At 41.3% G+C, this 72,089-nt stretch overlaps 1 long non-coding RNA gene and 1 pseudogene across 1 annotated transcript; one reads left to right on the top strand and one right to left on the bottom strand.

The window, feature by feature from the left end:
- Positions 1–42,895: 42,895 nt before the first annotated feature.
- LOC139027975 (uncharacterized) lies at positions 42,896–67,792 on the top strand. The gene is made up of 3 exons (XR_011480102.1): positions 42,896–43,373; positions 43,594–43,733; positions 67,596–67,792. It is a non-coding gene; the product is annotated as an uncharacterized lncRNA (long non-coding RNA).
- Positions 46,830–58,984, bottom strand: LOC139027974 (uromodulin-like; annotated as a pseudogene).
- Positions 67,793–72,089: the final 4,297 nt, after the last annotated feature.

Here is a 72,089-nt window from a genome sequence, read left to right as displayed (position 1 = left end):
ACGGGTATGACAAAACATTTATTTTTACTGCTCTAATGACATTCGTAACCAGTTTATAATGGCAATAAGGCTCCTCAGGGGGTTGTGATGTATGGCCAAGATACCACGGCTAAGGGGTGTGTCCATGCACTCCGCCCCTTAGCCATTGTATATTGGCCACAGAGGTCATGCTCATGATTATATGACTGTTGCCTGACAGCAGAGAATGTCACCTTTCTGATCTCTGGCTATTATTACCACATTCCTACAGGCCTGAATGCTGCTTAGCTTTAGTGAATGGACATCTGCGCTCTGGCATTATCTTCCATTACAACCGTGAGAGATGAAACACCTCCAATGTATTGTGTGACCAGTGATTGTGCCCAAACATAATTGGTAGTTCTCTCCTAGATGGTGATTATTCAAAGGATCTACATAAGGGATACAATGTGCTGTGTGACTCAATGAAAACACTTTCTCTCCCGGCTCACTCTCGAACTTGATTACATTTTTTTCTGTGAACCAAGTAGTGCACCTGTCTTCTGTCTACACAGTTAAGTATATCGGAGCAAAGCAAAAGCTCAGTTGAGAGAAAAACGGTTTTATATATGTCGCACTAACACAAGCTTCTATTTAATAACTTCATGGAACCTTGAACCTTTGATGGCAAGAATAGATAACACCAAAATAGTGTTGATTTGTTTTGTTCCTGTTGTGGAGAGACTGTCTTCCAGAAGAATTCTCTGCATTCATTTTCTGCAGGATGCCTTGAAGGCCAAATGATTGGCTGGCTTGGATAGAGGATGGGAACAGTGTTTTATTTTTATTTTTTACGTGTTGGCCCCTGAGGTGACGATTCACAAACCGCAGGAATGTGACAAGTCTCCCGAAAATACATTTTTGCAGTGTACTATCTTATGTGTGTCTATAAGTGCAATACTTGATCTTATACGGCTTTATCACATTATACATTTTCAACTATTGTGATCACAATATTGGTATAGCAATGCTCATTTTCAATTGAGCATTTTTGAGTGAACTGTCTTCATAGTGCTGGGTCTATACAACACAATTGCCCCTAGAATATAAAAGGAGGGTTTCCCTCATTAACTTTCTGTATGCAACTCCAAGATAGGAAGTTGACACTGTCATAATTTTGCCATTAGGTTATGAACCCTAAAAGGTCTTCCTATAAATGCATATTCTCACTCTTTAATTGAATGTAGTTAAAGGGGATAGTCCACCCAAATTACAAAATAACATATTGGTTTTCTTAACCTGTAAGCAGTCTACGGACAAGATATGACAGCGATCCATGCTTCGGTTTAGTTTCAATTGTTTCCACATGCCTGCAGATTAGCATTTTTCGCGCATCATGTTCAAAACACCTATAGTGACTTTGTTGAGCTTCACGATCAATTTAAGATACGTTTGGATGATACAGTATACAGATACAGTAATGCGGAAAATAATACTAATACTGGTCTTGAGCCACAAATGCTAAACGTTAGCATAATAGAAAGAGTACCAGGGAAACTAAACCGAAGCATGGATCGCTGTCATACCTTACCCTGTAAGCAGTCTATGGTGTAAGGAAACCAATGAGTCATTTTGTAATTTGTGTGAACTATCCCTTTAAAACAGCGTAGAGATTATAAAGGACTAGCTAGTAGCTTGGATGTTTGAAATAAAAATGTTATGCAGCCTTGTCTGCTGTGTGGCGCCAACACAACTAGTGTCTGATTATTTTTAGGTCTTCATTAATCTGTTGTAGTGCACTTTGTACTATGCATTAATTCATGCAAAATAAGCAAGACTTATTGAATTCATGAATAATAATCACAATAGAGGAAATGGTAGTCTTCTCTAACAATCTATTCCGGCAACAGTTTTTTTCAGGGTATGTCAATAACCATATTCAGTTTCCACTGTATTTTTGTTTTGATCTTATTCTGGAAATGTTGTTATGTTTTAATTGAACACAGCCCACATTTTCCAACGTGGGGCAAGACCAATCATTTCCATAATGTATTCTTGATTAGCCAATGTAATAGTAGCTGAAATCACAAGTTTCTTCTTTCCCCCTATTTTCCCCTGCTCTGGTCTCCTCTCCATTGGTACCTCCAAAGTTGTTGTTTTCTAAAAAACAGGTTGGGTTTTAAAAAACCATTATGCCATGCTAACACACAAGGCTAATAGAATGTTGACAAATCGACTGTTTACGCTTTCAGTCCTTGTACGAAGCCCGTCTCGTTCGATTTCTTCCTGAGTAAGCGTAACGGGAAAAGGCCTGAGTCAAATGGCAAGATAAGTCGATGCCATGTTTGTTTTGGTTTTTCACAGGCCCTCTTGTACAAAGTCAGTAAAACTCTTTCCAGGCGTACAGTCGATGTGTGGACGTGCTGCGGTGCACTGTGCAGAGGGATAGCCTCTCTGATGTGTGGACGTGCTGTGGTGCACTGTGCAGAGGGATAGCCTCTGATGTGTGGACGTGCTGCAGAGCCCTGTGCAGAGGGACAGCCTCTCTGATGAACACAATAGGGATTATCCTCACTAGTCTGTGCTAATTGCTGGACTGGGCTGAGGGATGAGAGAAACTGGGGCTGATCTCTGGACTGGGCCGAGGGATGAGAGAAACTGGGGCTGATCCCTGGACTGGGCTGAGGGATGAGGGAGAAACCGAAGATGCTGTACCAAGACAAAGGGCTGCTGGGTGGTGGTTGGTTGTTGTCAATGAAATCTGATATATTGCAGATTATCTAGCTCAGGGAATGGGCAACTTTATTATTATTTTTTTTTATACATATCTATATTTATTTTTTACCCCCTTTTCTCCCCAATCTCTTGTCTCATTGATGCAACTCCCCAATGGACTCGGGAGGCGAACGTCGAGTCATGCGCCCTCCAAAACATGACCCGCCAAACCGCGCTTTTTAACACCTGCCCGCAGGGTTGGTGAGAAACGGATTACATGTAATTTGTTACATGTAAGGGATTACAAAAAACTAGTAACTGTAATCCGTTACATTATCAGCAAAAATATTGTATTCAGATTACAGATCATTTTGAAAAACTATATGATTATTTCAAGGATTACGTTGAAATTCAGAAAGGATGTTTGCGGGAAAAAACTTGGACAATTCTCTGTTGTTTTCTTAATGACATTCAAATCAGCATTGAAAAAATGCACAAGTGTAAGTGTGTTCTATTGAGCGAGTCTGACCACAAGTCAGAGACACTATGATGACACACCAAATGTGTTTGATGGATGGCGGGAAAAGAGCAGGAATAGGCTTTTTTAGGCTACAGAACCAAAGCTATGTCTTCCAATGGTGCAACTGCTGTCGACTATCCAACTTGAATAAATGCTTGGAAGTAAGGATGACAGCAGTGGTGTAGTCTACGGCGATATGGATATCACTTATTATTGATATCTACATAGTGCATTGTTGTGAATCACACTGCTGCTCTCTCATTTAGCTATTTGCGCCTTGGTTGTTGTGGATGGCTGTTCACAAATATAAATGTGCATTTGAACCCAATAATGGTTCAATTCAAGAAGTTTAAGCTGCCTATCAATCACTGTTTTTGAAACCAGTGGACAGCCAGTGAAAAATGCGCTCTTGCAACAGCTGCATAGTGCAGATCCAAGCCTATGGAATAACAGTGGGGCTTTTATTGCTCAATCTAATTCATCCTGATAAATAAAAATCCATAGGCCTCATGGACACATGATCAAACTTCCATACTTTTGATAGACTTAAAAGATGCAATCTGTTGTTGCTACATCCATTTTTGGACTCATATATATATACACTGCTCAAAAAAATAAAGGGAACACTAAAATAACACATCCTAGATCTGAATGAATGAAACATTCTTATTAAAAACTTTTTTCTTTACATAGTTGAATGTGCTGACTACAAAATCACACAAAAATTATCAATGGAAATCAAATTTATCAACCCATGGAGGTCTGGATTTGGAGTCACACTCAAAATTAAAGTGGAAAACCACACTACAGGCTGATCCAAATTTGATGTAATGTCCTTAAAACAAGTCAAAATGAGGCTCAGTAGTGTGTGTGGCCTCCACGTGCCTGTATGACCTCCCTACAACGCCTGGGAATGCTCCTGATGAGGTGGCGTATGGTCTCCTGAGGGATCTCTCCCAGACCTGGACTAAAGCATCCGCCAACTCCTGGACAGTCTGTGGTTGCAACGTGGCGTTGGTGGATGGAGCGAGACACGTTGTCCCAGATGTGCTCAATTGGATTCAGGTCTGGGAACGGGCGGCCAGTCCATAGATTCAATACCTTCCTCTTGCAGGAACTGCTGACACACTCCAGCCACATGAGTCTAGCATTGTCTTGCATTAGAAAGAGCCAACCGCACCAGCATATGGTCTCACAAGGGGTCTGGGATCTCATCTCGGTACCTAATGGCAGTCAGGCTACCTCTGGCGAGCACATGGAGGGCTGTGTGGCCCCCCAAAGAAATGCCACCCCACACCATGACTGACCCACCGCCAAATCGGTCATGCTGGAGGATGTTGCAGCAGCAGAACGTTCTCCACGGCGTCTCCAGACTCTGTCACGTCTGTCACATGTGCTCAGTGTGAACCTGCTTTCATCTGTGAAGAGCACAGGGCGCCAGTGGCGAATTTGCCACTCTTGGTGTTTCTCTGGCAAATGCCAAACGTCCTGCACGGTGTTGGGCTGTAAGCACAACCCCCACCTGTGGACGTCGGACCCTCATACCACCCTCATGGAGTCTGTTTCTGACCGTTTGAGCAGACACATGCACATTTGTGGCCTGCTGGAGGTCATTTTGCAGGGCTCTGGCAGTGCTCCTCCTAATCCTCCTTGCACAAAGGCGGAGGTAGCGGTCCTGCTGCTGGGTTGTTGCCCTCCTACGGCCTCCTCCACGTCTCCTGATGTACTGGCCTGTCTCCTGGTAGCGCCTCCATGCTCTGGACCACTACGCTGACAGACACAGCAAACCTTCTTGCCACAGCTCGCATTGATGTGCCATCCTGGATGAGCTGCACTACCTGAGCCACTTGTGTGGGTTGTAGACTCCGTCTCATGCTACCACTAGAGTGAAAGCACAGCCAGCATTCAAAAGTGACCAAAACATCAGCCAGGAAGCATAGGAGCTGAGAAGTGGTCTGTGGCACCACCTGCAGAACCACTCCTTTATTGGGGGTGTCTGCTAATTGCCTATAATTTCCACCTTTTGTCTATTCCATTTGCACAACAGCATGTGAAATTTATTGTCAATCAGTGTTGCTTCCTAAGTGGACAGTTTGATTTCACAGAAGTGTGATTGACTTGGAGTTACATTGTGTTGTTTAAGTGTTCCCTTAATTCTTTTGAGCAGTGTATATATATTATATATATATATATATATATATTACACATACATACACACACACACACAACCGCTCAAAAGTTGGTGGTCACTTAGAAATGTCCTTGTTTTTAAAGGAAAACACATTTCTTGTCCATTAAAATCATAAAAATGTTTATGGTATAAATTAAATTTTAAAATCATTAAAACCAAGTCAAAGAGTTGAAGGAATGGTCTGTAGAGCTCCCAGACAGTGGCCTCCATCATTATTAAAATGGACAAAGTTTGGAACCACCAAGACTTTTCCTAGAGCGCGGCACCCGGCCAAAATGAGCAATCGGGGCGAAGGGACTTAGTCAGTGAGGTGACCAAGAACCTGATGGTCGCTCTGACAGAGCTCCAGAGTTCCTCTGTGGCGACGGGAGAACCTTCCAGGAGGACAACCATCTCTGCAGCATCCACCACTCAGGCCTTTACGGTAGTGTGGCCAACAGAACCACTCCTTTATTGGGGGTGTCTTGCTAATTGCCTATAATTTCCACCTTTGTCTATTCCATTTGCACAACAGCATGTGAAATTTTATTGTCAATCAGTGTTGCTTCCTAAGTGGACAGTTTGATTTCACAGAAGTGTGATTGACTTGGAGTTACATTGTGTTGTTTAAGTGTTCCCTTAATTCTTTTGAGCAGTGTATATATATATATAATATATATATATATATATACACATACATACACACACACACACAACCGCTCAAAATGGTGGTCACTTAGAAATGTCCTTGTTTTTAAAGGAAAACACATTTCTTGTCCATTAAAATCATAAAAATGTTATGGTATTAAAATTAAATTTAAAATCATTAAAACCAAGTCAAGAGGTTGAAGGAATGGGCTGTAGAGCTCCCAGACAGTGGCCTCCATCATTATTAAATGGACAAAGTTTGGAACCACCAAGACTTTTCCTAGAGCGGGCACCCGGCCAAAATGAGCAATCGGGGGCGAAGGGACTTAGTCAGTGAGGTGACCAAGAACCTGATGGTCGCTCTGACAGAGCTCCAGAGTTCCTCTGTGGCGACGGGAGAACCTTCCAGGAGGACAACCATCTCTGCAGCACTCCACCACTCAGGCCTTTACGGTAGTGTGGCCAGACAGAACCACTCCTTTATTGGGGGTGTCTTGCTAAATTGCCTATAATTTCCACCTTTTGTCTATTCCATTTGCACAACAGCATGTTGAAATTTATTGTCAATCAGTGTTGCTTCCTAAGTGGGAACAGTTTGATTTCACAGAAGTGTGATTGACTTGGAGTTTACATTGTGTTGTTTAAGTGTTCCCTTAATTCTTTTGAGCAGTGTATATATATATATATATATATATACACATACATACACACACACACACAACCGCTCAAAAGTTGGTGGTCACTTAGAAATGTCCTTGTTTTTAAAGGAAAACACATTTCTTGTCCATTAAAATCATAAAAATGTTATGGTATTAAAATTAAATTTTAAAATCATTAAAACCAAGTCAAGAGGTTGAAGGAATGGTCTGTAGAGCTCCCAGACAGTGGCCTCCATCATTATTAAATGGACAAAGTTTGGAACCACCAAGACTTTTCCTAGAGCGGGCACCCGGCCAAAATGAGCAATCGGGGGCGAAGGGACTTAGTCAGTGAGGTGACCAAGAACCTGATGGTCGCTCTGACAGAGCTCCAGAGTTCCTCTGTGGCGACGGGAGAACCTTCCAGGAGGACAACCATCTCTGCAGCACTCCACCACTCAGGCCTTTACGGTAGTGTGGCCAGACAGAACCACTCCTCAGTAAAAGGCACTCGACAGCCCGCTTGGAGTTTGCCAAAAGGCACCTAAAGGACTCTCAGACCATGAGATACAATATTCTGAATGCCAGGAGTCACGCCTGGAGGAAACCTGGCACCATCCCTACGGTGAAGCATGGAGGTGGCAGCATCATGCTGTTGGGATGTTTTTCAAGTCTCTGAATGTCCTTGAGTGGCTTAGCCAGAGCCCAGACTTGAACCCGATCTAACATCTCTGGAGAGACCTGAAAATAGCTGTGCAGCGACGCTCCCAATCCAACCTGACAGAGCTTGAGAGGATCTGCAGAGAAGAATGGAAGAAACTCCCCAAATACATGTGTGCCAAGCTTATAGCTCATATCCAAGAAGACTCAAGGCTGTAAATGCTGCCAAAAGTGATTTAACAAAGTACTGAGTAAAGGGTCTGAATACTTATGTAAATAAGGTACTTTTGTTTTTTATTGACTTGTGGGCATAGATTCCATTGGTGTCATTGGGGACCATCATCACACATTGACTCTTTTCTATTATCTGAACTCTTAAAACCTCTTAGATGTAAAGTCCCCTGTTTTGGTTCCGACCAACATTTTCGCTTACCAAAATTGCTTTGAGTGATAGCCCTGGTTCCCACGGACATAGTAGTTTTGAGCCTGTGTGATGTAGGATGTAAAATCTGAACCAACTAAAAAGCTGGGATGTCCCTCCTACCATTTCATTCACTCTCCCGACTGTCCGTCAACTCCTGGCTGAACCCTATGTCACAGCCAATCCTTACATCGTAGCGCAGCAGGATAGAGTGGTTATAGAACATTCAGAGATCAATGTATAGCCAGTAATCTAAACAAAATCACAGATTTTAAACAAACACTTCTGTTTGTAATACACTATATATACAAAAGTATGTGAACACCCCTTCAAATTAGTGGGTTTGGCTATTTCAGCCACACCCGTTGCTGACAGGTGTATAAAATCGAGCACACAGCCATGCAATCGCCATAGACAAACATTGGCAGTAGAATGGCCCTACTGAAGAGCTCAGTGACTTTCAACGTGGCATCGTCATAAGATGCCACCTTTCCAACAAGTCAGTGTGTCAAATTTCCGTCCTGCTAGAGCTACCCTGGTCAACTGTATGTGCTGTTTTTGTGAAGTGGAAACATGTAGTTAGATTTAAGAGGTTAAATGTCCTTGGTTTTCGCGATGCAAGTACGATCTCCCCTTGAGCAAGACAGCTAACCCACTGTTCCCTGGGCCCCCGAAGACAGGGATGTCGATTAAGGCAGCCCCCTGCACCTTTCTGATTCAGAGGAGTTGGGTCAAATGCGGAAGACACATTTCAGTTGTACAACTGACTAGGTATCCCCCTTTCCCTTTCCATTCTTTATTGAAATAGTATTGATTGAGAACACTTGCATGATCACACATCACAGTGTTACGTCATCGGTTGTATGCACATGCAGAGAATTGTAACTGAAAGTTTGACCTTGTGACTGGCAATCATATATGATAATCAAGTTGATAATTTAAGACATACACATACAGTCACTTACCCCTATACATATCTACTTCTAAATAGGCTGGTTAAAGACAGTATAATGCTAATTTAAAAAGCAAGGAGTATTGAGTGCTTTGATATGAAGAAACAAACTGTTTGACGTTCATTTTATACCCGCCCACACATCTCATTGGAACTCAAGTAGGGATTTCCCAAGTGTCAGATGGATGTCTTACTCAATGGGGTGTGACTAGAAGTGTAACGTTCGTTCTCCTCCTCGTCTGAGGAGGAGCAAGGATCGGACCAATATGCAGCGAGGTATGAAGACATAATGATTTATTTAAAGAAAGACGAACACGAAAAAAACTCTTAACAAACTACAAAACAATAAACGACGTAAACAGACCTGAACATGAGAACTTACAGACAACGAAGAACGCACGAACAGGAACAAACTCACAAACGAAACAGTCCCGTGTGGCATAAACACTAACACAGGAACAATCACCCACAAACAAACAGTGTGAACAGCCTACCTTAATATGGTTCTCAATCAGAGGAAACGTAAAACACCTGCCCCTGATTGAGAACCATATCAGGCTAATTGAAAAGAACCCAACATAGAAACACATAACATAGAATGCCCACCCAGCTCACGTCCTGACCATACTAAACAAAGACAAAATAAAGCAAATAAGGTCAGGAACGTGACAAGAAGCTCAACAGTATAGCACATGTGACGGAGCTATTGTCAAGGAATCATATCATCTCAACGTGTGTCAGCGAACATTGTAGAATACCAAATCAATTGGGATATCATGATTTAGTTTACATGGGCTGATTGAACTCGAAACTTGAAATGGACATATCGCACCATGAGTCAAGACTTTCAAGAATCTTGCCACATGAGTCGCGACCTTAATTAAAATTGTGTTCAACTGCATAGGCATCTCAGATATGGAAATGTTCTAACAAATGAACAATTCTTGTTAATTAAAGCTAACTGGTGACAGTAGGAAATTTCTAATTCAGGCATAATTTCTTTGGATTCACTTAATAGGGTTAACAAATATTAAATATCCAGTCAAATAGGGTTCTGAAACTATGTTAGCTTAATGTCAGCGTATAGGCAAAAGCATGAAGGAAAAATGAGTGGGTACAAGTTGCTAACTGTCCAAATAAGTCTGCGGTGTCCATATCAAGACAGCCACAAGTCATCTATTAATTACTAAGAAACATTAAGACATACCAAAGCAATACAGGAGGCTTGTTTTTGGAGAAGCACACTTTACCTAGACTGGCCCAGATCTGTTAGACAGGTTTCTCTTGGTAGCAGTGGATGAGAAACTGATTGCCTTATGAGTGCATATACAGCTCTTACATAACTTACTTTTAAAGATTTGATGAATTGATACAGGGAGGAGATAAATCTATCATATACTATTAAAGCGGATTTAAAAAACAGCCTTTTTGCCTCAAAGATTTAACACCAACTGTTTTACCCTGACATGAAGCACTCTTTCTTTGGCCTTTCCTGTTTCTCTTTGTAACCAGTTCATAGAAGGAAGATGCTGCCAGATTAAAACTGAATTGCTCTTTGTAGGCGATTCTGAAAAGGACCGGGAGCAGTGGCACCCCCAGTACCGGGTCTACTCAACACTAAGCTCACAGTAGGAGGAGTCCATAGACGCCTCCATGCAGTGATTTGCCAGCAAACCAAGTCGGTGTGCACTTGTACTTTTAATTTGTTTGTGGTAGGAGAAAAACACTGATGCTGCCCCCATAGCTCCATAGGATGATCTCTGGTACTCCCTTAGACCCAGCTGCACGCTGACAGACAACTCCCTGGTAAGTATGTGAGCAGAGAATACAGCAAAACCTTTGACCAAGTCTGTCCACGCACACCGCTATGCTAGCATCTGTGAATTAAGCCTCTGGGAAGATCTGACACTTCATAATTTATCTCCCTCATGGCCTACATGGGAAGAGATGCAAGAAATACAAGAGTGCCCCCACCTGGTTTTTGAAAGCTACTACACTTCGGGTTGTTATCCCTCCTTTCTGGCTCAGGGAACAAGAAAAGGGGTGAAAAAGCTTGTATCAGGTTTCACAGGCTAATATGGGAGCGAGTGACATTTTCTCAATTGGATTTGCTCAAATCCTGCATCCTCTCTCCTCTGTCCTCTCTGGCCTCCTTTTGAAAAAGGTCAAAGGTAATCCAGGAGAGGCGGCGAGGAGAGGGAATGTGGACAAATGCACTTGTATGAAATGAGACTCCATCTCAAATTGTTCGTTATCAGGGAAATGGCGTTTACAAGGTGGAATCCCAAAATAAATGTATAAAGTGATAAAAAACAAATGTAGCTAGTTGCGCAAGACATTTTACAGATACAAATATAAGTGGCATATAGTTGTAAATGCTTTTCTCCTTTGAGAAAACAACTGCTTCAAAGGGGGTGTGGCATATTTCATAACTCTTCCGCAAAGGACTCGGGTCGGATACACGTGCTTCCTCGCCAAAAGGAGCCAACGAGGAGGGGAGGACCGTCTTCCTTTTGTCTACTAATGAATTACACACTCCTTGACCACTCAACCACTTATTGGTTTCCGGGTCACTGAGGAGAGGACTGAGGAGAGACCAAATGAGAAAAGGCCAGTGTCAGAACATACTGGAGGTGATTTTCAAGGATTATCATACAGCTAGAGTGTGGATGACATTTGTTGCAAGGTCTGCATAACACTAAAGTTACAAACAAGGTGTTCTGGGCTCTGAAGGAATTGGATCTGTCCCTTCTAATTCCTGTAGGAATTGGCTTGTCTAGTTCAGGGCTCATCGGAATAGACTCGGATGAGCACTTTCACATAATTTGCATGTCCAGTGGGTGGGTTAGGCTTACATAAAGTAAGGATTGATATGAAAATTGTGTTTTGAAATACAGTATTAATATATGGGGTGATATGACATACAGTAAATTACATTTTCCAAAACAGGCAATTCATCGGACAATGCTGTTCTCTGTTGTTGTGGATGACATATTCCTCAGACCACATGACTGAGTCACCTTTTTCTATCGCCTAAAAGCTATCACTTTTCTCTCAACAGGATGTGGCAAAACAAAGCTAAACATTTTCGGACAGAAAACGAAAATGAGTGATTCTTATTGGAAGAGTTCAAATAGGACCTCAGAGTTTCACTCCATTTCAGTAGTTTTTTTTCCCATTTTGTGCTTACTGATCGCAACCATGAATGGATCCTTCCCAGCCAACCCAGAACCCCAACAATCAGCAGGTCAATACCATGCCATGTGTGTCCACAGATCTTTTATTCTCTTGTGACTGTTTCTCTCGTCACCTCTCAAGACTTAACACAGTATCTTGCCGACAGCATTTCGAAAGTGTTGAGCACCTAGGTTGAGACCAGCTGAAATCTCAACCCTCAACTCCCTTGTGATTTAGTTGTTAGGTCTGGTCACTCACGGCTCTCACTCTTCGTGGCACCCAAATTACGTCCCTCATTTCTTTCTCTATCCCTCTTCATGTTCTGTCAGTCTCTGCTAAGCCGCTTGATACTGAGCTCTCAGCTCCATTTGATAATCCAACACCGTCTACCTCGCCTCCAGTTTCCCTCCGGCACTGTGTGGCAGGTGTGCCATGCACAGAGAGAGAGTGTTGACACAAGGCTCCAGCCAGGAGCGCTCTAAACTACCAGTCGCTTAGAATAACATGGAGAGAGCTGATTGTGTTACCTGCATCACAGGGGTTGAAGAAAGCCAGGAGTCTGTTGATAGTGGCGTTGCTCAGAAGTGCAATCCACAAGGCATAGGTTTATCTACTTTATATCTGTGATTGATGGATGGATGGGTGGATGGATGGAGGAAAAGTATGAAAATGTATCCATTTAGTACTTTAAGTCACTCTGGATAAGAGTGACTACAATGCTAAATGACTAAAATGCAAATGTAATATGGCTGGATGGATGGATGGGTGAATGGCTGAATCAATCGATCAACACCTACCTGCTTAACTGTGAGAGATGCTGCCCCCCCCCCCCTTTCTTTAAGAGAAGGATGATCTATTTGGCATCACATAGTAAAGATGAAGGCATAAAAGGAAGGCTGGGTATGAGCTTGACATACACTAACTGTCAAACTGCCAGTTCTGAACTCAGTCCTCTTATCTCGCAGCGTCACTGTTTATGGTGCCTTCAGAAAGTATTCATACCCCTTGAATTATTCCACATTCTGTGGTGTTACAGCCTGAAATCAAAATGTATTAAATAGATTTTTTTTCTAACCCATCTACACACAATACTCCATAATTGCAGCGATTACAGTTGTGAGTATTTCTTGGGAAGTCTCTAAGCTCTTTGCACACCTGGATTATTCTAAATTCTTCAAGCTTTGTCAAATTTGGTTGTTGGATCATTGCTAGACAAGCATTTGCCAGTCTTGCCATAGACCTTCATACAGATTTAAGTCAAAACTCTAATTTGACCACTCAGGAACATTGTCTTCCTGGTAAGCAACTCCAGTGTAGATTTGGCCTTGCTTTAGGTTATTGTCCTATGAAAGGTGATTTAATTTCCCAGTCTATGGTGGAAAGCAGAATGAAACAGGTTTTCTTCTAGGATTTTACCTGTACCATTTAGTTTATTTTTTATCCTGAAAAACTCCCCAGTCCTTAATGATTACAAGCATACCCATAACATGATGCAGCCACCACTATGTTGAAAATATGGAGAGTGGTACTCAGTAAAGTATTGGATTTGCCTCAAACATAACACTTTGTATTCAGGACAAAAAGTGAATTGCTTTGCCACATTTTTTGCAGTATTACTATAGTGCCTTGTTGCAAAAAGGATCCTTTTCAATCAGTCAATTAGGTTAGTATTGTGGAGTAACTACAATGTTGTTGAGCCATCCTCAGATTTCTCCTATCACAGCCTTTAAACTTTTTAAAGCTGTTTTAAAGTCACCATTGGCCTCATGGTGAAATCCCTGAGCGGTTTCCTTCCTCTCCGGCAACTGAGTTAGGAAGGATGCTTGTATCTCTGTAGTGACTGGGTGTATTGATACACCATCCAAAGTGTAATTAAAAACTTCACCATGCTCAAAGGGATATTCAATATCTGCTTTTTTTATTATTATTACCCATCTACCAATAGGTGCCCTTCTTGGAAAACCTCCCTGGTCTTTGTGGTTGAATCTGTGCTTGAAATTCACTGCTCGACTGAGGGACTTTACAGATAACGGTATGTGTGGGGTACAGAGATGAGGTAGTCGTTCAAAGATCATGTTAAACCTATTTTTGCACACAGAGTGAGTCCATGCAACTTATGTGTTTTACTACTGAACGTATTTAGGCTTGCCATAACAAAGGGGTTGAATACTTATTGACTGAAGACATTTCAGCTTTTAATTTGTAATTAATTTGTAAACATTTCAAAAAACATAATTCCACTTCGACATTATGGGGTGTTGTGTGTAGTAGGCGAGTGAGAAATAATCAACATTTAATTCAGGCTGTAACCCAATAAAATGTGGGAAAAAAGTCAAGGAGTCTGAATACTTTCTGAGTGCACTGTACATGACATCACTTCCGAGTGGCGCAGCGGTCTAAGGCACTGCATCTCAGTGCTAGAGGCATCACTACAGACTCTGGTTCGATTCCATGCTGTATCACAACCGGCCGTGATTGGGAGTTCCATAGGGCGGTGCACAATTGGCCCAGCTTCATCCAGGTTAGGGTTTGGCTGGGGTAGGCTGTCATTGAAAATAAGAATTTGTTCTTTAAAAAAAATATTTAACCTTTATTTAACTAGGCAAGTCAGTTAACAATAAATTCTTACTTACAATGACGGCCTACACCGGCCAAACCCAGGTGTTTGTAGTGACGCCTCAAGCACTGAGATGCAGCGCCTTAGACCGCTGCGCCACTCGGGAGCAAAGGCAGTTCTTAACTGAAATAAAGGTTAAATAAAAAATAAAAAATTACTCTGTCAATTTCGGGGTCAACTGAATTCATATCAAGTCAAACCAAGTTTATTTTAAAGTGCATTTCTTATGAGTTTCAGTCCATTACAGTGATAAGCAATGGAATTGTCACATTTAGTCTCCATTTAATGTCATGCTACCTAGAGGTGTTTAATCACTTAGAAATGTCACATAATTTTCTCCTTTCCTTTAAGTTAAAAGTACACATATCGCCGCTCCATAATCCTTAGAATTCCCTACGGCGGTGCATTCATAATATACATTTTTCCCTCACACTATTTTTTTCCCAGGATTAGCTGCGAGGTGACTTGAATGTGAATCATCAGAAATCAACAATAGGTTGCACTCTCAAACCCACAGGATTTTTAAATATTACAAAGTATGCTTTCATCAAAGATTTGAAGCATGCATGAGTGAATATGCTAAATATATAATGTAGATTTTACAATTAGGCCTCTTTGTGAACTGTAACTGCACCAACCTATTTTAGTGACATGATTCATCCTTCTGTACATTTATACATTGATTAAAGTGGTTGAAGTGACACAACCACATTTCAAAAGACCACCAATAGGTTTGGCTAATTTTGTCCACGAATGCAGATTATGCATATTTCATGACACTCAGGATAGGTTGAGTCATCCGAGTTTCTCAATTATCAATCTTGCGTGCACATCCATACATGCAACAGCCTCAGGTCAATCCAACAACCCTCTCATTGACCCGAACGTCCAGCAAATCCCAATATATACTTAACAGAAATATAAATGCAACATGTAAAGTGTTGGTCCCATGTTTCAAGAGCTGAAATAAAAGTCCCCCCCCCCCAAAAAAAATGTATACATACAGAAAATATTTATTTCAAATTGTATGCATCCCTGTTAGTGAGCATTTCTCCTTTGCTAAGATAATCCATCCACCTGACAGGTGTGGCATATCAAGAAGCTGATTAAACTGCATGATCATTACACAGGTACACCTTGTGCTGGGGAAAATAAAAGGCCACTAAAATGTGCAGTTTTGTGACACACCGCAATGCCACAGATGTCTCAAGTTTAGCGGGAGCGTGCAATTGGCATTCTGACTGCAGGAATGTCCACCAGAGGTGTTGCTAGATAATTTAATGTTCATTTCTAACATAAGCCATCTTCTATGTCATTTTAGAGAATTTGGCAGTATGTCACACCGTCCTCACAACCTCAGACCACGTGTATGGCGTTGTGTGGGCAAGCAGTTTGCTGATGTTAACGTAGTTAACAGAGTGGCCAATGGTGGCGGTGGGCTTATGGAATGGGCAGGCGTAAGCTACGGACAACGAACACAATTGCATTTTATCGATTGGCAATTTGAATGCACAGAGATACTGTGATGAAATCCTGAGGCGCATTGTTGTGCCATTCATCACCTCCTGTTTCAGCATGACAATGCACGACCCCATGTCGCAAGGATCTGTACACAATTGCTGGAAGCTGAAAATGTCCCAGTTCTTCCATGACCTGCATACTCACCAGAAATGTCACCCATTGAGCATGTTTGACATGCTCTGGATCTACAGATGAAGTTGGAAGTTTACATACAATTAGGTTGGAGTCATTAAAACTCGTTTTTCAACCACTCCACAAATTTCTTGTTAACAAACTATAGATATGCCAAGTCGGTTGTGCATGACACAAGTAATTTTTTAACAATTGTTTACAGACAGATTATTTCACTTATAACTCACTGTATCACAATTCCAGTGGGTCAGAAGTTTACATACACTAAATTGACTGTGCCTTTGAACAGCTTGGAAAATTCCAGAAAATGTCATAGCTTTAGAAGCTTCTGATAGACTAAGTGACATCATTTGAGTCAATTGGAGGTGTACCTGTGGATGTATTTCAAGGCCTGCCTTCAAACTCAGTGCCTCTTTGCTTGACATCATGGGAAAATCAAAAGATATCAGCCAAGACCCCAGAAAAAAATTGTAGACCTCCACAAGTCTGGTTCATCCTTGGTAGCAATTTCCAAATGTCTGAAGGTACCACGTTCATCTGTACAAACAATAGTATGTAAGTATAAACACCATGGAACCACGCAGCCATCATACCGCTCAGGAAGGAGACACGTTCTGTCTCCTAGAGATGAACGTACGTTGGTGCGAAAAGTGCAAATCAATCCCAGAACAACAGCAAAGGACCTTGTGAAGATGCTGGAGGACACCAGTACAAAAGTATCTATATCCACAGTAAAACGAGTCCTATATCGACCTAACCTGAAAGGCCGCCTAGCAAGAAAGAAGCCACTGCTCCAAAACCACCATAAAAAGCCAGACTACGGTTTGCAACTGCACATGGGGACAAAGATTGTACTTTTTGGAGAAATGTCCTCTGGCCTGATGAAACAAAATAGAACTGTTTGGCCATAATGACCATCGTTATGTTTGGAGGAAAAAGGGGGAGGCTTGCAAGCCGAAAAGAACACCATCCCAACCGTGAAGCACGGGGGTGGCAGCATCATGTTGTGGGGGTGCTTTGCTGCAGGAGGGACTGGTGCACTTCAGAAAATAGATGGCACCATGAGGAAGGAATGAGGAAGGAAAATTATGTGGATATATTGAAGCAACATCAAGACATCAGTCAGGAAGTTAAAGCATGGTTGCAAATGGGTCATCCAAATTAACAATGATCCCAAGCATACATCCAAAGTTGTGGCAAAATGGCTTAAGTACAACAAAGTTAAGGTAATGGAGTGGCCATCAAAGCCCTGACCTCATTCCTATAGAACATTTGTGGGCAGAACTGAAAAAGCGTGTGCAAGCAAGGAGGGATACAAACCTGACTCAGTTACATCAGCTCTGTAAGGAGGAATGGGCCAAAATTCACCCAACTTATTGTGGGAAGCTTGTGGAAGGCTACCTGAAATTGTTTGACCCAAGTTAAAGAAATAAAAGCTGAAAAAATTCTCTCTACTATTATTCTGACATTTCACATTCTTAAAATAGAGTGGTAATCCTAACTGACCTAAGACAGGGAATTTTTACTATGATTAAATGTCAGGAATTGTGAAAAACTGAGTTTAAATGTTTTTGGCTAAGGTGTATGTCAACTTCTGACTTCAACTGTACATGTACGACAGAGTGTTCCAGTTCCCGCCAATATCTAGCAACTTCACACAGCGATTGAAGAGGAGTAGCACAACATTCACACAGGCCACAATCAACAGCCTGATCAACACAGGAGATGTGACTCGCTGCATGAGGCAAATGGTGGTCACACCAGATACTGACTGGTTTTCTGATCCACGCCCCTACCTTTTTATTGTATCTGTGTATCTGTATCACGCTCCCAACATATGCATATCTGTATTCCCAGTAAAATCTTTAAAATGTTGCATGTTGGATTTATATTTTAGCTCAATCTTAATGTAGAAACGGCAAAATTACCCTAATGTCTGGGCCACTTGCCACTGTTTACAATGGGGACAGCATCCCATAGATTTTATCAAAGCTCTTGACCTGCCCACCCCCCCAATTACACAATTTTTTATAAATAGCAGCAGCTGCCTGGGGGTCTGGATGACTTGGCTGTCATACACACTCACTCTAAAATGTATGCACAGTACCAGTGGAGGCTGGTGACTTGAAAAATTGAGGAGGATGGGAGACCCACGGCATAGGCGCTGAATGCACAGATGTCAAAGTGTGTTTCAAAAATCGTCAAGGAGTAATTATTTTAACCTAAAGCATTTAATAAAGACGTTTATAGTTCAATATTATGGGGAATGGGAATGAGAGGGCTACTTACAGTGTTGGGAAGGGATCACAGCAGTGATTGAATAAGGGTATGAAGCATTAGTTGAGGTGTTCAGAGGCTTGACTTCAGTGCAAGACAGGATTTGGCCCCCGGGAAGACAAAAAACGATAACACAACACACTACACAGTTAGACCAAAGAGCTAAGAATGAGTTAGTCCAAGCAAGGAGTAAAATCATTGATGTGTAATAATGTAATTGTGTATGTGTATGTGTATGTGATTGACTCTACATAGAGTAATGAGAAAACTTGATAGGGGTACTCACAGTGCTTGGAGAGGAAACATTTAATGTGCCAGTGGATGAGAGGGCACATGAGACGTGGCTTCAGTTCATGTCAAGACAGAGTTGACAATGGTAGTAGAGTGGAGTGGTCATCACCTCTTAAATCAGGGAACAGGATGGGACTTAGCTGGAAATACAAATAGCAGATACATACCATTACAGCTGCGCCATCGTAGGTTTGGACAAGTTTCTCTGTGAAGTTAATCAGTTGTAAAATGGTTTTATAAGGGCTATGTGATGGGACCAGTTTATGCTAATCAGGTCACATGGTTTTAAAAAACGGAAGAAGAAAAACTCCTGGCCCTGGGGGGGATGAAAACCCTGTCAAACTGCAGCTGCCTTATACTTGTTCATATACATTATATTTAGACTAGATATGGAAGGGGATTTCCTCTACCCAGACACAGAGACAGCAACTGATAGACAATAGAACTCACAGGGCTGACCTTGCTTTATGCATGTCTGCATCATTCAGTTCTATGCAACTGTAGACCTTATTAAAAAAAATACTCACATCTGTCATCACTATTATGTTGATTGATTAATTCCAGTTAATAACTTTGGATTGAAAAACGTATAGGCAGCATAGCCATCCAATTTTGACTATAAACCAAATTTGATCACATTCACATTTTCTCCTGACACACAAATGGACTAGAAATACATTTACATTTACATTTTAAGTCATTTAGCAGACGCTCTTATCCAGAGCGACTTACAAATTGGAAAGTTCATACATATTCATCCTGGTCCGCCCGTGGGGAATGAACCCACAACCCATGCTCTACCAACTGAGCCACACGGGACCGTTACATACCGTTACCAATTAGTTTACCCTGACCAAATGGACAGTGCACATAGGCTGTATGCGTCTGCTCTTATTAGTAGCCTACAGTTGATCAGACTGAAAAATGGTCTAGATTTCCCATACAACATGTCAGATCTATAATGTTTAAGTGTAGCCTAGGCTGCTGCAACAGTTATATCATGAGTTTTTACTTTTGTCTGTCCGGAGTGATGTGTTTTCATCTTTGTTAAATACATTTCGGAGGTAAGTGGAAGGCCTCCTTGAGTGCATGTGAAAATAGGTTGACGCAGCGCATCTCTTTAATCATTTTAAATGGATGATGCGATGGAAGCTATCAAATCATTCGGAATTGATTTCGACATCCCAGTCGAAAGTTCGATATGTTCAGCAAGTAAAGCATTGTTACGTGCAAATACCTCTGCAAGTTCATTGTAGTTTCCCTTATCGGTGGAAATAGCCCCTCTCGTAGTGTCCTCTAAAAGCAAATTCTTGCAAGTCCAAAAACGCAGTGGTGTTGATAATCAGCTTGAGTACATCCCCGTTTCTTCTAACTTTCTCGTTGTGTCGCGCAATTTGAATACACAGATGAATACACAGACATTCGTCATGATCGATGGAGCTTTTTCCCAGAAGCTTGAATCTGATGTGGGCATTTATATGCTGCCTACTGAACGATCGATCTTCTTCAGGTCACTGTAGCCCTCTTTCGCCCATTTGAATTGAATAATATATATTTTTAAATGCTAAACTATCACTTTTCACCCTTAATCTCTATCAAACAAGGTCACCAAGCATCTCAACAAATAGAACCCCAATAATGCTCTGTGGCACAATCCCAATACAACTCACTAGGTTCGTTCTCTGATCCTAATTCTATGATTGGATGGAAAACATGTCAGTTCATACCGTAAAAGCTTTGATTGGTTGGAGGACGTCCTCCGGAAGTGGTCATAATTACTATGTATATCTATGGAAGGGGGTGAGGCCTACGAGACTCTTAGGTTTTGTATTGAAGTCAATGTGTTTCACCTGTACTTGTGCTTGTCTCCACCCCCCTCCAGTTGTTGCCCATCTTCCCCATTATCCCCTGTGTATTTATACCTGTGATTTCTGTCTGTCTGGGGCCAGTTCGTCTTGCTTGTTCAATCCTACCAGCGTTTTGTCTCAGCTCCTGTTTTTCCCCTAGTTTTTGACCTTTGCCTGTCCTGACCCTACCTGCCTGACCACTGCCTGTCTCTGATCCTGAGCCTGCCTGCCGTCCTGTGCCTTTGCTCCACCTCTGGATTACCGACCTCTGCCTGACCTGTCTCTGAGCCTGCCTGCCGTCCTGTGCCTTTGCTCCACCTCTGGATTACCGACCTCTGCCTGACCTGTCTCTGACCCTGCCTGCCGTCCTGTACCTTTGCTCCACCTCTGGATTACCGACCTCTGCCTGACCTGTCTCTGACCCTGCCTGCCATCCTGTACCTTGGCATCTGCTCTGGATTATCGACCCCCGCCTGCCTTGATCTGTCGTTTGTCTGCCCCTGTGGTTACAATAAACATTGTTACTTCACACAGTCTGCACTTGGGTCTTACCTTGATACCTGATACAATGTAGCCAGAGGACGGAAGCTAGCTGTTCTCCATCATGGTGCTACCCCAGACTGTGCTGTTGAAGTGACATATGAATATATATTTATTTATTTATTTAAATTATTTAATTTTTAAACATTTTTTACCCCCTTTTCTCCCCAATTTTCGTGGTATCCAATCGCTAGTAATTACTTTCTTGTCTCATCGCTACATCTCCCGTACGGGCTCGGGAGAGACGAAGGTCGAAAGCCATGTGTCCTCCGAAGCACAACCCAACCAAGCCTCACTGCTTCTTAACACAGCGCGCCTCCAACCCGGAAGCCAGCCGCACCAATGTGTCGGAGGAAACACCGTGCACCTGGCCCCCTCGGTTAGCTTGCACTGCGCCCGGCCCGCCACAGGAGTCGCTGGAGCGCGATGAGACAAGGATATCCCTACCGGCCAAACCCTCCCTAACCCAGACGACGCTAGGCCAATTGTGCGTCGCCCCACGGACCTCCCGGTCGCGGCCGGCTGCGACAGAGCCTGGGCGCGAACCCAGAGACTCTGGTGGCGCAGCTAGCGCTGCGATGCAGTGCCCTAGACCACTGCGCCACCCGGGAGGCCCTGACATATCAATATATTTAATACAGTTTTATCTAAAAAGGATATCTTTTTTAATGTTTCACTATTTACATTTTTATGAAATTTCACTGAGGAGGATGGTCCTCCCCTTTCTCCTCTGAGGAGCCTCCACTGCACAGTACACTCTCTCACACATACATACATCAACGTGTGTGCGTGCTTATAGAACATTCAAAAGAATAGCCACACCAGTGGCGACCTGTCATTCAGGGCAGGTTTTGCATGTTATTTTGGCATTAAATACGTGTCACATATCAGTTTGCAAACAATGTATGAATATATATTGAGTTAATAAAGCCGCATACAAACATGGTCTCGTTTTTGTTTTCTTCAATAAGGCAGCTCCAAAATGCAGGTGTTTCAGCCTAGCTCAGTGCTTTTTGTGGTGGTGAGACTAGCCAGCAGAAAATATGGAGCGTCGTGTCGTGATTGGTTCATTGTTCTGTCACTCATGGGGACTTTACGTTACTGCCAAGTGTAAGAGGAGACATTGAAAATTCTAGCCCTTCGGGTGCTGCCATAGAGTTACATTAGAATTGCCCACCGTTTGTCACCGTTATAGTGCAATTAATGTATTGTTTAGTGTTGTGTAGTGGCTTTGCTGGCATGCATTCCGCAATTATTATTTATTTTTGCCCCTCCAAGATTTACATGCTAAAATCGTCACTGAGCCACACTAACAGATGCACACACACGCGCACAAATGCTCTAGAAAATAATAAATTAACTGGCATCCCGCTACGACTAGTCACCATATGATGCCCCGCCAACTCAAATGTGATTGTTTTCCTCCTTCCGGCCCGTTCACAAATGCTAAACGAAAGTTGGCTTCCGAGTGCTGATTCTGCTTGAAAATAAAACGTTTATTTTCTAATTATGTGCGTGTTATTTAATCGCTTTGTTCAATTTAATTCATATTTAACTAAGTTTTGCTTGTTTGTGAATGGCCCGCAAGGAGGAAAACAATAGCAACAAATTGGATGCGCCCTTGTTGCCTGGCATCATATAGGACAAAAAGAACACCATCAGAATTCCATAATTTGCCCCATATACAGAGCATAATAGTTTCCAAACAATAGACTATATTAACTGAATCAATTCCCAGGATGAGTCAGAAACAGACATACCAACATCTTCGTAAGAGGTATTTCCTCCTGCCTGTACCTCTGTTAGTGTCGTTCGTTCACATAGATGTCAGTCAACCTTCCTAAACCCTCTACCCCCTGCCCCCTCATGTCTGGTTCAAGGAAAAGATTCAGACCACAATTTCCAACAGCCTCTGTACGATGATTGGCGGATGTCACCTTAGCAACCATTCCGAAACGGCACCATTTTTTCCTCTCAGTATACTATAGAGAGAATTGGATGCCATTTGAGCTCTGGTCAAAAGTAGTGCATTATATAGGGAATATGATACTGTTTGAGCTCTGGTCAAAGGTAGTGTAATATATAGGGAATATGATACTCTGGTCAAAGGTAGTGCAATATATAGGGAATGGGGTGCCAATTGGGATGCGCACAAAATCTGTTATTGTGCAGTGTGGGAGTCAAGATGCCCACACAGAAATATCCTGTGTTTCTGAACAGCTTTGTGTAGAGGAAAATCCAGTCTGGTATTAGAGGGATTACTCCTCCAAAGCAGAGGGTCTAGTTCATATGTCTCCCTCAGGCACCGTCAACTAACTCCACTCTATGGTTATTGAGTTGCAGGTTGCTATCTTGCTTTTATGGTCACCCCCAAGCTAAGATAACAAACGGCTTCCCATTGAACCTGGCCCCGTCGCTGAAAGCCCCTGGATTGAGAAGCACGTTATCTACCATGAGATAGAGGGAGCAGTGGGGTGTAGGCCATTGTGATTTGGTTATGTGACAGACTTCAATTCAAAACTCTATAGTAGCAGAAAGATTAGAGTAGGCAGTAAAATGCTAAGCTGTGCAGAGACATGCAAAGTAATGAAAGTCTGTTCATGTGATGTTAGCTATTGATAAAACAGGAAACAGGAAGTCTGTTAAAGTATTTTAAGAACTGTTAGGGTATGATGGTAACACTTTACAAGTAGCTATCATTACAAAGCCTTACTTTACACCCAGTTAACTTTAATGTAATATGGTTGACAGGAGCCATGATAGCATTGCTAAGTACTTTTTATTGACAGATAAGTATGTACCCTTTCTGATAGTAAGAACCTGTCTTCCACCAACCCTTATATTTTCTCATGTTGCATTTCAGTTAAAGCTATGTCACAATAAATCCATATAAACTCAATCAATCAATGACGTTCTCTACGTTAAACAGTCATCACATCCCCCTAAAATGTATAACTGAATCTGCATGCGTTCTAAAAAGACCTATCCACCGATACGTTTCCTAAATTATTGCTGTGTTCTCCTGTAGTATATTTATTTGAGAGACAAACCACAGGTGGCATTTCAGCTAATCCAATTCACATGTTAGCACATACACATAATCCATGTCACACCCCTTAACTTTTTTCACATTTTGTGCTACAGCCTGAATTTAAAATGTATTCAATTGAGGGTTTTTTGTCACTGGTTTACACACAATACCCCATAATGTGAAAATACAATTAAAATAAAATTCATTCAAAATCAAAAGCTGAAATGTGGGGAGTCATTAAGTATTCAACCCATTTGTTATGGCAAGCCTAAATAGGTTCAGGAGAAAAAAATAGCTTAACAAGTCACATAAGTTGCATGGATAGTATGCAACTATATTAGTATTTAACATGATCTTTGAATGACGACCACCTCATCTCTGTAAATCACACAATTATATGTAATGTCCTTCAGTCGGGCAATGAATTTCAAAAACAGATTCAACCACAAAGACCTCAATACACCCAGTCACTACAAAGATACAGGCGTCTCTCAGGATAAGGTAAGACCCAGATGCAGACCGTGTCGAAGTAACAATGTTTTTTACAGCAACAGAGTCAAAGGTACAGGATGGCAGGCAGGCTCAGGGTCAGGTCAGGCAGAGGTCAAAAATCCACATAGGGGCAAAGGTACAGGACGGCAGGCAGGGTCAGGGGCAAGCACAGTGGTCAGGTGGGCGGGTTCAGGGTCAGGACAGGCAGGGGTCAAAAACCAGGAGGACGAGAAAAAGAGAGGCTGGGGAAAAGACAGGGGCTGACAGGACAAATGCTGGTAAGCTTGACAAACAAGACGAACTGGCAATAGACAAACAGAAAACACAGGTATAAGTACACAGGGGATAATGGGGAAGATGGGCGACACCTGGAGGGCTGTTGAGACAAGCACAAAGACAAGTAAAACAGATCAGGGTGTGACAGGTGTCCTTCCTAACTCAGTTGCCGGAGAGGAAGGAAACCGCTCAGGGATTTCAGTTATAGAGTTTAATGGCTGTGATAGGAGAAAACTGAGGATGGATCAACAACATTGTAGTTCTCGACAATACTAACCTAATTGACGGAGTGAAAAGAAGGAAGCGTGTACAGAATAAAATATTCCCCAAAAATATTCCAAAACATGCATCCTGTTTGCAACAAGCCACTAAAGTAATACTGCTAAAAATGTGCCAAAGTAAATAATTTATATTAGGGGAAAATACAATACAACACATTACTGAGTAACACACTTTTCAAGCATAGTGATGGTTGCATCATGTTATGGGTATGCTTGTAATTGTAAAGGACTGGGGAGTTTTTCAGGTTTAAAAAATAAACAGAATGGAGCTAAGCACAGGCAAAATCCCAAAGGAAAACCGGTTTCCGTCTGCTTTCCACCTTTCAGCAGGACAATAACCGAAAACACAAGGGCAAATCTACACTGGAGTTGCTTACCAAGAAGAGTTTCAGTTTTGACTGCTTGAAAATCTGTGGTATGACCTGAAAATGGTTGTCTAGCAATGATCAACAACCAATTTGACAGAGCTTGAAGAATTTTGAAATAAAAAAATGGGCAAGTGCGGCAAAATCCAGGTGTGGGAAGCTTTTAGAGACTTACCCAGAAATATTCACAGCTGTAATCACTGCCAAAGGTGATTCTAACAAGTATTGACCCAGGGATATATTTCTGTATTTCATTTTCTATACAATTACAAAAATGTCAAAAAAACATGTTTTCAGTTCGTCATTATTGGGTATTGTGTGTAGATGGGTGTGAAAAAAATAAAATGTTATCAATTTTGAATTCAGGTTGTAGCACAACAAAATGTGTAATAAGTATAGTGGTATAAACACTTTCTGAATGCACCGTATGCATAATGCATTGACAAAATTGCTTCCCTGTGAAAGAGTCCAATGAGAGGACTCTATTTTTAGTATGCACCTGGTGCCAGGACCCCCCATCTTGATATCCTAGAGTCAATTGGAATGTGGTGCATCCTATGATGATCCCACGTTGAAAGTCACAGCTTCAGGAAGGCCATTCTACTGCCAATGTTTGTCTATGGAAATTGCATGACTGTGTGCTCGATTTTTATACACCTGTCATCAACAGGTGTGGCTGAAATAGCCGAATCCACTAGTTTGAAGGGGTGTCCACATACTTTTGTATATATAGTGTATAATAATTGGGATGCCTGTGTAAATGCAGTCTATGGCTTTAGTACAGGGTTGAATGGGTTCCTTTCAATCAAATTAAAGAAATAGATGAGAATTTGGTAGTGTTACACTGAGTAACAATACATCCACTTTGGCTCAGAAACATTTTGCTGCCAAAAACGTTTAAAGCTATCTTACCTTATTGTATGGCATTAATACAGGCAGCTAGTTTGACTGATATTTTCTTGAACCTGTGCGTGTGTGTGTGAGTGTGCACGCATGCGTGTGTGCACCAATGACTCCCCGCTTCCAGGCATGCCGTCTTGACATTTGCATCAATTATGTACCCAATTCTGTTAACTACAGTGCCTCAAGTACTGCAAAGAGACTGTGATATTAATGTATCATCTCATTCCCATTGAAGGGAAGGTATCAATGACTGTGTATGGTGATGATCTATTTACTGATTGACCCTGTTTGGTAGGAAATTAGAGGGTTTCAGTATTCTGACATCCCTAAATAAGACTTTTACTCTGGATAATGTGTATTAAACTAGTTGGTTAGCCAGCAGTATCTGAGCATGGCAAGACCGGCTGTGAAGAATGCTCCTAAGAGTGAAAAGATATCAATATGATTAAAACACATATGTCCAAGTGTAGATCAACATCAATAACCCTGTGCTGTATACTAAAAATGTAAAATTGCTAACTGAAGTAGGCATTGGTCTGAAGCTGAAAAAGGAAAACATTTCACATGAGCACCACAATGCCTTTTCCACCCATGCTCTACCAAGGTTTTCCCGCACACGGCTTTGACCTACTACAGTAGCTACAGTGAGCTCCAAAAGTATTAGGACAATGACACAGTTTTTGTTGTTTTGGCTCTATACTCCAGCACTTTGTGATATGTCGAGAATGTTACAGATTCACAAATATCATACCCCCCCAAAATGCTAACCTCCCCTGTTGTTGTAATGGTTAGAGGTCAGCATGTCTTGGGGGTATGATATTTGTGCATCTAACTTTCTCACTCATCATTATTCATGATTCATCCAGGAGTATCCATAATCATCATTAATGTAGAAGCGTTTAGAAACATATTCTATTCTTATTTACAATAAAAGTGACTCCAAAATGACACAATACATTATTTACCATTCATTTTTATTGGGCACAAAATAATCTGAAACACAAGCAAAACAAAAACTAAATGCATCAAGTTTGTAGTCACAAGTTTCATGTAATCGTTGCGTGCTAGGAATATGGGACCAAATACAACATTTTGACTACTTTAATAAACATAAGTGAATTTGGCCCAATACTTTTGGTCCCCTAAAATGGGGGGACTAGGTACAAATTATTCTGTAATTTCTAAACGGTTCACCCAATATGTATGAAAATACCCTCAAATTAAAGCTTACCATCTGCACTTTAACCTCATAGGCATTGTATAATTTCAAATCCAAAGTGCTGAAGTATAGAGCCAAAGAGTGTGCAAAGCTGTCATCAAGGAAAAGGGTGGCTACTTTGAAGAATCTACAATATAAAATATATTTTGAATTGTTTAACACTTTTTTTTGGTTACTACATAATTCCATATGTGTTATTTCATAGTTTTGATGTCTTCACTATTATTCTACAATGTAGAAAGTAGCGAAAAACCCTTGAATGAGTAGGTGCATCCAAACTTTTGACTGTTACTGTATATATATATACATATATAATCTCGGTATACATAATCTTAATAGCAGGGCACTGTAAAGTCCAGTATCCCTTTGAAGAGTATGAATTAGGCTAGACAAAGGTACGTAGACCTAGACCAAGGTACTTGGCGAACGTAAAGGTAATGGCGGACTGAACGAAGTTATGTAGAGCATATTCAATATCGCCAAATTAGACTAAAATATTAGCACTACATAATCTGGTGGGTGATAACCTTCAATCTGGATAATAACACAAAACAAATCTTAAGACAAGACTAGAGACATTTATCGACAAATATTACGAAAACAAGCAACACCCAAACATGACGGAGAGTAAGACAGGGGAACCGATTTCAAAACGGAAACGTGACTCTTCTACAGACACAGACGATTTAATATTTTCACCACCGGGAATGGTAAAGATCGAAACCGATCTGTTAAAATCAATAAATGACAAACAGGGTATACTTGAATTAGTTAGTAAGGATATAAAAGAGTTGAAGGCAAGCCTCGAGATGAGTGATGAAAACGCTTCGACATTGGAGAAGGAAACACACAAGCTAAAAGGAATAAGATTGAAACCGAAATGAATGAAATTAAAATGGAGAACACTGTTCTGAGGGAAGCCTTACTGGACATGCAAACTAGATCAATGAGAGAGAATCTGGTACTTACAGGTATCCAGGAGAAAGAAGGGGAAGTTCCTGAATCTGTAGTTAGAGAGTTACTCCTTACAGCGCTTCAGAGCCCACACGAAGTTATCGACAAAATCCAACTTGAATGTGTACACCGCTTCAGACAGAGAGGCCAACGGTATGAACGCCCAATCGTTGCCAAATTTGCTTCATTTAAAGATAAAATAATGGTTAAAAGCCTGGGTAAAGATTTGCTGGGACCAAAATTGGCATGAATGATCAGTTTCCGAAGGAAATTGCAGAACGGCGCAAAGTTCTGTATCCAATTTTCAAAGAAAATAGATTAAAAGCGAAACGAGTAACGTTAGCTCTCGTCGTTGATTAACTATATATTGATAACCAGTTGTTCAGAGACACTGAGACTACTCCATGGTTATTTTAAAAATAAACACAATTCTAGCCCGGTTATGGATTGTAACAATACAATAACAAATATAGCTTTTCTATATATCTTCTCATATAACTAATTGAACACACAAGCACTAATTCAACATAGTGAAGATCAAAACTAAGTAAACAGAAGGCACAGTATGTGTGGATGGTGTGGTGTGTGTTTATTTTTTATTTTATTTGTTATGTTTGGAAAGTTGAGTGAGTGAGTAATGAAATGGTTGCATRTCCCAGAGCCAATGTATTGCTGTGAGCCGGGGTATGAGAGGGCTTTCAATGTTGTTCAGATGATGGATATACTTTTATAATGAATTATACGTCTTATTTATTTATTGTCCTATCATGGTGGAACAGTTTTAAAATAAATGATACATTTGATTTATTATTGTCCTATCATGGGGAACTACATTTTAAAAATAAATTATATCTAATTATTTATTTATGATCCTATTTTAATGGTACGGTCCATGACCCTATACCCTAGACACCACCTGAATGACCCAGATACTAAGAAGAAGTCCCTAACTGTTTTATGTGCCTGCTGTAAGTGGTCTGTATGCAGCCAAAATGAGGTCAGAGACCAAGAGCAGCACTGCCCCCTCAAGATTCTGAGCCTGCTTGGCAGGGTTGGTCCTGCAAAGCCAAAGCCCCCTAAAGGGAGAGCATACTACACAAGGAAATTCTCGTAGCTGCTAATGAGAACCTTGACGACCTTGTACCTAGCCGGTGGGGATTCTGGTGGGGTGCCCCCACCCAGGCAGTGGCAGTGCTGGCAACACTAGCTGCAGTAACCCATGGGGAGGGGGTCACACTCGGACATTCAGAGAGGGGGTATATTATTGTGACCCTGGTGGCACAAAATCAAAGTCGGACTGCATGGAGATGCTTGGGAATATGGTCAATACGGGTGACCGTATTGTGGGTGTTTCAGGGAAAAGGTGTACATTTTACCTCCATCATCTAGGATGTGACAATGGTAAATAAAATCTCTAAATTTTTGCCCATTTTTTGCACGGTCTTGCAGCTGCAAGTGCATTTGTAAATCAAGACCTATCTTGAGTTGGGCTCTGGGTTGGTGCAATAGTTGAGAAAGTGAGCTTATGGTTGTGTGGGGGTAAGGGTTGAGTGTGTGTGGGTGTGGGTGTATGTGTGTATCCCACAACTGTTGCGAAGGAGTAAAAGATGTTAGGGACAATAGAGGATGATCCACAGCTATATATAATACAAATCGAGGTGAGGGCGATGGAAATGCATTTGGCAGTTGATCTACTTCAATTCGGTAAATGGCACTGTGTGCTCTTTTCAAAGGATGGATCCCAGTCGGTTCAGGGCTATGGGATACAGGGGGTCGAGGGTGGTCTGTCGGGCATTGGGATGACAACCCAACTCGGGATGAGGAGGGCTTTTAGCGGGTGGAATAGTAGGGACCAATTGGAGGTTTMCTTAGTAGAAATGCAAATATCATGGTACAGCTATATAGACACTCAATCATCATGTTACTTTTTAATGGTACGTTTACAAACATATATTTTGATAAAAATAATTGAAAGTTGTGTCTCATTATGGTAAGTGGTGAAATAAGTATAGCCAGTTACAATTGTAATGGCCTAGCAGATAATAAGAAAAGACGATCAGTATTTACCTGGCTAAAAGAGAAGGAATATAATATCTGTTGTTTACAGGAAACACATTCAACAGTTTTAGATGAAGTTTTGTGGAAAAAGAACTGGGGGGGCGAAATATATTTCTCCCATGGGCAAAGAAATTCAAAAGGGGTGATGGTTTTAATTAACAATAATTTTGATCCAAATGTGCAAATTGTCCAAACAGATCCTCAAGGTAGATGGATTATTTTAAATATGTTACTGGACAATAAACAGATATGGCTTATTAACCTATACGGTCTGAATAATGATGATCCAAGCTTCTTTGAAAACATATATAAGAATTTATCAACTCTACAAGCAACACTAGACTCTATTATTATGGTGGGAGATTTTAATACGGTCTTAAATACCTCTATGGACCGGAAAGGAAATCACACTACAAACTATCACCCTCAGGCACTTAAGGAAATCATGAATGTCATGGATATATTGGAATTAGTGGATATATGGAGACTTAAATACCCTGACCTAGTGAGATATACATGGTGGAGGCTTAATCAAGCTAGTCGTCTTGACTACTTTCTTATACCATTCTCTCTGGCACAAGTTTAAAAAGTGTTGATAGGGGACAGAATGCGGTCGGATCATCACATAATTGGCATATATATTACTCTTACAGAATTTCCACGTGGGCAAGGATATTGGAAATTTAATCAAAGCCTACGAGATGATAAATTGTTTAGAGCTAGGACAGAAGAATTTATAACTTACTTTTTCAGACATAACATAGGTACAGCAGATCCCCGTATTGTATGGGACACTTTTAAGTGTGCCTTTAGAGGCAATGCAATTCAGTACTCATCTATAAAACAAAAGCAATTTAGATCAAAAGAGTCCATATTAACAAAGGAAATTGAAGGACTAACAGTACAGTTAGATAGCAATAAAAACGGTACCATAGAGGCACAGAATAAGTTAGAGGAAAAACAAAAAGAAATGGAGGAACTTATTCAAGAAAGATCCAGTGTAATATATTATAAAAATAAAGCGAACTGGATGGAATATGGGAAAAAATGCACCAAATTCTTTTTCAATCTTCAATATAGAAATGCTACCAATTTTTTTTTATTAAAACTTGTTACAAATGATGGACTCACGCATGATTCACCAAATTATATTTTGAAAGAGGAAGTAAAGTACTTTAAGAATATGTTTTCATTTCAGGCTCCTCCATCTCCACTAACTGAAACTAATTGTATGGATTTTTTTCCAAAAAATAATGTGAAATTAACATCTGTACAGAAAGACTCATGTGAAGGCCAAATTACAGAGGAGGAACTGCTTGATGCAATTGGAGCCTTTAAGGATGGGAAAACTCCAGGGCTGGATGGCATACCAGGGGAAGTATGCCAAACTTTTTTTGATATACTCAAAGGACCATTATTAGGACCATTATTAAAACAATTATTATTATTTTAACCACTCCTATATAAATGGTAGATTATCAGACACGCAAGAAGAAAGTCTGATATCATTATTACTGAAACAGGACCCAAGTGGTATATATAAAGATCCAGTCCATTAAGAAAATTGGAGACCTCTTACACTTCAGTGTTGTGATGCAAAAATCCTAGCAAAATGCTTGGCGCATAGAATTTAAAAAGTATTGTCAGATATTATTCATCCTAATCAGACAGGTTTTTTACATGGACGATACATTGGAGATAATATAAGACAAGGACTGAAAACACTATGAAATATCGGGGACACCAGGCCTGGTTTTCATAGCTGATTTTGAAAAGGCTTTTGATAAAGTACGACTGGAGTTTATATATAAATGCCTAGAATATTTCAATTTTGGGGAATCTCTTATAAAATGGGTTAAAGTTATGTATAGTAACCCTAGGTGTAAACTAGTAAATAATGGCTACATCTCAGAAAGTTTTTAACTATCTAGAGGAGTAAAACAAGGTTGTCCACTATCGGCATATCTATTTATTATTGCCATCGAAATGTTAGCTGTTAAGATTAGATCAAGGGATTAGAAATCCGTGGCTTAAAAAAGAAGGTGTCATTGTACGCTGATGATTCATGTTCTTTTAAAACCACAATTAGAGTCTCTCCACGGCCTCTAAGAGGATCTAGATACTTTTGCTATCCTCTCTGGATTAAAACCAAATTCGGATAAATGTACCATATTACGTATTGGATCACTATAGTTTACCAATTAAATGGTCTGATGGAGATGTGGACATACTCGGTATACAAATCCCAAAAGAAAGAAATGATCTCACTCCAATAAATTTTTATAGAAAGTTAGCAAAAATAGATAAGATCTTGCTACCATGGAAAGGAAAATACCTGTCTATTTGTGGAAAAATCACCCTGATTAACTCTTTAGTCATATCACAGTTTACCTATTTGCTTATGGTTTTGCCTACACCTAGTGACCTGCTTTTTAAATTATATGAACAAAAAATATTCAATTTTATTTCGAACGGCAAGCCAGATAAAATTAAAAGGGCCTATTTATATAACGAATATGAATTCGGAGGGCAGAAATGATTAAATATTAAAGCATTAGACCTCTCACTAAAGGCATCAGTCATACAAAAGTTAAACTTAAATCCAAACTGGTTCTCTAGTCAATTGGTATGAACGTCTCATCCTATGTTCAAGGAGGGCCTTTTTCCCTTTATTCAGATTACACCTGCTCACTTTCGGTTGTTTGAAAAGGAAATAATCTCCAAAATATCTTTATTTTTTAAACAAGCCTCAGAAAGTTGGTTGCAATTTCAGTTTAATCCACCTGAAAGGACGGAACAAATAGTACAACAAATATTGTGGTTAAATTCAAATATACTAATTGATTTAAAAAAAAAATGTATTTATTGAAGAAATGTTTAAAAAAGGTATACTTTTAGTGAATGATATCATAAATAGGACTGGTGGAGTTATGTCACACATGCAGTTAACACAGACATATGGAAATGTCTGCTCTACCCAAAATTACAACCAATTAATTGCAGCATTACCACAAAAATGGAAGAGGCAAGTAGAAGGGGAAAAAAGTAAGGAACTTGTATGTCAGCCCTGTATGAAAGAACATAAATGGTTAAAGAAAAGTGTGATAAATAAAAACATATACCAATTTCATTTAAGGACCAAAAACCTGACAGCTGTGCCATATAAATTGCAAAATAGTTGGGAAGAGATTTTCGATGTACCCATTCCATGGCACATGGTTTATGAATTGATTCACAAAACAACGCCGTATTCAAAACTTCGAATTTTTCAATTTAAATTACTATACAAAATTCTTAAAACTAATAGTATGTTATATATATGGGGGATACAATCTTCCCAGCTCTGCAGATTCTGCTGTGTGGAGGCAGAGTCATTAGATCATTTATTTTGGTATTTTGGTATATATTTTGGTATATGTAGCTCGTTTTTGGTCACAGGTCCAGGAATGGCTGAAGAATTGCAACATTTGCCTAGAACTAACGCTACAGATAGCAATACTAGGTGATTTGAAAAGCCATAGTCAATCAATCAATAATATAATTATTATTTTTGCAAAAATGTTTTACAATCTGTAGAAGCTATGAGAATAGGAAGGTTCAATTATTTTGTGAAGCATCACAGCACAGTTGAAAAATGTATGACAAATAGAAATCCGAAATGGATGATGTTGAGAGATAGATGGGAGGGGTTGAATGGAGCTGAAGGGTGGGACTAATGTAAAGCATACGGGATCTGTAAAATGTATATAGGTTTGGAACTTTTGTGAAATAGCACAGTTACAAATAGAAATCAAACTGGATGGACATCAGAAATAGAGGAAGGACTAAGAACAAACAAGAGAGAACTATTGTAAAGTAGACTGTGTCTGTAAAATGTGTATAAGGTGTATAAATTGAAGGTAAAAGCAGAAGTGTTTATTAGTTTACTCCAATTGGGGGATCGGTGGTAGGGTTTGCGGGGAATAATAATAAAGGTATATTCTTTAAAAAAGTATGTATGTCTATATAGGTATGTGTATGTATATAAGTGTATATGTATGCATGCGTGTATGGATATATATATTTAACAAAAAAGAAAAAAAAGAAAAAAGAAAATAACGAAAAACCCTTGAATGAGTAGGTGCATTCAAACTTTTGACTGGTACTGTATATATATATACATGTATAATCTCGGTATACATAATCTTAATAGCAGGGCACTGTAAAGTCCATTATCCCTCTGAAGAGTATGAATTAGGCTGTTTGAGAATGTTTGAATCCTATGCAACCTCCCGAGACATAGTTTGAAGTACAATACCAATATAGCTACTGTAGTAGGTCAACGCTGTGTGCTAGAAAACATTGGTAGAGCATGGGTGGAGTAGGCATTGTGGTGAGAAATTGCACCCGCTGATTTGGCCTAGCTTTTTGGCTTGCTCCTTACATGTTTCTGTGAACACATACACAATCACAGTTCGATTACCAATGGCAGTTAAGATAGTACCTGTTTGTGTATCAGATATTACCTATGTTGAAGTTAGAACACTTTAGATAAAACAATTATGGTCTCCACATCAAACGGCTGAGGCTGGCGTCTGGCAAAAGCATCTCCAGTCCATCTGTAGAAATAGGCAGAGTTGAGGCACAGTTCATCAGTGACACATGGAAGGAAAAGGGTGTTGCTATTACTGGACATTTCTGCTATACTGTGTTATTAGTAATCACCTTATTGTGGATGTGTTGAGAGCCAGGTATCTCTGCATCTCATGCATCCACGAACACACACACAGTCACTGTACTATTACCAATGGAAGTTAGAGGTAGGGGATATCTGATACACAACATATACTATGTTGAAGTTTGAACAGGTCAGACTAAACGTACCTAATTATCTTCTCCCCATAAACAACCATTGGTGAGCAGGCAAGAGGTGAGGCTGGAGGTGAGGTCTTTGCCAGAGCCACATTGATGAGCATAGCAGTGTAGATCAGTTCCTGGACTATCATCAAAAAGGTTGGTCACACACGCTGAAGAGGGCCCCCTTGCTGGTCTTCTCTAAGGTGCATGTTCGGCTGCAAACTGGACATCTCTCAATCAACTGGTGGTGTAGACTGGGAGGGCCAGGCTGATTTAGTAAACAGCCAAGTCGTAAATTTAATTTTGTTCTAAAAAAAGGACAAAGCTTTTTGCTAATGCACTTCACAACTAGTTTTTATTTTATTTAACCTTTAGTTAACTAGGCAAGTCAGTTAAGAACAAATTCTTATTTACAATGACGGCATACCAAAAGGCAAAAGGCCTCCTGCGGGGACAGAGTTTTGTTCTAATAATATAGGACAAAACACACATCACGACAAGAGAGACAACACTACACAAAGAGAGACCTAAGACAACAACATAGCTTGGCAATAACACATGACAACACAGTATGGTAACAATACAACATGACAACAACATGGTAGCAACACAACATGGTAGCAGCACAAAACAGTGTACAAACATTATGGGGCACAGACAACAGCACAAAGGGCAAGAAGAGAGAGACAACAATACATCACGCAAAGCAGCCACAAAGGTCAGTAAAAGTGTCCATGATTAAGTCTTTGAATGAAGAGATTGAGATAAAACTGTCCAGTTTCAGTGTTTGTTGCTGCTCGATCCAGTCGCTAGCTGCAGCGAACTGAAAAGACGAGCGACCCATGTGTGTGCTTTGGGGACCTTTAATAGAATATGACTGGCAGAACGGGAGTTGTATGTGGAGGATGAGGGCTGCAGTAAATATCTCAGATAGGGGGGAGTGAGGCCTAAGAGTGTTTTATAAATAAGCATCAACCAGTGGGTCTTGCGACAGGTATACAGAGATGACCAGTTTACAAAGGAGTATAGTGTACAGTGATGTGTCCTATGAGGAGCATTGGTGGCAAATCTGATGGCCGATTGGTAAAGAACATCTAGCCGCTCGAGAGGACCCTTACCTGCCGATCTATAAATGATGTATTACGTCTCAGGGATCTAGCATAGGTAGGATGGTCATCTGAATCAGGGTTAGTTTGGCAGCTGGGGTGAAAGAGAAACGATTATGATAGAGGAAACCAAGTCTAGATTTAACTTTAGCCTGCAGCTTTGATATGTGCTGAGAGAAGAACAGTGTACTGTTTAGCCATACTCCCAAGTACTTGTATGAGGTGATTACCTCACGCTCTAAACCCTCAGAGGTAGTAATCACACCTGTGGGGAGAGAGGCATGCGTCTTACCAAACCACATTACTTTTGTTTTGGAGATGTTCAGAACAAGGTTAAGGGCAGAGAAATCTTGTTGGACACTAAGAAAGCTTTGTTGTAGAGCGTTTAACACAAAATCCAGGGAGGGGCCAGTTGAGTATAAGACTGTATCATCTGCATATAAATGGAAGAGAGAGCTTCCTACTGCCTGAGCTATGTTGTTGATGTAAATTGAGAGGAGCTTGGGGCCTAGGATCGAGCCTTGTGGTACACACTTGGTGACAGGCACTGGCTGAGACAGCAGATGTTCTGACTTTATACACTGCCCTCTTTGAGAGAGGTAGTTAGCAAACCAGGCCAAAGTCCCCTCAAAGACACCAATACTCCTTGGCCGGCCGACAAGAACGGAATGGTCTACCGTATCAAAAGCTAGGGCCAAGTCAATAAAAATAGCAGCACAACATTGCTTAGAATCAAGGGCAATGGTGACATCATTGAGGACCTTTTAAGGTTGTAGTGACACATCCATAACCTGAGTGGAAAACCAGATTGCATACCAGAGAGAATACTATAGACATTAAGAAAGCCAGTCAGTTGATTATTGACAAGATTTTCCCACACTTTTGATAAACAGAGCAAAATAGAAATAGGCCTATAACAGTTAGGATCAGCTTGATCTCACCCTTTAAATAAAAGACGAACCGTGGCTGCCTTCCAAGCAATGGGAACCTCCCCAGAGAGGAGAGACAGGTTAAAAAGGTCAGAGATAGGCTTGGCGGCAACCTTAAAGAAGAAAGGGTCTAAACCATCTAACTTTGGGGTCAAGTTTCAGGAGCTCCTTCAGCACCTCAGTGACCGCCTGCAGGGAGAAACTTTGTAGCGGGCAGGGGAAAAAGAGGGAGGAGTATCGGGGCTAGTCGCATTAGAAGGGGTGGGAGATGAGGAAATGTTGGACGGGCAAGGAGGCATGGCTGAGTCAAATAGGAATCCTGACTTAATGAAGTGGTGATTAAAGAGCTCAGCCATGTGCTTCTTGTCAGTAACAACCACATCAACTTTAAGGGACATGGGCAGCTGTGAGGAGGAGGGTTTATTCTCCAGGTCTTTAAACCATTTTACAGAACTTCTTGGGGTTAGACCCACAGAGAGAGAACTGCTCCTTAAAATAACTAATTTAGGCCTTCGGGATAGCCTGAGTGCACTTATTTCTCATTTGCCTGAATGAGAGCCAGTCAGCCTGAGTATGCGTGTGCCGAGCCTTCACCAAATGCAATTCTTGAGGTGGAGTAACTCTGCAAAATCATGGTCGAACCAGGAGCTGAACCTGTTTTTAATTGTAATTTTCTTCATGGGGGTGTTGGTTAAGAATACCACTGAAAATATCAAAAAAGAAGGTCCAAGTGTCTTTGACAGAGGGGATCAAGCTGATCCTATACCAATTTACAGAGGCCGGGTCATGAAGGAAGACTTGCTCATTAAAGTTTTTTACCAAGCGTCTATGACAAATCAAGGCAGGTCGTTTTACTGAGCAGCCATTACGAACACTGTAAAACAGTGATCACTCATTACAGTATTACAGTATTTTTTATTTTTTATTTTTATTTTACCTTTAAGTTAACACCAGACTGATACCTACCAGGATTATTTGTGAGGATAACATCGAGGAGAGTAGCATTTTCTGGGTGTTTGGAGTCATACCTTGTGGGATTGGTAATAATCTGAGAAAGATTTAGGGAGTCCCATTGCTTTAGGACTTGGTCAGGTGGCCAGGAGAGAGCTTCGGGCAGGTAGGATACAGGCCGGTGCTGATGGAGGACGATAACACCCAGCAACAGTCAACGAAGAGCTATTTGAAAGTTTAATGCTTAAAACCAGCAAATCAAATTGTTTGGGGACAAACCTGGTGGAGACAACCGAGCACTGAAGGTGATCCTTGGTAAAGATTGCCACTCCTCCACCTTTGGAAGATCTCTCTTGCCGAAAAAGGTTATAACCAGAAAGGTTAACATCAGTATTCAAAACACTCTTCCTTAACCACGTCTCAGTAATGACAAACACATCTGGATTGGAGCTGTGAACCTACACTTTTAATCGATCAATTTTAGGTAATAAGCTTCTAGTGTTAACGTACAGAAAACCCAGGCTTTCACGAGAGCAGAAATCAGTGAAGCAGATATTAGAGCTAGCAACAGTAGATGGGCCAGGGTGTACATGCACATCATCAACAGTAATACAATAAAGGCACGGTGCAGACAGGCAGAGCTCTGCAGTGTTAATTTATGACATTTGAATGTGCGTTAGATCATATTGTACAGCAATTTCATCAGGTAACATGAATACAAAGCCGGCGAGGTGTGGTTAGAATAGGATGGGAGGCCAAAAGTCTGTGTAACCAATAGAGAGTCAGAGTCCCGAGTGTGGGAACCAACATAGTCTGTCCCACGGTTGGGTAAACAAGAAAGTTCATAGTCAACAAAGCATGCAGGAGTCATGAGGCAAATAGTAAAATAGCTAAATGCACAAGAAAAAATATATAACGACTTGGGGCTAGACATTGTAAGTTCAGAGTCACTCACCCCAGCAGTGCCTGTTTGCTGGAGGCAAGCAAAAGCTCGGGAGAGAGGGGGAATGTGGTGGGGGTACCAGTACCAGACAGGGCGAGACAAGCCAGGGCAGACGGTGGACAGATCGCCAGGTGGAATCCAAGCAGCAGTGCAGCAGTGCAGCAGGCATTGGGAGTAAGTGTCACCCACTTGGGAGAAGCTTTTATTTCTGGAGGCAGATTCATTGTAGAAAATGCCAGTGGATGGTCTCTGAACAGCGGGAGAGGACTTCAAAGACCTCTGGATTTTGGTGGGGTAGCCTGTGAGACTCCTGCCATTTGTTGGGCTCAAAGGGTTCGACACCGCTCACTTCACACCTCAGTGCGAATTGAAGTTGCATCTGGTCTGTCTCAGTTCCAGGTTGGATGGTGTCCTCAGGTCTCTGCTCTTTGTTTGTTAGAGCACCCTCTGTATATCTTGGAAAAATGAGTCCTTGGTAGTAGTAATCTTTCCAGGTAATTTTGTCCAAAATTAGGTGTAGGTCTGGAGTTTTGATCTGGAGTGAAGGTTATGCTGTGGAGGGTAGCATCCTGTATATGTCCCTGCCAAAAAATCCAAGTTTATCTAACTCCAACATGTTGAAAAATGTGAGAGCTCACTTGCAGCTGTCTCTCTCTCTCCCTTCCTTTGTGAATAGTTGTATCTACTTGGCTGTGGAAATAGCCTACAAGTCTATCAAGCTGTGTATTTTCGAAAACAAATTTTCAAATATATACTGAACAAAAGTATAAATGTAAAGTGTTGGTCCCACGTTTCATGAGCTAAAATAAAAGATCCCATAAATGTTCCATACGCACAAAAAGCTTTTTTCTCTAAGATGCTGTGCACTATTTTTTTTTACGTCACCGTTAATGAGTATTTCTCCATTGACAAGATAATCCATCCACCTGACAGGTGTGGCATATCAAGAAGCTGGGGACAATAAAAGGCCACCATAAAATGTGTAGTTTTGTTACACAACAAAATGCCACAGATGTCTCAAGTTCTGAGGGAGCATGCAATTGGCATGCTGACTGCAGGAATGTTTACCAGAGCTGTTGCCAGATCATTTTATGGTAATTTCTCTACCATAATCCGCCTTTAACGTTGTTTTAGAGAATTTGGCAGTATGTCCAACCAGCCTCACAACCGCAGACCACGTGTAACCACATCAGCCCAGGACCTGCACATCCGGCTTCTTCACCTGCGGGATCGTCTGAGACCAGCCAGCCGGACAGCTGCTGAAACTGTGGGTTTGCATAACCGAAGGTGTTCTGCACAAACTGTCAGAAGCAGTATCAGGGAAGCTCGTCTGTGTGCTTGTCGTCCTCACCAGGGTCTTGACCTGACTGCAGTTCAGCGTCATAACCATCTTCAGTGGGCAAATGTTCACCTTCAATGGACACCCTCACACTGGAGAAATGTGCTCTTCACGGATGAATCCCGGTTTCAACTGTACAGGGCAGATGGCAGACAGAATATATGGCATTGTGTGGGCAAGCGGTTTGTTGATGTCAACGTTGTGAACATAGTGATCCATGGTGGCAGTGGGGTTATGGTATGGACAAGCACTACGGACAATGAACACAATTGCATTTTATCGATGTCAATTGGATTGCACAGACATACCGTGTTGAGATCCTGAGGCCATTGCGTGCCATTCATCCGCCGCCATCACCTCATGTTTCAGCATGATAATGCACGGCCCCATGTCGCAAGGATCTGTATAAATTCCTGGAAGCTGAAAATGTCCCAGTTCTTCCATGGCCTGCCTACTCACCAGACATGTCACCCATTGAGCATGTTTGGGACACTCTGGATCGACGTGTACGACAGCATGTTTCAGTTCCCGCCAATACCCAGCAACTTTGCACAATCATTGAAGAGGAGTGGGACAACTTTTCACAGGACACAATCAACAGCCTGATCCACTCTATGGAAAGGCGATGTTTCGCGCTGCATGAGGCAAATGGTGGTCATACCAGATACTGACTGGTTTTCTGATTAACGCCCCTACCTGTTTTGGGGGGGTATCTGTGACCAACAGAGGCATATCTGTATTCACAGTCATGTGAAATCCATAGATTAGGGCCTAATGAGTTTATTTAAATTGATAGATTTCCTTATATGATCTGTAACTCAGTAGAACCAGATACATAACCAGAAGTCTATGGTCTGGCTACCACTGCACTGGGGACCAACATACTCCAACCACCTATTCTGCATGGGCTGAGGGAAGCTGAGGGTTGGGATGTGGAACTGGAGACAAGTGGGAGTGAAGTTGCTGGTCGGGGGTTAGAATGACGGTCAAAGATAAAATCAACATAAAAAAAAAAAAAAAGTTATAGTGACACTAAAAAGGAACATTGTTAGGTTACATCCAATACCTGTTTGCCTGAGGTTGATGACACGCAAGCGCTTTCGCCCCCCACAATGTGACAAAACAATCCTTCCTTGTTATAGAAATAGAGAACAGCTCAAACTCCTGGACGGGTTGGAATATCTGGTCACACGCAGAGCCTTCGCTCCCTTGTTGTAGGGAGAACCGTTCACATGCAATTAAAGTCTAAATAGATTGCATTGCAAAACAACCGTCCCCATTTAATTCCTGGATAATGACATTGCAGTTAAGTGGACCCATTCCTCTAGAGGTGTAGTGCAGGAAAAACCTCATTAACTTTTTTTGTATTCCGTTAATTTTTTTCACAAGAATCCCACCCTTATCTGTTGACTGATTAAAAGTGCACTGAGGGAAATTTTGTACAGATAACACACAGAAAATCTCAGCGGGGACACCTCCCGAGATATGCAAATCATTCTATTTTACAGTGATGAAAGAGGAAGAATGAAGAAAAAATCATGATGCCGTTTCACCAGAACTGGGTTCAAGTACTATTTGAAATCGTTCAACTAGATCTAGCGTTTGCTTTAACCTGCCTGGAGTGCCAAATAAGCGGGTTTTACAGTTTTGTGACTATTCTATTGCAGCAGACAAGCTGAATTAAGTCTACAGTTTTGAAATGAGGTCGGTGTTTCATGTTAGATTATGGCCTGGAAGAAGGTCACACTTTATTTGGATAGTCCGATGTAGAAGGTCATACTGTCAACACACTATCTGTTGATAAGCAACTGCTTGCTAAGGTTACTGTTAGGGTTGGGTTTAAAATAAGGGTAAGGGTTAAGGCTAAAGGTTAGGTTTAGGGATAGGATAATGGTTGGAGCTAGGTTTCGTAGATAGTTAGTTAAAATGTTACTGATAGTCCATCTGTAGATGCTCTACAGGCTATCCAAATCAAGTGTTACCTGGAAGAATGCTGTGGATCAAGTCCCCGACCAAATTGCAAAATGGCTGCCATGAGTACAGGAGCCAAATGCTTATCAAAATGGGTCTGCATGTTGTTTTTCTGCTCCCTATCCTGGTCAATAATTAATCCATGACATGAATGATTTATGCTCTGTGTGGTCGAAAAAGGTTTGTTTCAGCATGGGTCAGGTATTGTTTTATGGTATTAACTGGGGACACCGGTGTCGGATTTAATTGGGGAAAGTATGTGGTATCCGTGTAGCTTTGGTTTTTGCTTATTAAGTTAAAGCCCTTATGCATGTGATTCCATTGTTTTCTTACATGCACGTACTAGCATATTGGCTAAACAGTACATGTATAGTCACTGGAGGTTGGTGGCAGTGGTTAGCATGCGCACAGTGTCCATATTGGGACAGCTACACGTTGGTGGTGGATGAAGTGAGTAATCTACTTAAGACATGAAGTGCTTTGAGACTCAACAAAATGTGCTGCTAGACAAATGCATTTCATTGTTTTTTTAGTTTTTTTCTCTAAAGCAACTTAAGTGGCATAGACATGGATCAACAACACAAAGTACCAGGCACCATCTGTTGCACAATACAAGTACGGCAACTTTAACTACTGTAAGCAAATCTTTTTAAGCACATTCAATTTATTTAATGTGACGCCGACTGAAATATATATATGTATCTTCTCTTCTACTTGAAGATGTGGCAGTGTGTATTGCTTCACAGGGTAACTAATTGCCAAGGGGTTTTGCGGCTATAAATAAATGCTGATATTTTAGTTTTTTAGTTCCAGGGTGTGGAAGTGAAAGAATCTAATCCTAGTCTTCATTCTCAGAAGAGGTTCTTATCGGGAAGCCCTGGGGGCACCAGTGTTTATCCTACGAAAAAGATGACATCAGACGGAAGCAGAGCGAAGGATTATGGGGGCTTGTAGGACGTGCTCAGCTGCCACTCAAGACAGTCGGGTTCAGAGGGGTGAGTCTTAAGAGGAGTCTGCCAGGTGAAAGCAAACATAATCCAAAAAAGCCAATGCGCAGTGGGCTTACCCATGAATTAACCATTGCAAGTATATTCTCTCCTATTGCAAAGCACAAGGCAGCCAACATAGTAGCACCTCCAGAGAACCATGACAACATGAAAGGTTTCACATTTTAATTGGACAGACTTGAACAAGTTAACGTTGGATAATACTTTTTTTAACGGTTCTACTGACAGTGTCTGTAATTTGTAAAGTAATGTACACATTCTTGATGCAAAAGATTAGTATGTTGTCACTACCCTCGGTCCTCTTGCACCAAATATACCATGAATCAATCTTTAACAAAGCGCTGAGGGGTGCAATCGTATCCCGAAAAGTCTGAATTAAAATTCCCCTCATGAAACTGATTTAACTGGCAGGGGCACATGTCATTAAATCTTTGTGTTTAGTTTCTTCTAATTACAAATGAATGGAATCACGCTGGCTGCATTATGTCACAGCTATAGCAGTAAATAAAGACTGTTAAGGAGAACTCAGGAGATTTTCTTTACTTTCTGCTTCTTGATATCACATTGAGTAATTCTGGACCCAGTAAGGACATCTCCTCACGTCAACTCAAAGTAAGGCTTTTGACAGTCTTTTGAGGACCGATCATCAGGCCTCACACTAATCCTGGCACTCTGTACATTCTGCAGCACTCAGACACTGAGGGTAATAGAAATGTACGAATCCATGGTAAACAAGGTCATATTTTTAGTGTGCAGCACTATGGTAGCCTACATTCCATTTTCTTCTATCCATAACTTAGTTGGCTAAGAGTGCTTTTCAGTGAAATGCCTCAACAATATTGATAATTTCACATTTAATTTGATTGTCATCTTTCTGAGCACACAAGCTTACCATATGTCAGTACATGCACTAAGAGATGAGGTGAAGGGTGAAAGGTGACACATTCAAGAATTATCTCTGTTAACTAATTGGTCAGCCTCTAGATTTAAGTTCTGGGTCCATACATGCTAAGAGAAGGGATTAAGAGATTCTACAACAAGGAGTGGAACCGGAACGAGGAGCTCCACTTCTTGTTATTTACAGATGAATGTCTGTGACAATAAAACAAATGGTTTTTACTGAATATAAACAATAAACAGTGTGTACTGTTTCTCCTGGTTATCCACTCTGCTCTGTTTCTCCTGGTTAACCATTCTGCTCTGTTTCTCCTGGTTAACCATTCTGCTCTGTTTCTCCTGGTTACCCACTCTGCCATCTGTTTCTCCTGGTTAACCATTCTGCTCTGTTTCTCCTGGTTACCACTCTGCTCTGTTTTTCCTGGTACCCACTCTGCTCTGTTTCTCCTGGTTAACCATTCTGCTCTGTTTCTCCTGGTTAACCACTCTGCTCTGTTTCTTCCTGGTTTACCCACTCTGCTCTGTTTCTCCTGGTTAACCACTCTGCTCTGTTTCTCCTGGTTACCCACTCTGCTCTGTTTCTCCTGGTTAACCACTCTGCTCTGTTCCTCCTGGTTAACCATTCTGCTCTGTTTCTCCTGGTTACCCACTCTGCTCTGTTTCTCCTGGTTAACCATTCTGCTCTGTTTCTCCTGGTTAACCACTCTGCTATGTTTCTCCTGGTTAACCAGTCTCCTCTTTTCTCCAATACACTGAAATTAATTCCTTGACCCACTTGTTACAGTAAAGCATCCTTTAATAACTATAGCTCCATGTTTATCGGAGTGGGGTGCACCTACTTTGATTATTTTGACAATCAATATTGCTGTGGTAACAGTAGTTCTTGTTAACCCAGGTTGTGTATGAGGTCAAAGTACACAAGTGGGTCTGAACAATCAATTATTTCCAGCGAGGTATCATTACTTAAGGAAGGGCCAATTTTTCAATCAACAACCTACTTTACAATCTCTCACAGGAATGGAGCTCAAACCTGTGTACCGCTGTATGAGACAACCAGAGATCCGTGTGTTCACACGTGCATGTGTGTGTGTGCCGTCACTGTTAATCACTTCCTCCACCTTTCAAAATAGGGAGGGCAGCCAAAAGCCCCCTGCCAGGCTTCCTCATAGAGCTACGCCACAGGGCCAGCCAGGTCTCATCAAGGAGCTGCGCCACGGGGCCAGTCAGGCCTCATCAAAGAGGGGCACCACAGGGCCAGTCAGGTGTCGTATGAGACACAGCGAGGACCCAAATTGATTTCAAAAGCCAGGGGGACTTACACGTTTACCTCGTCAAGCGAGCGGCAGAGCAAAGAGCATACACAAAATGAAGTTGAAAGTAAAATAAAGCAGAGGAAAGGGTTATGGGGTTGTGTGGGGTTCCCATGATAATGACATTCTCTCCCTCCCAGCTGCACCTTGCCAGTTTTCATATCCCCCTTATCCGAGACGGGCAGAGGCTGTAAAGGGGCCACCGACTGATACAATTCCTGGCACTGCTTTTGCTTCATGCTACTCTCCTCACAATTATCTTCCCCTGGCAATCATTCCTCCCTCTACTGGCGGATGTAAGGGGCTCCTCTCTCCCCCCTTTAGATTGGGCTCCCTGGTGACCCTGGTAGCCCGGCTAAGTCGGAAATCATCCCTACTGTAGCATTACTTGCATTATCTGGCTGGTTGATGCAATCTCTTTCTTCAAGATTGCCCCAAAATGGCTGCAGGTATGACTTCAGAGACCTCGCACTGACTCTAGATTACTCTAGATTTCCAGATACAACTGGGAATTACAAGAAGGTGAAAGAAAAATCTCAGGCAACAGTTGTGTCTATGTCAAATGGCTTTGAAAAATGGCTGCGTGTATCTATGTGCAAGTGGGGGAGGAGAGATAGAGAAAAAATACATAGTGATGTGTTCTTTATCATATAGTTATTTATTGTCATTGTCAAATGGCAGCATACACACTGAGCTACTCAGGTTTGGTAGGCACGAACACAACTCTGAGTAAATGATCGATCCTCAAAAGCAATGCAAGTCTATGTGTATAAAACATTTACAGTACAATGAAATCACACACTGTATTGCATAAATTCATGATCAATAATAGCAGAAAGTAATTTGGTGCCCTTGCATGACCATTGGTTGTGCTGGTTGGAATGGAGATCTGGGGAGGGAGAGGGCCCAGTGGGTTGACAGTGGGGTTGAGGGGTGGGAGAGGTGCTGGAGGTCATTCTAGACTCTGGGCCCAGGTGATTGGCCCAATGGTGAGGGGGTTGAGGGAGACAGACTTGGCCACAGAGCGGGACCTCCTCCTGGAAAACACTGGAGAGCAGGATGAGCTTCTGTGGTTACACAGGCTGAGGCGGCAGTGCAGGAAGACGTAACGGTAGCCCCCATACAGCAGAGCAGAGAATCGAGCCTGGAGGGATGAGGCGCTTTCCTCGACTGTCACGTGGGTACGATTGCTTGGACAGCTGTCCTGAATTATGTAGTATCGAATGAGGTTGTCAGGGCTGGGGGATTCCGTGGTGAAGCAGTCGTCTAGAACGACCACGAAAGCCCCGGGTCTGACTCGTCTATGGACACGCCCACATGCAGGGTGGAACCCAGAAGCAGAGTGACTGCCTGACCAGCTGGGTAATGCTCTGTGTAGTTGGAGTTACGATACAGAAACATGGAGGCTCTGGCCTTGGCACCGACTGCGACAACTGCATTGTCAGTTGGTATGTGGGGTCTGATGGGCACATCCAGGCTGCTCTCTATCTCCAGAGGATAGATACAGGAGAAAGGAAAGCTAAGGGGAGAATAATTTTGTGCATCTACTGGATAAACTAATATGCTGTTGAAGTAGACAGCATGAGTGCCATTTGTCTTCACTGTGTTTCCACAATGTCCCTCCCTGCGCTCCACCTGGTACCACACCATGCCATTGCGATCCTCGTGGGCGGAGCAGCGCCGGTCAGCCAGGTGAGCAGTGGTAGCGTTTATACCAGCAGCCTCCAGATGAGCTCTGCTGAGACCCACCTGTAGGAGGCTCCGCCCACATACCAGCTCTGGAGCTTTCCTCTCACATCTCCAGTTGATCTTATCCTCACTCACACAAGTCGGATCATTTCTACAGGTAGCACATACCATAGTGTTGACGTCTGCACAGTAGGCAAAGGTGCAATATGTTGGACTGACAAACTTGTAGACATAGTCGTTTCTATAGCAGGCTTTGACATGGATTGGGGTTTGTTTATATTGGCAGCAGCTATCATAGCTCCCACAGATACCCCGCTGAACCACTCAGTCCGACAGCTGGGGGTGGGGATCTGTGAGCCACATCGGGCTGTTGGTACTGTAGTGTCTTAGCTCTTATTACTTATTTATATAATAAGAAAGACTCTGAATACAAGAAATGGAACTGGAGCTTCACATTTACTGAACTGAGTGAGTACCAGAATAAACATAGAACAACCTGCGCATGACCAAGGATGCTCCATTCTTAAAGGGGACATCAGTAATTAACAGAACATAACATTCCTTCTTTTATACAATCAGAGTTATTTTTACCAAACCACAACTGAAACACTTCCCAGAACTTGTTGTAGTTATTTTGCATCTTTTAATTTGAACTTGAACAGTTAGTTTTTGTTTGTTTGTTTATAAGTCCAGTCTGTCTGGTGGACTGTGCCTTCGTTCTGGGTAGCGCCTAGGATTGTCYGGAGGCYCCTGAACATCCTCAGTGTGTGCTTGCTCCMTTATAGCTTCTGCTATAGCAGCACCTTCATCAACACGTTCCCTTCTTTCAGCCTGGGGTCTCTTTACTGCTCCACCATCCTCTACAGTTCCTTGTGTGTCACTCTCAGGAGCTCTCTGTGCCTGTTCTCTCTCGATTGTTGTGCTGTTTTCCGTGGAATGCATTTGATTAATGTGACGCMGCCACATTATGTCTGGGCTCACTTGAACCTGGTAAGTTCTGGGTCCCGTTTGTGTATGTACGGTCCCTCTTGTCCATTTCCCTCCTCTTCTGTAGTCTCGCACCATCACTTCCTGTCCTGTTTGGAGAAGGCGCTCCCGGCCACCGGAGAGCATCTTGGCTTGTTTGTTCAGCACTTCATTACGCCTGTTAGGCTTCATGATGTCCAGCCGTGTGCGGAGAGGCCTCCCGAACATCAATGCGGCTGGGCTTTCATTTGTCGTGRCATGTRGGGTGTTTCGGTAGGAGAMCAGGAACTTGGCCAGTTTTGTTTGCAAAGTCCCTTCATCTCRTTTTGCTGCCCGGAGTCCTTGCTTTAGGGTTTGCACAAAGCGTTCTGCCAGCCCATTGGTGGCAGGGTGGTAAGGAGCTGAGGTTGAGTGTTTGATTCCATTTACTGACATGAATCTTGTAAACTCGTCACTTACAAAAGCTTGCGCGTTGTCACTTACTAGCTGCAGCGGCAATCCGAAGCGTGCAAACGTTGTTCTGAGACACTCTATCGTCTGAGCTGAGGTGGAGGAGTCAGTGCAAARCACCTCTGGCCATTTGGAATGGGCATCAACTATAACCAGAAACATGTGCTTTTCAAAGGGACCAGCGTAGTCCACATGAATTCTCTGCCATGGCTCTGTGGGCCATTCCCAAGGGTGGACTGGGACAGGAGCAGGCATGTGAAGGGTTTCCAAACATCCGCTACAGTTCTTTGCCATATTTTCTATCTGTTGATCCAGACCTGGCCACCAGAAGTGGCTCCTTGCGAGCAGCTTCATTTTGACAATTCCAACATGACCTTCATGTAGTTGCTGCAAAACCTGATGTTGGCATTTCTGGGGTATCATGACTCTCATTCCCCACATCAAACATCCTTGGTACGTTGTAATTTCGTTTCTCCGCTGGAAATACGGAGTCAGCTCTTTTCTGCCAGTAGCTGGCCATCCTGACATGGTGTATGTGTACACTTTTGACAAGGTCACATCTTTCCTTGTCTCCTGTTTGATAACTGTGCTTGTGACCGGTAGTGCCTCGAGCTGAGCGGTATGGAAAATGTCCACTCCATCCACACTCCTTTGTCTTTCTCTTGTACACGGCAGTCTGGATAATCCATCTGCATTTGTGTGGAGGGACGACGGCTTAAACTCAATGTCATACATATGACTGGCAAGGAACAAGGCGTATCGCTGTATCGCTATATCCTGGCTGCTGGCATTGCCGGAATGCCTTTCTTTGGACTGAAAATGGAAAGCAACGGCTGGTGATCCGTAACCAGTGTGAAATGCTTGCCATATAGGTATGCGTGGAATTTCTTGATGCCCCACACTAGCGCCAGTGCTTCTTTGTCAATTTGTGAGTAGTTTTTCTCTGCATCATTCAATGTTCATGACGCAAATGCAACAGGCCTCTCTGACCCATCTTTCAGTGTGTGTGAAAGGACGGCCCCTAAGCCATAAGGGGACGCGTCACAAGCCAACTTCACTGGCAGTTCAGGGTCGTAATGCATCAGGACCTGTTCAGATGTGATGAGCCGTTTTGCCTCAAGAAATGCATTTTCACACTGTTCTGTCCACCGCCATGTCCTATTCTTTCCCAGGAGCTGATTTAGAGGTTTGGGAGGAATCTTCTGTAGTAATTGATCAGTCCTGCAAAAGATCTCACTTCTGTGATATTTTGTGGTCGTGGTGCCTGTACCACTGCCTCGATTTTGTCCTGTGTTTTGTGCAATCYATTGCGGTCAATTTCATGTCCACAGAAGACAATCTTGTCTTTGAAGAACTCACACTTCTGTAAGTTTGCCTGTAGACCATACTCTTTCAGTCTTTTCAGGACCTCTTCCAGGTTAGCCAGGTGTTCTTTGTCGGTGCGTCCTGTTATGATCATGTCATCCAGTATACACTGGGTTCCTGGGATTCCTTGCAAAATCTGGTCAATAGTTCGTTGCCAAATGGCTGGGGCCGATGCGATGCCAAAAACCAGGCGGTTATACCTSTATAGACCTTTGTGTGTGTTTATTGTCAGGTACTGTTTGGAGCTCTCTTCAACYGGTAGCTGCAGGTAAGCCTGTTTCAGATCGATTTTACTGAAGTGTTTCCCACCAGCTAGTGCAGCAAAGATGTCCTCCAGACGTGGCAAGGGTTATTGGTCCACATGCAACATTGAATTCACAGTTACCTTGAAGTCCCCACACATTCTAACAGACCCGTCTTTCTTCACAATAGGAACTATGGGTGTGGCCCATTCGCTTCTGTCCACTTTCGTCAGGATCCCTGTATCCTGCAAGCGATCGATTTCCACTTCCACCTTTGGTCTCAGGGAGTATGGAACAGATCTGGCTTTGCAGAATTTTGGGGTTGCGTCATCTCTCAGTACAAGTTTTGCTGTGAAGCCTTTTACTGTTCCCATCTGATCACTGAAAACTGTGTTGTATTTCTTCCGCAAGTGTTCCAGTGTTTGGTCTGTGTCTTTCTCTTTGGACTGGAACGTGTGGAGCATTTTCAAATCACACCAGTTCAGCTTTATTTTTGAAAGCCATTCCCTGCCAAATAATGGGGGGCCAGTTCCAGGCACCACATACAGCTGTAACTGCTGTGTTTGCCCCCCATAACTCACTCTGACCTGCAACGCTCCCATTGGGCTCAATCTCTCTCCTGAGTCAGCCCAGCCTCACATTCAATTCGCGCATATATGTACAAAATGTATTTCAGCAGATTTCGTGCGTTTTTGTGCATTTTTGGGGTGGTTCAATTCGTTTGAAAATACACGAATTTCTGTGCTACTTAATTCGTGCGAAAATACACGAATTTCTGTGCTACTTAATTCGTGCGAAAAGACACGAATTTAACCAGTAGGCGATACACAAGCCGTTGCAACAACCATAGACGCGATCGCCTGTATTTATTTATTTATTTTACGTTATGAATATATAGATATTTTGTCTTTTTTTTAACAATTTAACCATAAGAGGTTATATGTATATTGTCTTTATTTAATCCCTATTAAAACATTGTGGTTTTATGCCTATACTGTACTGTTTTCGATTTTTCTGAACAGACTTTTCAGGATAGAAGATGTAAGCAATGCATGATGGTTAATGGTGGTTTATTCGGTTGTAGTTCCATGTATTTCTTAAAAATAAACGTGTAAACCATTTTTATTGAACAGAATGTAACTGAAAATACAATGGCAGCCTTGCCATTGTCCATCAATAACAAAACATTTTTTTTTCGTATAACATTTGGGGAAACGTATGCAGTCATTGTAGTCTTACATTTTTGTTGGCCAACCAAAATTACCAGAATGTTAACCTAATAAGGCTAGGGTGGCTGAGTGTAAATACATGGCTCTGAGTGTAAGCACCTTTTCACTAGAAACGTTCTTGTGTTTCAATTACCGTCAGTGCGAAATAGCTAGAAAGCTTTCGTATTTCCACTTGGCTGCACCTACGGTTACGATAACGAATAATCAAGTGCAATACCTGCGTCGACCTGTGTCGAGCAGCAAAACACCGGAAGCTTCAGCCTACCGGAAAGTTAAAAGAAGAACAAGAATAGTTACCTCATCCGTCATGTGACACTCTGGATGCCCCCTAAAAGCAATTTCAACCGTTTTGAAAAATGACGCCTGGTAACCCCAAAAAAATACCAGGTGCATGAAAAGTTTGGACTTAGAATATTTTTGAAAACCTCCATAATCACTCAGGCCATTGACTCGAGAAGAAAAAACATAAAATATTTTCCAGAAGAAAAAACAATATTTTTTGAAAACCATAAATCACTCAGGCCAGCACCCAATTGATTTGGGGCGGTAGTATAGCGCTCCCAGAGCGGGTATGGAAGTCTGGATCCCCCCCCTAAAAGCATTTAAGGCTCTGTGTGTCTTTAAGCACCATACTTTTTCACTCCATCCTTGCTGTGTGTGTGTGTGTGTGGTGTGTGTGTGTGTGTGTGTGTGTGTGTGTTGTGTGTGTGTGTGTGTGTGTGTGTGTGTGTGTGTGGTGTGTGTGTGTTGTGGGTGTGTGTGTGTGTGTGTGTGTGTGTGTGTGTGTGTGTGAGAGAGCTTTTCTTTGACATTCTGTTAGCGAAATTACTTATTTACAGTTCATGAGGGTTGACCGATTCACACATTTAAAGTTGGAAAGATCTGACTTTTTTAAACCTTCGAAACAGCACCTATGACCCATTTTAAGGCACTTCCAGTTGGCACAGGAAGCTATAAGTAATACATATCCTGATCGGGGTATGCTTTTTACAGAATCCTGAGTTTTAAGTCTATACGTTAAGAACTGACTGATTTACACAGGGTTGAATGCACTATATATCACAAACTGCTGGTTGGGTATGGCAAAACACTTTTAGGGTGATTTTATCACTTCCGGTTGCTCCAGGAAGCTTAGAATCAACACAGGTAGACCTCATAGTGGCTTGATGGATTGTCATTGAAGACAGGTTCATAAGACATTCATAACCCACCATAGGCTTCAGGTTGAATTTAGGGGTGCAGGCAATGTGTTCCTATGGGGTGAGATGTCATTGTAAACTGTTTGATGTAAACACCTTCTTTAACTGTTAAGGGTTAATGCCACACGGTCAATGTTAGGCTTGCACAGAGACCTTAGGAAACGTTCCTGAGGTCAAATTGTGCTTCTAAACCTTAACAGTTTCTCTGTCTGTCTCCCAAAAGCAAAAGACTTGAAATGTAGGTCAAGGGTCATCTTCTTGTCACTGTCGCTGCGCTCAGACGAGCAAGCTACGGTCAAGCGGGGCATCTCGTTGAACTCGGCACGGCTATGGTGATGTCATTTTTAGTGGTGATTTCAGAATGCTATTTTGGTGGTTTCACTGTTGAAACATATTGCAAATGCCACAAAATCAACTAGCAAGTCAGTGTCCATCAGCCAATTAGATATTTTCAGACACCAAACTGATACCATCTGACTCCAAACTCACTTTTTCCAACTCGTTTAGAAGCCAACTATCACATATTTCAGAGCAGGCCCAAAATTCACAGCGCCTTCCATTTAAACCATAATAAAACAAATAATACGTAGTTATGTTCTAGCTGCGGGTCCAGTTTTCACATTATGTTTTACCCTATGTGGGGCGACCTCGAATCCCAAGTTTCGGCTCGATAGGTCATTCGGTGCCCGAGCAAAACCTTAATTGGTGCTGAAATTCCACTTTTTTCCATGCCTGCTACGGGGTCCTTGAATGAGCTATCGGACAGAAATGTCGGGGTCCGTCTCTATGGGCGAGCCGGTTTCAATGCACCTAGTCTTGCAACTCTGGGACTTTTCTAAATGTCACCATTTTGTAATACTCAAAATGAATTGAAGTCAATGCAAATGCACCGAGGCTTTTTATCGGTCTGAGAACCTTCTAGAGCCACATAACTCACTGTGCTTAATCGACCTGAGCTCTAGAACAGGTTTGTAAAGTTTCAGAACTCTAGGTCTGACGGTTCTTTAAAAGTTCAAACAAAAGTAACTATTGCAGCACTGTCTGCCTCTAAGCCCCCTCAGTGTGTTCACTCCATCCTTTCTGTGTGGGTGTGTAAATTTTCCTTGAAATCTGATGGGATGAATGACTGATTTACAGTTCATGAGGGTTGCCTATTGACATATATTAAGTTTTGAAAGATTTGACTTTTTTAACCCTTCGAAACATCCCTTTTGACACCAATTTATGGCACTTTCGGTGGGCACAGGAAGCTGAAAGTAAACACATATCCTCATTGGAGTGGGCTTTTACAGAATCCTGAGTTTTAAGTCTATACGTTAAGAACTCACTGATTTACATAGGGTTGAATGCACTATTTCTCTCAAACTGCAGGTTGGGTATGGCAAACACTTTTAGGGTGATTTAAAATCGAATCTTTAGAATCGACACAGGTAGACCTCATATGGCCTGATGGATTGTCATCGAAGACAGGTTCATAAGGCTTATTAACCCACATAGGCTTCAGGTTGAATTTAGGGGAGCAGGAAATGTCTTTCCTATGGGGAGACATGTCATTGTAAACTGTTTGATGTAAACACCTTCTTTTAACTATCAAGCGTTAATGCCACACGGTCAATGTTAGGCTTGCACAGATCGGGAGGACCTTAGGACGTTCCTGAGGTCAAATTGTGCTTCTTACCTTAACGGTTCTCTCTCTGTCTCCAAAAGCAAAAAAATATGAAATTGAGGTCAAAGGGTCATTGGGTCGTTCTTCTTGTCCCTGTCGCTGCACTCAGACCGAGCTAGCTACGGTCAACGGGGGCATCTCGGTGAACTCGGCACGGCCTGGAGATAATGGCAATGCCATTTTCAGGCTTTGTGTGTCTTAAGCACCGTACTTTTTCACTCCATCCTTTTATCCCCTTTTCTTCGTGGTATCCAATCGCTAGTAATTACTATCTTGTCTCATCGCTACAACTCCCGTAGGGGCTCAGGAGAGACGAAGGTCGAAAGCCACGCGTCCTCCGGAGCACAACCCAACCAAGCCGCACTTCTTAACACACGCGCCTCCAACCCGGAAGCCAGCCGCACCAATGTGTCGGAGGAAACACCGTGCACATGGCCCCTTGGCAGCGCGCACTGCCCCCGCGCCGCCACAGGAGTCGTGGAGCGCGATGAGACAAGGATATCCCTACCGGCCAAACCTCCCTAACCCGGACGACGCTAGGCCAATTTGTGCGTCGTCCACGGACCTCCGCGTCGCGGCCGGCTGCGGCAGAGCCTGGGCGCGAACCCAGAGACCTCGGTGCGCAGCTAGCACTGCGATGCAGTGCCCTAGACCACTGCGCCACCCGGGAGGCAGATCTGGACCTTTTTTACCCTTCGAAACTGACCCTATGGCACCATTTGAAGGTACTTCCGGTTGAATAGGAAGCTAAAGTGAACACCATATCCTCCTTGGGTAGGCTCTTATAATAATATGAGTTTAAGTCTTTATGTTTAAGAACTGACTTATTTACAGAGGTTAAATGAGTGTGTGTTATTTCATAAAATCACATAAAATCACAGAATTCTGGCAGAGCTTCGAGACCCACTTAAAAAATGTTCGTCTGAACACACTGCAACTGGATTGTAACTTTTTTTTTTTAACTCCTTTTTGTGAACATTACCAATTTGTCAATGTACGATTTCTCTTAAATTACGATAGATAAATGGCTGGTTCTTCTTTTCCTGAACACCGTATGCTTATGTACTTTGATGTGAACGCGGTCAAATTAGCACCCTACTTTGCGTTTTTGACCTTTAATCACAGAAAAATGGCCATAACTCAAACGTAACAAAAGCGTTGAGGCCTCGACGCCATCTTGTTCGGGGCCAACTGTCCATTACGTCTTCGAAATATTTTCCGCTTTAGGAGAAAAGGCCACATGCATTTGCAATGTGCTTGTGCATTTGCAATATTATTTATTTTCCCTCTGGTGGGAATTTCCGAGACTGCGGAAAATGACCAAAATTTGTTATTTTTATAAAAGGAAACCGAACGTCCGAGAGATTTCGTTTGATGACTTCCTGAAAGATCTCTCCCCGCCGCACGGCCCGACGCCTCGCCGAATTTTAGAAACGTTGCAGGACGTCTAGTAAGGACCTTATATTTGCAATGTGGCGTTTCTCACTAACCATATGGCGAGTGCTAAAATGTTCCCTTAAGGTATGGAAAGGCCTTGGAAAGGCCATAAGTGTAAGCCAACATAATTCATTATTTTACATTAACATGTAATACATGCATATGAGAAAATGGTGTAATTTAGGCTCCACGAAATATGAAATGGGTTATGAAGAAAATCGTGTATGGTTGCCTACATGACAAAAAGGCGTTCTGATTACAAGTGCACCAGTATCCAAAGTATTAAGCGAAATTAAGCACAGAAAACAGCATTGGATTAATAAAACAATATATTCCCACGAATTAAGTCGCACGTAAATGTGCGTCTTTTCTAAATTCTGTTCAGCAAGTCTAAAACAGTACATATAGGCATACAACGACACATTTTAAAACATGGTTAACAAAGACAACATTTCTGTATATTCAATGACGTTGAATTAGCCATTAAGAAGAACAAAAATGAAATACAAATGATCACGTCTACATGGTTTGTTGCAACGGCTTGTGTGTCGCCTACTGGTTAAATTCGTGTCTTTTCGCACGAATTAAGTACCACAGAAATTCGTGTATTTTCGCACGAATTAAGTAGCACAGAAATTAGTGTATTTTCAAACGATTGAACCACCCCAAAAATGCACAAAAACGCACGAAATCTGCTGAAATACATTTTGTACATATATGCGCGAATTGAATGTGAGACTGTGTTGCCTGAGTAGGTCTTCAGCAACACATTTGTGTTCTTCAGCTTGATAGCCTTGAAGTGCTCATTGTAGACAGTAGTGGAAATTATAGACACTGCAGATCATGTGTCCAGCTCCATTTTGAGGGGTTTGCCTTCGATATCTGGTGTCACCCATATTATGCTACTGTTGGGAGAAGTCACTGTGTTTAACTCCAWTGTACCAATTAATCGTTCATCTGAATCACTGCCACTGTTCTCTGCTAGTGCATTCACAGACCCTTTAATTTTCTCAGTTTTCCTGTTGTGACTGAATTTTGCTCTGCATGCTCTTTGAATGTGCCCCCTTCTACTGCATTTGTGACAAATTTCGTCTTTGAAACGGCAGTCCTCTGCTCTGTGAMCATCTCTGTCACACCTGTTGCATTTTTCGGCCACACGGGGGCGCTGTCGGCTGCGTGAAAACTTGTGCAGGGAAGTTTGTGATAGGTCAGTATTTCTTTTACGTTGCAACTCAAATGCATCTTTCTTCGCGATTTCCATAGTCACAGCAATTTCAACAGTCTTTGCAAACGTGATATCTGATTCTGTGAGCAAACGTTTTTGAATGTGTTCATGTTTCAGTCCACAAACAAATCTATCCCTTAATGTGTCATTTAGGTTCTCTCCAAACTGGCAATGTTCAGACAGTTTCTTCAACTCTGCTACATATGTACTAACACCCTCACCCTCATTCTGATCTCTCTTGTGGAAACGAAAACGTTCCGCGATGAGGAGTGGTTTAGGTGATAGGTGATTTTGCAATATCTCCACAATCTCTGTGAATGTTTTATTTGAGGGCTTCAGAGGGGCAGTCAGATCTCTTAGCAAACTGTACGTTTTTGGGCCAATTAAACTCAACAACGCTGGTACTCTCTTGTTATCAGCAATGTCGTTTGCAATGAAGTACTGTTCCAGTCGTTCAATGTAAGTTGCCCAGTTTTCTTGCGTGTCATCAAACACATCTATTTTCCCGATGCTAGCCATTCTCTTTACCTCCGGCTCCACGGGTCTTTGATCTGCCGCCTCGTTCTCGTTAGCTCTCCCCTCCTCGTCACTGCTTGCTAGCTGTTGTGCTACAGGGTCAAAATCTTCCTCTCTTCCTACGAGCTCCATCTGCATTCGTGATGCACACTGCAGGTAATCATCCTCGTCGCCATTATAGTGTCTTAGCTCTTATTACTTATTTATATAATAAGAAAGACTCTGAATACAAGAAATGGAACTGGAGCTTCACATTTACTGAACTGAGTGAGTACCAGAATAAACATAGAACAACCTGCGCATGACCAAGGATGCTCCATTCTTAAAGGGGACATCAGTAATTAACAGAACATAACAGGTACCACATGTGTGCTTTTGCACACACCTCTCTGGCATCTGAACACTGGTGTTCCGCAGGAACATGCGATACTAGCCCCGAAAGTTGATATCCTTGTCGCAGTTCCCTATACCCCTGTAGTTGGTGGCACGCCAGGCGTCATTCAGTACAGAGTAGTACTGGCAGGGGTCTGCACAACGAGATGTTCCACCAATACTGATACAGTCCTGTCCCACTGGACACTCTGTGTCTCCACACATAAACTGGACAGAGTGGGGGTCCACGTTTGGGCTGGTGTGCTGGACTGAGTGGAGGTTATCGTCAGAAGGCACCAGGCAGTTGAAGGACCCAAGGGTGTTCTCACAGACCTGAGGGGCGCAGGGCTGGTCAGGAAGGGAACACTCGTCAACGTCCACACAGCCCAGCTCCGAGGACCAGCCGTAACCTTGACGACAGCAGGAGCCGCTTTCGCAGATCTTGGGGTCATAGCAGGTGATGCCGTTGCCAACAAAAGCCGTCTTGACAGGTGCAGGTGAAAGACCGTGTTGGAAAGGCATCTACCCTCTCACGTTCTACAGATGAGTCCAGACAGGTGGCTTGGTCGTGACACGTCTCACAGCTGGTGACAACTGTACCTGACCTATCACCAGTGCTGGCCTGTATAAACAGGAGCAGCAGCAGAGCCCCTGATGTCATCACTAAGAACCCCATCATTTAGATCAAAACAGCCTACACACCATTCACAGGAAGTATGTGCTGGCTTCTACCTGTGAACTTGAGAATTTATATTTTTCCAGAGACATCATGTGACTATCGATAAAATACTTTTATGTTGTGATTACGTGCTCTTCTTCTGAAAAATATGGCTCCGCTTAATCCTGCGTAATTCTTGTCCCATGTAAAATACAACCTTGGAGATTCTAAAGTTGTTGAACCGATAAGCTTTGACTTAATTTACAATTGTACATCTGACACTGACAAATGTATTTGATTAGGTTTTGATTGTGTTATTTTTTCCCATAATAGTCCCCCTGCAGAATGAGTCATGCAAAGTAAACTTCCCTAGTGAAAAGTAAACTTCCCTAGTGAAAAGTAAACTTCCCTAGTGAAAAGTAAACCTCCCTATTGCATAATTGTCCCTATTGCCACAGCACACATAAAAAAACAGAAACGGCACAAACAAAAGAACAACATGAATGACCTTAACTTGGAATCGGATTGAGTCGTGATGCTTTGTGGTTTTAAATATAATTTGTTTGGCATATTGGAAGTTGTCTTTCTGTTGCACTATGCGGATACAAGTTGAAAAGCCACAGAATATTAAAAGTAGTTAACATTTATAATTAAAGAATTAAAGAGTCACAAAATTCTGAGTGAGAATCCGTATCAAACCCACCAAACAGATCAGTATGTAAATAGACAATGTTCTAATAGCTAGTTTTATTGCTGTTCTGATGTCCTTGGGGAAATATAATGGCTTCCAGAACGTGCAAAAAAATCCTTGAAATCCATCATGTTAGATGTTGCTTCTTGGATGTTAATCTGACTTTAAGTATCCATTTACGCACAACAAAAGCAGAGCTGGCTATCACTTTGTTTTTTGTATCACATTTCCACAACGCATGTAAAGAAAAAATGATGACCCCATTATCTGTGCCGTGCCAGCATTGGAATAGCTTGATATGTTTCATTTCTTCACTAAGACCTCTGTTCAAAATATATTTCCAAATGAGGAGTGAGCTACTCATATTAAAGGGAAATTTCACCGTTTTTCAACTTCATCTCCAGCACCACCCCAACATCAACATGTGAAAATTGCACGTTTCTATGTTTTGTTGAAAAGAAGATAGAGGAAGTTAAGTGTTTCCAATGTCATCATCAACCAATTAGTAGGCAATGCGTGCTCATAATTGGTTAAAATCACACAATGCACACCGATGATGTCATTGGAAACACTTATCTTCCTCTATCTTTTTTTACTACAAAACATAGAAACGCACCATTTTCACCTATGTTGATGTCGGGGTGGTGCTTTTTTAAATGTCCCTTTAAAGCCACTCACAAGATTAACATTCTCATTTCAAAGGAGGCCAGACATTGTGGTTGTGCTTTGCCTGCCTAGCCTGCTCTTCGTCGGCCTGTAGTATTTATTACCATTGGCTCAGAAGGTATTATCAGCGTTCATTCAGTGCAGCACTTGCACACATGACAGTTCATTTTCTGCATGATGTCACAAAAGTCGATACCATCTTGTAAAGACAAATACAAGATAACGCTGGCTAACTGATGCAATTTAGGGGAGGACCCTTAATCATGGGGTCATAGCAGGTGGTGCCTTCATGAACCATAAACCACTTCAAATCTCATACAACAAGACAGTCTGTCTATCTAATTAGCTGGATTTCATAAATGTTTTGCTGGCCTGCCCCTTATTTGAGTATGTTTCCATGTTTATTGCTATATTAAACTCAATTACTTGAGCATATTGCATAATAGTTAAGTGCTACACCTGTACAATGTTGTGCATTGCATGTGATGCACTTTTCTTTCTAAACTGAAATGAACATCCCTTTGAATAAGAGTTGTTATAAAGTAAGCAAGGCAAGGGAAATATGTAACCTGCCACAAAGCAGCCATCCTCTGCCCAGCAGGGAACTGAGAAGTGGTACAACACAAAGCAGTCACCCCCTGCCCAGCAGGGAACTGAGAAGTGGTACAACACAAAGCAGTCCACCCCCTCCAGCAGGGAAAACTGAAGAAGTGGGTCAACACAAGCAGTCATCCCCTGCCCAGCAGGGAACTGAGAAGTGGTACAACACAAAGCAGTCACCCCCTGCCCAGCAGGGAACTGAGAAGTGGTACAACACAAAGCAGCCATCCCCTGCCCAGCAGGGAACTGAGAAGTGGTACAACACAAAGCAGTCACCCCTTGCCCAGCAGGGAACTGAGAAGTGGTACAACACAAAGCAGTCACCCCCTGCCCAGCAGGGAACTGAGAAGTGGAAGCAATACAAAAGACAACCATTAGTTTGAGAGTATTTTAACTTTTTGTATTGTTTGTTGGTTTGGCAATGCCACTGTCAGCCAGAGAAATATGCTGAGAAGGATTATCACCACAGCAAGCAAGGTACTTAGAGTGAAACAGACAGGCCTGGATGAGATCTTTAAGGTCAGGGGCCTCCGAAAGGCTCACAAAATAATTTTAGACCCAAGCCACCCCCTGTACCCGGACTTTGAACTACTCCCCTCTGGGCGCAGGTATAGGGCATCCCTTGGCAGGAAAAACACAACTAGACAATCATTTGTGCCAGGTGTGATATCTCTCCTAAATAGCTCGGGCTAATGTTCCTATCGACCCAGTAAGACCAGCAGGCTAGTCTCTTTTTATTGGCATGTAACTGTTATGAAAGTTGTATTGTCAATTTGTTTTGTATTTAAACGCCACTTTAAACGTGTACATGACACTGTAACACAATTTCCCCATGGGAAAAACAATATGCAACAATCTTCCTAATAAGGTCAATGCTTTAAGCTTGAATATTTTAGTGGGTCGCAAAAGTTTATTTCCTTGTGTTAAGTGAGCTAAGCACAGATTGAAAGCTTGAGTGAGTCAGGTTTTTTACCTGACTTTGTCTGTTAAGATTCTGAGAACTGTATGGTGTCCATGTTAGGACATCCTTGGTCTCAGACACTGTCGTACAAGTTACATACAACAACATGTTGGCAGGGAAGATGCAAGGTCATAATGATGTGGATTTACTACAAAACAGGTCTGATTCAATCAATTTGTTTAACGTATACACAATACACTGTCCACAACATATTTTATCATCTTATTATAAGAATCCTGTTCTAATGCTACAATAGCCCCGAGTTGATCACATGGGGGATATTACGGAGATGTAATGACGTATTAAACGATAGGTTCGCTCATTTATCTATATCAGGACTAATTAGGGTTCTGAATTCAATTGTTAATTTGTGAAAATGTATTATGTGCCTAAAACATTCATGTTCCTCATTAAGCTCTTACAGAATGTAAAGTAAACAACACCATTAACTACTCTGAAGGCAAGGACATGGTAGTAAAAGTAGCATGGTACTAAACACATACTGTATGCAGATATTAACCCACAGTGATACACGTTCAATTTACAGTGAATCCCCTACACAGGACAATTGAAGTTTTAGGGATATTTACTTTTATCAAAGTTAACTTTCCGGACCCCCTGCACTGACTGAATGCCTGATGTACTGTTAATAGCCAGCGCCATATTGCCGCTAAGCCTATCACTGGTGATACCAACTACGAACACTGAAAGGTCCTTTCTTCCTCAGAGAGATAAGCATTATAGCATGAGATGAGAATGAACGTCTCCATTCTGGGAGTGTTAAATCACCCAAAAGCCGCTCTTAATGTGGGCAACTCATGGTGATATGATATACTGTATAATGAAGTCCCTTATAAGAATTAAGCTGTAGCTTTCACGTCTCAGCATGGACCCTCAGATAGTCGGCCATCAGAATAGGACAACGGAGGAACACAGAGAGACGTTGTCACACCAGACTAGCGTGGCTTTTAACTTTACAAATGTCTGTTTTATATCTCTGTCTGGAAGAGGGAAAGAGAATACTGGGAGGGCAATTTAGATGTGAAACTTGTTTTTTTGGTTCAGAAGTTAAGCTGTAATATGTGACGGCTTTGCTTGGTTAAAGATTAATATGATGAAAAGAGGGAACATTTTCTGATCTCTATGGATATGCTGGTCTCTCTGGTCTCCTCCCCCCACATGTTTTTTTGATCTCTTCTTTCTTCCAGATGAACATCTCTGTCTGCATAATGACAACAGCGTTGGGGACAGCTGCCACAAAGATTCTCTCCAGAAGCAATTGTTTTAAAAAATGTTGAATTATGATATATTGTAATTGGCCTGAGGCCCCACCGAGACCTCTCCATAACCTAAAGCTGAATACATGCTAAATAATTCTCATGCCATGTTTTTGCATTAACTAGTCCTTAGGCTGCCCTGTGCCTCTTAGATACAGTCCAGACTTCTCTTAAATCGTTCTAGTTAAATCAGTTAGCAAACACTTAATCTATACCCCCGGGATGCTTTAGTCCATTCACAGAAGAAGCAGGTGGCTATTGCTATTCGGTGGTTTATATGCTTTTGAAAGAGTTCGTAAAAAAAATCTGCCTTATCTCTGAAGGGTTCCTATCGTTTGAAATATGCCTTATTGTTGAGAGAACCAATTTAGCAGTACATTTTTACAACACACTCCACCACACACTCTCTTTCTTCTCCCTCATTCTCGCCCCCTCCCATATGCGGAGTGTGATCACCATAATCATAAGTGACTCGTTTGACTTTCTGAGGAATGGACTTTTGTTTTCTCTAGATATTCTGGCAATACTGTCCATGAAAATGAACCCCTCCCAAAACATTCCACGTTGTCATCTAACACACATGCATGCATGTTCACACACACATAAACACACACACTTCTATAAACACTATACAGACAGAAATATCCAGAAGAAGTGCATGGGTAGTTAAAAAGCTATAACCATGTCTGTATTTATACCAGAAGGCAGTTATTATAATTTGTGCAGTGATACAGACAGGAGTGTTGTCTCTAGGGAAAGAAGCTCTGGTTAACTGGTCTGTGCATACAGTAGTATTAGTCCTACTGCGACATTTACTTCCTTATTACCTCACAATGAACAACGCCCATGGTGGATTTATGTGTACAGTATGAGTATAATGTTCCATTGCACTCATTATTGCTTCTCATCACTGTTCTAGCCTGCAATTCTCCCACCATGCAATCTAAGACTGTTATCTGCAGCATGAGGGATGGAGAATAAGTTATTACCATGCTTAGGAAGTAAAATGGACAGCTTGCGGCCTCGCAACATGGACAATATTTACAGTTGAAGTCGGACGTTTACATACACATTAGCCAAATACATTTAAACTCAGTTTTTCACAGTTCCTGACATTTAATCCTAGTAAAAATTCCCTGTTTTAGGACAGTTAGGATCACCACTTCATTTTAAGAATGTGAAATGTCCGTATAATAGTAGAGAATTATTTATTTCATCACATTCCCGGTGGGTCAGCAGTTTACATACACTCAATTAGTATTTGGTAGCATTGCCTTTAAATTGTTTAACTTGGGTCAAACATTTCGTGTAGCATTCCACAAGCATTCCACAATAAGTTGGGTGACAGTTGGCCCATTCCTCCTGACAGAGCTGGTGTAACTAAATCAGGTTTGTAGGCCTCCTTGCTCGCACACGCTTTTTCAGTTCTGCCCACATATTTTCCATAGGATTGGCTTTGTGATGACCACTCCAATACCTTGACTTTGTTGTGCCATTTTGCCACAACTTTGGAAGTATGCTTGGGATCATTGTTCATTTGGAAGACCCATTTGCGATCAAGATTTAACTTCCTGACTGATGTCTTGAGATGTTGCTTCAATATATCCACATAATTGTCCTTCCTCATTCCGTCCCCATGATGCCATCTATTTTGTAAAGTTCACCAGTCCCTCCTGCAGCAAAGCACCCCCACAACATGATGCTGCCACCCCCGTGCTTCCCGGTTGGGATGGTGTTCTTCGGCTTGCAAGCTTCCCCCTTTTTCCTCCAAACATAACGATGGTCATTATGGCCAAACAGTTCAATTTTGTTTCATCAGACCAGAGGACATTTCTTCAAAAAGTACGATCTTTGTCCCCATGTGCAGTTGCAAACCGTAGTCTGGCTTTTTTATGGCAGTTTTGGAGCAGGGGCTTCTTCCTTGCTGAGCGGCCTTTCAGGTTATGTCGATATAGGACTCGTTTTACTGTGGATATAGATACTTTTGTACCTGTTTCCTCCAGCATCTTCACAAGGTCCTTTGCTGTTGTTCTGGGAGTGATTTGCACTTTTCACACCAAAGTACGTTCATCTCTAGGAGACAGAATGCGTCTCCTTCCTGAGCGGTATGACGGCTGCGTGGTCCCATGGTGTTTATACTTGCATACTATTGTTTGTACAGATGAACGTGGTACCTTCAGGCGTTTGGAAATTGCTCCCAAGGATGAACAGTCAACTTAGTGTATGTAAACTTCTGACCCACTGGAATTGTGATACAGTGAATTATAAGTGAAATTATCTGTCTGTAAACAATTGTTGGAAAGATGACTTGTGTCATGCACAAAGTAGATGTCCTAACCAACATGCCAAAACTATAGTTTGTTAAGAAGAAATTTGTGGAGTGGTTGAAAAACGAGTTTTAATGACTCCAACCTAATTGTATGTAAACTTCCGACTTCAACTGTAGATGCAGTCTATCAATTCTAATTTGGCCATTTCATCCTTGAAATATAATAATACATTGCTGCCATCTACTGCTTTAGGTAGAGCAAAGCATCACATCTAATTTTCCATTTCTAATTGCCTTTGTGGAGCTAAGGAACATTGATTTGTAATTCTACATTAGATGCTATGTTAATGGTTCTTAAAGGGAGAGAGCGAGATTTTGGCAATCAAGCCCTTTTTCTATTTACCCAGAGTCAGATGAACTCATGGTTACCATTGTTAAGTCTCTGCATGCAGTTTGAAGGAAGTCTCTAATTAGCATTAACATAATTGCTAATTAACTGGAATTCTATGGGAACAGTCATTGCACTAATGCTAGTTAGCAATGGCTTGTGAAACTACCTTCAACTTCCTTCAAACTGCACGCAGAGACATACATTTTCATCTGAATATGGGGAAGTACTAAAGGGCTTAATTGCTGAAATCGCACACTATCTCATCAAGACAGTGACAGTTCAAATATCAAAAAATTGTATACATAGTAAATGTGTTACAAATATAAATTAATTTGTAAAAGGTGACATTAGGTTGACATTTGGATTAGATGTACATTAACAGTCAAAAGGTGTCTCTGACTGTTAATGTACAGTCAAAGAGACACCTTTGAGGGTGGGGTCAATGCTTGGGTCTGTCATTTTGACATAAACATGAGAGGTAATGCTTCTGTAAGCTCTGACATACTGTATTCGCATCATTGTAGAAATTATTTCCCCCTTCCATACCCAATCTCCCCGCTTTATGTCTGAGTCCACAAAGAACAGCTTAAAGACCTGGCAAAAGGGGCACAGCCAGACCATTACCCAACCAATCCATGCAATCAATCAACCTTGACCTAATTGTTCCTTTATATAGCTTTACTCTACAAATTATACAGATGTAGGATCTTCATTTGAGACAGTTTTGCTACAGCAGGAAAAGAATCATGCAGCAACAGGAAATGTGAATTATTATGTGGATTATAATTCATGGATATTTTTTGTAGGGGTTGATACATATTTTTCTTAGGGCAAATCAAGTCTGACATTTTTAAAGTGAAAATTACAAACTTTAGGAGCCTTTTAAACATCGCATACGCTACAAGTTTGCATTTCTTGCTGTGCAGGAAAATTCTCAGCAACAAAAGTGATCAAATTAAGATCCTACATCTGTAGCGTCTAATTATAGTCAAAACAGGGTGAATTATTAATAGACATACATTAACCTCCCACTTAATCACACACCAAATGTTCAAACAGACTCCCCTTGTCACGCCCTGACCATAGAGAGCCCTCGGTTCTCTGTGGTGTTTAGGTCAGAGCGTGACTGGGGGGGTTATCTAGTTTATAGATTCTAGGTTGGTGGTTTGTGTGGTTCCCAATTAGAGGCAGCTGGTAATCGTTTTTCTTTAATTGGGGATCATATTTAGGTAGGCTTTTTCCCCACCTACATTTGTGGGATATTGTTTGTGTTGGCCACTATGTCCTCACGGTGGTTTTGTTTTGTTAGTTTCACTTTAATAAATTATGTGGAACTATACTCATGCTGCGCCTTGGTCCGGTCATTTCCAAGATCGTCACGCCCTGACCATAGAGAGGCTTTTTATTCTCTATTTTGGTTAGGTCGGGGTGTGACTAGAGTGGGTAATCTAGGTTGTTTTATTTCTATGTTGGCCTGGTATGGATCCCAATCAGAGGCAGCTGTGTATCGTTGTCTCTGATTGGGGATCATATTTAGGCAGCCATTTTCCCCACTGTGTTTTGTGGGATCTTGTTTTGAGTTAGTGCATGTGGCACCGCTGATGTCACGGTTCGTTTTTTGTTTGGAAGTTTCGCGTAAATAAATATGTGGAACTTTAATCATGCCGCTCCTTGGTCCGTCTCTCCACACAACCGTGAGACCTGGACAGATACAGACCTTCTCCACTGAGTTTGATCCCCTTTTTGATGACTTCCTTTCTGCTATCCTCTCCAGCGTACACTGGGGAAAAACGTTGAATGGAGCAAGGACTTCAATCATCCCACACAATGTCAACACCTGCCTGAGGCCCATATGACTGTTTGAGCACAGATAAGAAAAGGTAATTTAGCACACATAAAGAATTGTTTTGAAGTTGTGTGAACTGTTTTGACAGCATGGAGCCTTGATTCTAAAAAGGTGTTAAATTAATAAAAGCCCCTCTGGGTTTCTTACTTCTCCTGCACGTGTTTGCTTTGTTTATCTTTTAAACATTCATCATTGTTTTGTATTCTCTTGTATGCAAAACATTAATATTTCACCAATCATGTATAAGCAGTCATCATGCTACATATAGGGTGATATAAAAGATAACCGTCATCATGCTACATGTAGGGTGATATAAAATATAACAGCTATTACGCTACATGTAGGGTGATATAAAATATAACAGTTATCATGCTACATGTAGGGTGATATAAAAGATAGTCATCATTACGTTTAGGTTGACATAAAAGATAACCGTCATCATGCTACATGTAGGGTGATATAAAATATAACAGCTATTACGCTAAATGTAGGGTGATATAAAATATAACAGTTATCATGCCACATGTAGGGTGATAAAAAGCGCTACAAAATAATACAGCTTTTATAGCTCAATTCGTTCCTACATGTTATGGGTAGATTACTATAGAGGAGTGATAAGTTTAATAATAATCACTCGCTCAACATAGTAGGGTGATATTATGGCCAAATGAATAACAGTCTATATTACTGCTTCATATAAATTTCATTGTATGGTGTGTATTAGCTACAAATTAACAGTTATCCATGCCTACATGTAGTGGTTGATTATAAATTAATAATAATAAACAGTTATCACCTGCCACAGAGTGTAAGTGTAGTGTATCAAGAGAATACAAAGGTTCAATTATCCCCATGCTACTATGTAGGATGTATGGAAACACAATGATATAAACTAGTTTATCAATGTCTTATCCATGTATGGCCGTGGATTATATATAAAGATACAGTTATCATGCTACATGTAGGGTGATATAAAATATACAGTTATCATGCCACATGTAGGGTGATATAAAATACAACAGTTATCATGCTACTTGTAGGGTGTATAAAAATATAGCATCATACCACATGTAGGGTGAATAAAATATAACAGTTATCATGCACATGTAGGGTGATATAAAATACAACAGTTATCATGCTACTTGTAGGGTGGTATAAAATATAGTCATCATGCCACATGTAGGGTGATATAAAATACAACAGTTATCATGCTACTTGTAGGGTGGTATAAAATATAATCATCATGCCACATGTAGGGTGATATAAAATACAACAGTTATCATGCTACTTGTAGGGTGGTATAAAATATAATCATCATGCCACATGTAGGGTGATATAAAATACACAGTTATCATGCTACTTGTAGGGTGATATAAAAATATAACAGTTATCATGCTACATGTAGGGTGATATAAAATATAACAGTTATCATGCCACATGTAGGGTGATATAAAATACAACAGTTATCATGCTACTTGTAGGGTGGTATAAAATATAGTCATCATGCCACATGTAGGGTGATATAAAATACAACAGTTATCATGCTACTTGTAGGGTGATATAAAATATAACAGTTATCATGCTACATGTAGGGTGATATAAAAGATAACAGTTATCATGCTACATGTAGGGTGATATAAAATATAACAGTTATCATGCCACATGTAGGGTGATATAAAATACAACAGTTATCATGCTACTTGTAGGGTGGTATAAAAATATAGTCATCATGCCACATGTAGGGTGATATAAAATACAACAGTTATCATGCTACTTGTAGGGTGGTATAAAATATAATCATCATGCCACATGTAGGGTGATATAAAATACAACAGTTATCATGCTACTTGTAGGGTGGTATAAAATATAATCATCATGCCACATGTAGGGTGATATAAAATACAACAGTTATCATGCTACTTGTAGGGTGATATAAAATATAACAGTTATCATGCTACATGTAGGGTGATATAAAATATAAGTTATCATGCCACATGTAGGGTGATATAAAATACAACAGTTATCATGCTACTTGTAGGGTGGTATAAAATATAGTCATCATGCCACATGTAGGGTGATATAAAATACAACAGTTATCATGCTACTTGTAGGGTGGTATAAAATATAATCATCATGCCACATGTAGGGTGATATAAAATACAACAGTTATCATGCTACTTGTAGGGTGGTATAAAATATAATCATCATGCTACATGTAGGGTGTATAAAAAGATAACAGTTATCATGCTACATGTAGGGTGATATAAAAGATAACAGCTATTACGCTATATGTAGGGTGATATAAATATAACAGTTATCATGCCACATGTAGGGTGAATATAAAGAATAACAGCTATTACGCTATATGTAGGGTGATATAAAATATAACAGTTATCATGCTACATGTAGGGTGATATAAAAGATAACAGTTATCATGCTACATTAGGGTGATATAAAATATAACAGTTATCATGCTACATGTAGGGTGATATAAAAGATAACAGTTTCATGCTACATGTAGGGTGATATAAAAGATAACAGCTATTACGCTATATGTAGGGTGATATAAAATATAACAGTTATCATGCCACATGTAGGGTGATATAAAAGATAACAGTTATCATGCTACATGTAGGGTGATATAAAAGATAACAGTTATCATGCTACATGTAGGGTGATATAAAATACAACAGTTATCATGCTACATGTAGGGTGATATAAAAGATAACAGTTATCATGCTACATGTAGGGTGATATAAAATACAACAGTTATCATGCTACATGTAGGGTGATATAAAATACAACAGTTATCATGCTACATGTAGGGTGATATAAAATACAACAGTTATCATGCTACATGTAGGGTGATATAAAAGACAGTTATCATGCTACATGTAGGGTGATATAAAAGATAGTCATAATGCGACATGTAGGGTGATATAAAATATAACAGTTATCATGCCACATGTAGGGTGATATAAAATATAACAGTTATCATGCTACATGTAGGGTGATATAAAATATAACATGTATAACGCTAAATGTAGGGTGATATAAAGATAACAGTTATCATGCTACATGTAGGGTGATATAAAATACAACAGTTATCATGCTACATGTAGGGTGATATATACAACAGTTATCATCTACATGTAGGGTGATATAAAATACAAACAGTTATCATGCTACATGTAGGGTGATATAAAATACAACAGTTATCATGCTACATGTAGGGTGATATAAAATACAACAGTTATCATGCTACATGTAGAGTGATATAAAATACAACAGTTATCATGCTACATTGTAGGGTGATATAAAATACAACAGTTATCATGCTACATGTAGGGTGATATAAAATACAACAGTTATCATGCTACATGTAGAGTGATATAAAAGAATAGTTATCATGCTATAGTACATGTAGGGTGATATAAAATATTGTTATCATGCAACATGTAGGGTGTGGTCCCGTGTGGCTCAGTTGGTAGAGCATGGCGCTTGCAACGCCAGGGTTGTGGGTTCATTCCCCACGGGGGGACCAGGATGAATATGTATGAACTTTCCAATTGTAAGTCGCTCTGGATAAGAGCGTCAGCTAAATGACTTAAATGTAAAAATGTAAATGTGATGTTAAACATAAAGTTTATATACTACATTTGGTGTAATTTAAAAGACAAGTCATCATGCTACATTTAGGGTGATATAAAAGATAGTTGTCATGCTACACGTGACGTGAAATTATAGATGACAGTCATCATGCTACATGTAGGGTGATATAAAAGATAGTTATCATGCTACATGTAGGGTGATATAAAATATGGTCATACTACAGCATGTAGAGTGGCGCAGCATTCTAAGGCACTGCATCTCAGTGCTAGAGGTGTCACTACAGACCCTGGTTCGATCCCGAGCTGTATACAACCGGCCGTGATTGGGAGTCCAATAGGGCGACGCACTATTGGCTCAGTATCGTGCGGGTTACTGTAGGGTTTGCCCGGGGTAGACCGTCATTGTAAAGTACGAATTTGTTCTTAACTGACTTGCCTAGTTAAATAAAGGTAAATTAAAAAATGAATGAAGGATAGCAGTCATCATTCTACATGTAGGGTTGAATTAAAAATAACATGCAGCGTGATATAAAAGATGGTAATCATTCCCAGAATTTTACATTTGAACCTTCTTAGGTAATTGTTGTACCTGATCCAAAATAGATAATCTGGCTATGTTGAGGCACAAAGTGAACTCTGAGCTTTGAACAATCTGGGATATTTTGTTTTTGATTGCTCAGTCTGAGCAATCCTTACAATTTATTTCCACAAAGTGGTATATATTTATGACACTGTAACAGCATGTTGAATTACATTATGGTTAAGGTATTCACAACACCATCAACATTATCTCATTGTACTACAGCTTTCG

The sequence above is a fragment of the Salvelinus sp. IW2-2015 genome, linkage group LG6.2 (assembly GCF_002910315.2).
Source record: "Salvelinus sp. IW2-2015 linkage group LG6.2, ASM291031v2, whole genome shotgun sequence".
NCBI classification, from domain to species: Eukaryota; Metazoa; Chordata; class Actinopteri; order Salmoniformes; family Salmonidae; genus Salvelinus; species Salvelinus sp. IW2-2015.
The sequence above is the reverse complement of the archived record's forward strand: the minus strand, read 5'-3'. Positions and strand labels throughout refer to the sequence as shown.